A 72,089-nucleotide genomic window follows, 5' to 3' on the forward strand; every position below is an offset into this window, starting at 1 on the left:
TTTTCTTCCAGTGTTGTTCGACCATATATATTGAAACCTTTTTTTGGGGAGCAGTGTTCATCTAGCTGGGGAGTACCATTGAAGTTTCTGTACAAATTACCTTTTTTCCTCTATACAGAAACTTCAACGGTACTCCCCAGCTAGATGAACACTGCACCCCAACTCTGTTTTTCTGACCTTTGCTACTTGTTTTGTTCTTAACTTTCTTCACCAAACTCCAAATGACTTGATTCTTGTTTTGTTTGAATCTAGACTCAAAGAGCTTTCCAACAAAACAAAAATCAACTCATTTGGAGTTCGGTGGAGAAATTTATGAGCAAAACAACCAGCAAAGATGAGAGGTGGTAGAAATATATAAAACGTTAACTTTAAGGAATTAACTGCACCTGCTCAGATGTCTAAAAATTATAAATTAGTAGTCATTGGAAAGATTTTTGAGTCTACTTTCTAATAAAAAAAGAATCACATCATTTGGAGGTTTGTGAAAAAAGTTATGATTAAAATAGTCAGCAAAGGTCAAAGTCGACAGCATGGGTTATGCACCTCACCTCAATTGGAGAAAACCACCTAAATGGACATTTTTACTTTGAAGAAATCAATGACCTAACCTCATTATTGGTGCAGGGAGCACACCGAATAATATTGAACTCACTCACCCATCTCAAAAAAGGAAAAATTCAACAAAAATAGAGAATGGGGAGCAGTGTTCATCTAGCTGGGGAGTACAGTTGACGTTTCTGTACAAATTACCCTTTTTCCTCTAGTAATCGATTATAGGGGTCTTGTAATCGACTACCAGTGGAAAAAGGGTAATTTGTACAGAAACTTCAACTGTACTCCCCAGGTAGATGAACACTGCTCTCCAAAGTCATTTTTGTGTCCCTATAAGTGATCTTTTCTATTTTTCTTGCATGGATGACTCACCTTACTCATTATTATTTCGTTTATATTTTTTTAATATTGAAGTATTCCAACTTGAAGTGTTCCATTAATGATCCATCCATAAAACCTTCAAAAGATAGTCATAACGAATCCAAAATATTCCTGGGGAGTGCTTAACCCACGTCTAGGTAGCACTCTTCAACTTTCGATACAAAAGGAGATTTTCTACTGGTAAGCGATTACCAGCTCCCTGTAATCGATTACAACAACATCAGTTCTTTGTCAATGGTGCAGGAACTCATTTCTCAACCCAGAAACACCTTAACTTGGTCTTTCAATGATGACGAACAAACAACTGCAAAAATGGAGGAGGGAGAACACTGCTATGAAGAGAGAAGTTGAAATGAAATTCAAATCCCTAAAATGGAGAGAGAAGACAGTGATAAGGAGAGAAGATAGAGTTCGAAAACAAAGAGGGCAGTTTTGGAATCCAAACTTCAACCTATTCCAAATCAGATTTTAAATTAAAAAAAGCATTCAAATTCGACCAATTAAAACTTGACACGTGGCGTTGTCAAATTTTTGTCAAATTGACGTTGTTAGAATATCGCGATCCAAAAAAAAAGTAGTGTTAACGGGATTCGTGTTATTATGTTTTTAATAAAAAACAATAATGTTTTAAAGATTTTTTTTACACAGAGTTGATTAATAAAGATATCTCAATTGTTAGTTTCACATAATCTTTAATGTTAGAAATCATGAAATTAACTAACCTGTTGTTTGTTTTTGTTTAAATATTGTATTTTTGTAGTGAGGTTTTATACGCTGACATTCTCGATGATGGTTGAGCGACTTTCACGCTCTCATGTTTTTATTCTTAATATTTTTCTTTTAATATGAATATGTAATTATTTGTTCGCTTCAATATATTGTACGTTGTATATTTTATAAGAATTGCCTCATTATCTCCCTTCCTCCCTTTTACCTTACTTTAATTTTGACTCTTCCACTTCTCCACTCCTATCTGTACTCCATTCTTCATCAATATATAGAGAAATAAAATTTGAGTTCAAGGAATCAAAATTGAACAAGTTGAATTGTGTTATGCATCGATCATTCAATGCTTCAAGTACGTTCTATTCTTGCTGCAGGTTTTGAACTTTGTGACTACAATGTGTTTCTGATTATAGAAATATAATTAAGAATCGATTGAATATTGATTTGATAATTGAATCTGAAAACGACAGTTTTATTTGATTTGTAAATCAGTTCAATTGATTAATTAAATTGCTTACTTGTTTAAAATTACATCTGAATTATTTGCATTATAATTCTTATCTCTTTTATTTGCATCCTTTTTATGTATTTTTCATATTAATTCTGATTCAACTTGTGTTACTTTACTCAACTATATAGGAAACTCAAATTTTAATTTGTATGAAAATAATACTAAAGATTGAATACTTAGTGTATTTGATTCAAGAACAAAATCGATAATCAATCTCCACACTCAATTTAAAATATAAATCCATACTTGTATTTATACTCAATCGATCCAAGAAATTGTTGGGTATCAGTCATACAGCACAAGCACACACAACTAAAATAAAGATGAAAAAAATTTATAACTAACACAAGACCAGGGCAAGGTCACTCTTGAACCGGCTTATGCACTTCTCACTATGAATAGTATTGTCTACTGGAACAGTACAGGTAGACTGTGAAGATCGGATTAAACCGCAACCACAGAGCATACTCAGAATTTTACCAACACTATTCTAATGACAATAGCAGCGGAATACAAACCTATAGCTCTGATACCACTGTTGGGTATCAATCATACAGCACAAGCACACACAACTAAAATAAAGATGAAAAAAATTTATAACTAACACAAGACCAAAGCAAGGTCAAGAAAAATATTTACTAGATAGAAGAGATTACAACACCCTCTCTTTAGAGTAAGGAGGGTACAAGTAAGTTTGGTGCATTTTACACCTTCCCTTACACCTCTATTTATATGCAAATGAGGGAGGGAAGTCTTTGCCCACTTTAGATGTGGGACTTCTAACAGAAATTTCATCAAAATTAGAATAAATGTGAATAATATCTACTAAATTTTATTATCCTATATATTTGTTATCCTATTTTAGGTTCATGTTATATGATCAAACATTCTTTGTAAGTTAAATCTTTATTATTATTTTTGTTGTCATCATATCATGTTTGGAGCATAACCCGAGTCAGGAAACATAGAAGTTAGAGTAGTTTTTTTTATTAAGGAAACGCCCATTTACATCGGGAACCTTTTCCAAACACAAAGTATTATGTTCTTTGACATCATTAATTACCAACCTTTACACAAGATCTGCTCCTATTCCTTAAACTAATTGGAACAAATTTCCCAAATATATGTTCCATGACTCAACCACTAAAGAGGATGACATAACTCATTAATTTCAGGGCACTTGAGTTTATTGATAATGCCATTTTCGTGGTGCTCATGAAGGTGAATCGAAAAATTCCACAAATGGAATTCTCCTAGAAAAATAAAGAGAAAACATAAATTGAAAAGATTTGTTACTAGAAAAGTATTATAAATAATAAACAAATAGTTAAATAACAGGTTTGAAAGTGCCTAAAAGGATTTTACTAATCAAATTAACCACATAATGATATAATAATCCATGTTAAAAATGATATAACAAAAACCAATTAAGATATGCAAATAACATCAAAAGGAAATTGTTGTCTTGTATATATAATATGTATATATCAACATGTTCACACGATAGTATTATACATTTCAAAGCTTTGCATATCACATTTAGATACTTGGATTGTTGCTGATATGTGATAAGGTCTTGTTTAAATTTCCTAGCCAGAGTTTCCTAACAAATGTTACATGTATTGATCTTAGCAATGGGGTGATGACTCTACCTTCTGAAAATGTTTTCATGCTTGGAATATTGCTTGCCTGTACAATTTGTATGTTAGGTAAATGAATTGTTCCCTTTTGTTGATAGAAACTGAGAAACTTTGGAAGATCCTTGAGTACAAGACATTCCATTTTTGGAAAACTGATTGTCATGTCTTCTCGATTATCAATAGATATTACCTCCTTTACTTTGTCACAATTGCACAATTTCAATGATTTGAGATTTTGAAGATTTTTTGTAGAAGAAATTGAAAATAGACTTTGGAGGGCTCCACAATGAACAAAGTGAAGTGACATTAAATTTGGAAAAAATGAAACTTGAGGCTCCTTGTTCCAAACACATGTGAAACTTCTCAGGTTACTCAATGCCAGTTCCTGTAACTGAGGAAGAAGTTCTTGGATATTATCATTTGGCTTATCATCTTCAAAGTTAAATATCTCAGTCAATACCTCACATTGTTCCAAAGTTAATTTTTTCAACTTGTTAAATCTTATGATCATGTTAGAAGAGATGACATTCAATAATTTGTTGTTGTTACTCAAAGTTAGATATTCCATTTCACAAAATGATTTGGTAGGATAATTGTTGTGCCAAAGCTTCTCAACATCTTGATTTTTCATATACAACATCTTTAATGTTTCCAATGATAACTGCGAGGAAGTAATGAAAAAACAATAAGTTTCAATGGTAGGAACAAAAACTAATAACACTTCCTATGTATAGAAAAACATTTATATATATTGTCATTTTTATGCATACATAGATGATCATGACTATCATTTATAGTTTTAAATCGAAACTTGTTGAATTTTGGAAGAAACTTACTGAATCTGGGAAGAAAATGTTTGAAGTGACGAATTTTGCAGGATCTTTTTGCTCCTTAGACTCTTCAACAAAAGTGGTCAAATTGGGACAATTTGTTATTTTCAATTCTTCTAAGGAAGGAAATTGAGATGTAAAAGGAAAAATAGTATGTAAGTTTGTTAAGTTTTTAAGACAAACAAACTTTAACTCAGAAAAGGTGTGTTTTTCTCTTGTTCCTTCATCTTTATCATCAGTGATCATAATTTTCTCCAAGGATTCACAATTTGAAATGTCTATACTTATCAGCATTAGAGACCCTGGAAGCCATTTAAGTGACTTACATTGCTTCACTTGTAAGCTTTTCAAGTTTTCATATAACCTAACAAACTCTTTACTGATGACATGAGTTAGTTTAGGTAGATCAATCAAAATGAATTCATCCAGATGTTGTAGGAGATTTGTATAATCATGAATGTTGAATACCATTTCCAATTTGTTGCAATGGCTTACAATGAGTTTCTTCAGATTCTTCAACTCTTGCAAGGCCCAAAATGAGACTACACATACCAACTTGTGGCAGTTATCTAACTTGAGTTCATTCAACTCAGAAAATGACCTGACATTAGTTATTTGTGACACATTTATAGTTGCAAACCCAGTTGTAAATTCTTCTAGTTGAGGACATTTTTCTATTATCAAGGATGTTAGTTGAGGGAATTCTAAAGGAAACAAGTAAAAGCGAGTCAATCTTGAGAGAGACTTGAACTCCACCTTATTTAATGCTGGGAACTTAATTGTTCCAATGATACCATTGTCAATAATACCATTGTAAATAACTTCCTGTAACATTTCACATGCCTCTAACTTTAGTTCATTTAGTTGACTGAGCTTCTCAGCTACAGAAGGAGTGAATAACTTTTGTAGAGAGGAACAATCTATTATGTGTACCATTTGCAAATTTTCAAAACCAATAAATCCTATTGGATTCTTGTTCCATATGCATTTCAAGTCATGTAGTTCTATCAATATCAATCTCTTTATTTGTGTAAAATATTTTCCATGTCCATCATTGTCAGGGGTAAACTCCTTGAGATCAAACAAATGTTCCAAAGTTTTGCATTGCTCAATGCTGATATCTTCAAGCTTATTTGCTCTCTTCATCAATATAGACAACAATTTGTTTAGCATTTGATCACAACATTTTATCGAAAGTTGTTGCAGGTTCCTAAAATGTGAAGGTCGAATCTCATCAATTGTCTTTTTTAATTCCTCTTTGTCGTCAATAGAGTACTTTTCCATCCTTGAGAATTGATCCTGTAAGATTTTTCATTCTATTTTTGTAATTTTTACTTACTTTTAATATCATTCATATAGTTTCACACATTCTCGTGTATATATATATATATATATATATATATATATATATATATATATATATATATATATATATATATATATATATATATATATATATATATATATATATATAATAGTTATTATTTAATCTAATTATTTTTATCATTTCACTATTAATAACTTGTTTTTTAGCTTGTCATTATAACTTTTAAAATAAGTAAATTTAGGTTTTATATATGCCAATTTTCTTTCACACATCCAAAAAAATTGACTTTTTATTTTTATGTTTAACTATGTGAAAGTTTACTCATAAAACATTTCTAAAATTTGGCAAGAGAAAGCTAGAGACAAATTAGAATTTTGAACTATTTTCCAAATTTTGAATTAGAATTTTGAAAGAGAACTAACCGATAATTCAAAAAGGTGGAGAATTTTGGAATCAATGTCATCTTGTTCTTGTCTTTCTAAGACTAATCTCTTTAATTGTGATTCTTTTATTGTTCCCAATCCAAATTTCTTCAAGTTAGGACAGTAGCTCACAATCACGTCCTTCAAGAATGGCCATTCAACAATATCTCCACATGAAAAACCCCTTAAGTTAGGTAATTCCTCAAAATTTAATTTCCTTACTTCAGAAAGTTCAATAGGAATTGTAGCTTCTTTGGCATCTCCAAGTTTTCCTGATGCCAAAATAAGTTAAAATTAAAGGAAGGAAAATGAAGAAATAAAATACAAAATTATATTTAAAATAAAAGAAAGTAAACAATTGAAACGCTATTTTATAATTGTTATAATATCAGCACCAATGTCATAACAGATACATTTATTTATTCAATATTAGATTTCTCATATAATATTAATAAAACATTATATTTTCTTGTATATCCTAAATCAACTGATGCTATGATCAAATTTTAATATATAAATTAGATGCAACTATCAGTACAAGAATGTTAAAGATTAACATCAAATTAAAGTGTCCATAGAAACTCACTAAATTAGAGTCGTTGGAACCCATTCTAAATCCACAGTATAATTAATATAGAAAGTTTTTCAACATTTTAAACATTTTAAAATTTTGTATTGATGAAATCGACTCTAAGTGGATTCAAACAGGAAAAAATAAAAATCCATTGAAAATTAATGAAAAATGAACGGATTAATATTTTATTTTTGAGACAATTGTAAATAAAAATAAATCGAATTCAAAAATTAGTTGGGTAAACTTAACGGACCCTAAAAAAACTAGTATTTTAATATGTTTTTACAGATTTACTTTTAGTATCATCCTAAAAAGATTATTATCAATGAAAGTATCTTATGTGTGTATAAACTTATGTTCATCTCTTATTTTATTTTATCTGATGTGAGACTTTATTTGTATCTTAACATAGGCAACCTTAGTCACTATGTTAGATGACTAAGGTGTTAGACAACTAAGATGTTAGATGACTAAGATGTTAGACAACTAAGATGTTAGATGACTAAGGTGTTAGACAACTAAGATGTTAGATGATTAAGGTGTTAGATGACTAAAGTATTAGACGACTAAGGCATTAAATAACTAAGCCTTAGACCACCTAAGTCAGATTAAATCATTAAATAACCTAAGGTAGCTCTAGTTATTAGATAACTCAAATGTCAACTGTGTAATGTTTATAAAGCGCTTTAATGGTTTGAAACATGTTTTAATATTTCATTGTTCATATGAATTCATACTTTGATCGAATTATTTGAAGTAGAGATTAAATGTTATGAATTGTATCATTTAAGAAAATTATTTTATGATCATTACATGCTAAAAGAAAAAAGTTTTCAAAATTAAAAGGTTAAACAATATAACCATTATGAAAATAATCTATGAAGAAATATTTTGATTGATTGAATGCTATATTGCTCTAATGATTCAAATGCAGAATGAAATTGTACAAAATTTCTTTAACAAGACAAATTGTAAAGGTTGAGAGAGCAAAATTCAAATTAATTTGGAGCTCAATCACAAAAAGGAAAGCTAGTGTCGAGACGTAACGGATTCTAACATAAAAATTAAAAATATATAAGGTAGTGTTAGTGTAGTATAACTAAAGTAAATATTTTTAATATAATTATATAATTACTAAAACAATGTTAAGTTATATATAATGAATCTCTATATGTTCATGACATCGAATATGAATCATAAATATTTTAAATAAATTTTTAAAACAAAATATATCAGCGTCAACTTGGCCGATGCTAAACTATTTTAATTAAAAATCAATTTAAAAATTAATGATGTTATACGTTTCTTTAGCTTATGCTACTTAGAGAGTCATGCTTTAAAAATTAACACTAATTAATCATCATTCAAAAGTCAACACAAACGAATTAGTATTTATGATTTTAGAATCATATGCGTATATAAAATATGATACTAATAAATATTTAACATCAACTTTTACTTATAAGCATAACATAATGTTAAATACCTGTTTTCTTATATTAATATAAGACATTGATGATTATGATGAGTACGAAATAAACCTCAAAAGTTTTGTGCATCTTCAATCTAACTTTGGATAAAAGTATAGGGATAATTATAAGTGTTGTTTATTAGTCTAACCCTTTGGAAACAATTAGCTTAAATAGGATTTTAGGCATTTTTTTTTTCGCTTCTCATTTTATATTTTAAAATTTGTTTCACAAAATAATTTTAAAATTGTAAAAGCAGAGATATAAAGGAGGCTAAGGAATTCTCACTCCGATTCTCTTCCCTGATAAGGAAAGGTAGGGGATGAACGGGTGGGAGACGAAACAATGGCCATACTACTGGCATTTTGAGGGAATTTGGATGATGCTGAAAGTAACACCAAAGCCATATATATCAAATCATTTCCATATATATCAAGTCTCTCTCCAACAGCTTCAGCTTCTTCTGCCTGTCTTCTGGAGGAGATGCCATAAATACCCAATATATATATATATATATATATATATATATATATATATAACATAATCAATGTTATACTTTCTACTTTGATGCTCTACTTCAAATGGAAGAAAAGGAATGCTTTTTAACAATTAAAAAGTGATTCAAAGTTGTAGTTTCTTTTCAGAAGACAGCATTATAAGAAATATATTGTTTCGTTTTCTTTTAACTATTATTCATAAATTTAGTTATGGTATGATAAAAAAGTAAATTTAAGTTTAATTCATTAATCAGATTTGTTAAATGAGAATTGTTTTTACTTATATATTTTAAATTAGTTTTAACTTTGAATTGGTTTTATCTTTTTAGTCGATATGTATATTTGGTTTGGTGTGTGCGACTACATATTTATTTATAAAGAGATTTATTTCTCTAGTAGGTATGGATCTTTACTATCTTTCATATCAAAACATGTATATCTTAATTATCTTAGATTTAGAAGTATATATATTTATGAATAGTATGATAGGACACAATAATAAATAACATAATAGATGTAACAAACTTTGTTAAAATAAGAAATGAATTTAATTTTAATTTATCCTTATAAAACCCGTGTATAAAATGAGGATGGTCCTCATTTATGTATATAGAATTGTCCTCGTTTATGTATATTGAATTGATTTTATTTCCTGTTACAGTAAAATATCTGACAAAAGCATTTAACATGGAGAAAAAGAAGATCTCATAGTAGCTTCAACAAATGCGACAATAGATGCATGATAAACTCTTTTAAAAATGAAATTTAACTTAATATTAAGATAAGATATGCACATATATATTATAATTTAGTTATATGTCTTTTTCAATCCATTGTGTAACCAAGTTATAAAATTGACTTTCTTGAAAAAAACTGAAAAATTTAATCTGAATTCCGGATTTATCTTTTTTTCGTAGCTCCCTCTTGCTTCGACAAAGGGTATATGATGCAACAACAGAACAGTTACTATGAATGAAAAATGCTTGGCTTGCTTACATGGAAAAGGGATATGATGATGATCCTCGTGTTGTCTCAAGCAAAGCACATGATGCATTTCTTGATCCAAATTTAGATCATAAAAAGTGTAACTTTTCCTACGTGTTGATGCTTCATTTTTAAGTCTAATATAGCATATCACGTGTAATACTTTGATTCTAAACTTCATATATACTTAATATACAATGTTTCGCTGAAGTTAAATCTTCTTATACAAATAATTTTCGAACTCTATCCTTAGGTCACAATTTAATCTTTAATTCTCTTTTCACCGTTCGGTCCGATCGGGTGCTACATGTAGTACTATGATTCTAAAGTCCATGTTTGTCCAAATATCTTAGCTATAAATGCATCGTAAAAGTAATCTTTCTAATATTTTGATTCTAAATTTCATATATACTTAATATACAATGTTTCGCTGAAGTTAAATCTTCTTATACAAATAATTTTCGAACTCTATGCTTAGGTCACAATTTAATTTTTAATTCTCTTTTCACCGTTCGGTCCGATCGAGTGCTACATGTAGTATTATGATGCTAAAGTCCATGTTTGTCCAAATATCTTAGCTATAACTATAAATGCATAGTAAAAGTAACCCTTCTTCTTCTTCTTCTTCTTTTTCTTCTTCTATTTGACGTTTTCTACACGTACTCCACTATTTTTCGTTACATGTTCGTTCGGCTTCCATTCTCTGACTCCCACAAGGGTCTTTTATGGGAGTTGAACGTGGCCTCGATCCAACTTCATCTGAATGGGTGAGCTTTCATGCAGAATTTTGTCGTCGTATGCAAGGCCTTGGATTTGACTCCGACGCTCGCATTGTTTTTGTACTTTTTTCGCACCAGGCCACACCATAACAAGTCTTGGGTGTCTCTTATTACAGAGAAGGATCAAACGTTATTCACCCTTTTCAACATTTCGTATAAGGGGATTAAGAATTTTTTTTATTAAAGTTGCAATGACAGAGGTCGATCAGTTAAGATTTTATACAAATAACGGTCAACCCAAATTTCCCTTCTATTGGACCGAGCAACCCAAGATAATGACCCGCTTGGGCAAAATTCGCAATGACGTAGGAGAAAATAGATATGATCGGCATGATTAACCAAGTACCCTACCGGGCCCCTCTCATGACCTCATCAATTATCTTGGCTCAGACGCTCTATGTAGTAAAGTGTTCGGTAAGCCTTTTGTTATGTAGTGTCTTAGAACTGTCTTTTTTAACTTTTGTAAGTTTTGTTTTTCCTTTTAGATCTTCTGACTGCCATGGACAAGGAAAAGTCAAGTGTCTTTGCTATAATGGTCGCTCGGTGAAAGGACACTAGTGCATAATTGGCTTTTAACGTCACCCCGTAGACGTTGGACCAAAAAATAACCAACGTAAATTATTGATCGGTGGCATTTTGGTAAATAAGTTGGGCATCTAGACGTCGGTTAGGAGGGGCCCCGACGTCTATAATATTATAGACGTCGAGCCCCCCTACCCGACGTCTATATGCCTGACAGGTAAGTGAAAAGTCATTTTTTTCCGCCATATAGACGTCTGATCCCGCCAGTCCGACGTCTATATACAATTATAGACGTCGGCCCCCCTGTAACAGACATCTATATGGCTGACATGGTAGGTGAAAAGTTAACCTATATGTCAGGCACCCTCCTAACCGACGTCTATATGCGTCAGAATGTAAAAAGTCATTTTTTTTGCCGTTTAGACATCGGATCCCGCCACATCCGACGTCTATATACACCGCGAATATTAATTTTTAAACCGAATGGACGTCATATTAGTATGGTCCCCGACGTCTAGTCGAGAATAGACGTCGGGCACTGGGGCACCGACGTCTTGATTCCTGTTAAATCAGAAATCGCAAACCTACGGTTACGCACACTTCATCGTCTTTCTCCTCGCCTTTTCTCTCCGCGGCATTGCATTTTCATGTGAGTTTTATCTCTTTTGAACCATTTAAATTTGCCCATTAAATTAGTCTTTGATGGATTATGTTTCATTTGAATCGATTAAAATGAGTTTTCGTTGTGTTTTCGTGCAGTTTTTCTCGTGTCTTTGATAGCGTAGTACAACCTTCTCCCTTTGCTAGTTTCCACATAAGAAAAGTTTGCGTCTTCTGTATCTCTTATAGCATTTCAACCTAAAACCGAACCTGGATCCTTGTCTAGTTCTCATGTCACCCTATTCTTTTTCATTGGCGGTTGGAATGGAACTAGGCAAGGACCCAGATTCGGTTTTCGGTTGAAATGCCATAAGAGATCCAAAAGACACAAGCTTTTCTTATGAGGAAACTAGCAAAGGAAGAAGGTGCTACTACGCTACCAAAAGACATGAGCTGTTGTAGACGTCAATTAATGCCATGTCCGACATCTATAGTGCCCTTAGACGTCTGTTTTGGTGTAATCCGACGTCTTTTATAGACGTCAGATAACCTCACCCGTAAATACGTCGGATCGGGATCTGACGTTAAAAGCCCAAAATAACAAACGTCTAAAGCCCTTTCGGCACTAGTGGGAAGAGCTAAAGACATCTTCTCACCCCCTAATGAAAGCATATTTTTGCCCTCATTCAGCCTTTAATATTGGATTCTTAATTGGTTTTTGTACTTTAATAGAATATTTTAATTAGGATTTGTTATAATTGGGTTTATTTAGCATGTGATAAAAAAACATGTTAAAAATAACTTTTTAGTTGCATAAATGTTCTTTGGATATTTTGAGGTGTGTTAGTAATATTATATAAATTCACACTTATATGGAGTGATAATATATAAATAAATAATTCACTAGTACAAAAACAGCGTACGACGTTGAATAATTTGGGCTTTTAACAGCAAATTTGTGATCGATGTCGTACCGAGAGACGTAAATTTGACGTCGAATACTAAAGGCTGACGTTACTTGTTTATATACACGTCGAATAGAAAAGACAACAATTTCTAATATGTAAATAAATAGTTGTATTTAAAGGAAGATTTTGCGTCCACTTTAAGGGGACGGGACGTAAAGTTGACGTCAAATAGAAAGAGATTGGATGTAAAGTTGACCTCGAATTTCGTAGAACGACGTTATTGTTGTTTATAGACACGTCGAGCAATGAAGAGATGGATGTTTAATATCTAAATAAATAGTTATATTTAAAGGAAAATTTGGCGTTGAATTTTGTGGGGAGTTTTACGTTACCGTAGCTAAGCTAGAGAGAAGCTCGCCCAGCGTTGCATTTCGATGGTAGTCCACTGTAAATGGTTTAACGTCGATTAGTGTACAGGGTGACGTTAATATATATGTTAACATCGAGCAGTATATAGTTCAACGTCAACACTAGTGTTTTTTTTTAAATTTGGTTCATTTTTTCTGATTTGACTAGACCTGAAATACATAAACCAGTTTTACAATTCATATATTCACAATTTAAACCATGCTATCATCAATTCCAATTCAAAAGTAAAACTACAAATACTAAAGCAAAGGCTATCATAAAAAAAAGAAAAGAACCCAATTTTCCAATTCATATATATTCACAAAATTCATCAATTCACAATTCATTTAAACCATGTTATTTTATGTTCATAAGTAAAACGAAAGTTAAACATATGCTATCATCAAAACAAAAAACACCTAAAGCTAGAGCTATTTAAAATGTTGATTCAAATATTCTGCTCATTCCCCTCTTATCTTCCTTATTACGACCTCTTGGTAATGAATTGGTACTGTTGAACCGCTGCAAAATCAAGGAAACTTTACTATTAAATTCATTCAAATGTGAAAAGTTTATTGGTATTTGTAAGCTATCATAAAATAATATTGTACCTAGATAAACCGAAAATCATAATTACCTATCCCTATTTTATCTCTATCAAAATCAAACTAAATATTACTAGACCCAAAAATAATAAAATAAGATTTAAACAAAATTATTAATAAAACCCTAAAATTTAAGTTTATCCCAACAACAATTGCCTATATGGCCAAATGTGAATGACCTGTGCACTTATTGATTGCGTGACAACGTGAAGTGAATTGACTTGACAACGTTGGTGGATATCTTGGCCAACGACGTGCCTTGGGAAAGATGCAACAACGTCGACAATTACGTCCAGCTGTGATGCTAACGGCGAGGAGAGGAAAGTGTAGCCATGGTTGAAGGTCGTGTTGTCGTGGCCTCACGCAAAGAAGATGGAGGTGGGTGCGTTAGGTTTCCTTCTCTCTTTTGTTGTGGTTGAATTGGAAAACGATTGAAGAAAGGGAGATTATGAATGTTGAAACTGGTTGCAGTTTTGGCGGGCGGGATTCTTCCAATTGCATCTTCAACGAACCATGAATCCAAATTTAAGACCACTTTCACCACATTCTTTAACCCCAAATCATGAATGGATTCTAACCTAATTGTAATTTCATTTAACCCTCACTTAAACCTTTTCCACATCATTCAATTTTATTTTTAAAATTTACACCTTAAAATATATCAAACGTGTCACGTGTTGCAAAAATTGTACACATCACTCACATCTAGCCACGGAGGCTTTTACATAGTTATGTTTTTAACGCCGTAACCCAAAAGAACCAACTTGAACCGTGTTTAACGTAATATAGGATAATAGTGAACTTTTGAAAAAGGTAGGATGACTTTGAACGCAACACTCCAAACTAGGGACCAAATGATGTATTAAGCCTTTTATTTATTTAATGAGTGCCTCAAAAAGTTAATTTTTTAACATTTTACACTTTAAATTTATTTTATTTATATTTATTTTGCTACACAAGTACATGAAAGTTATTTTACATTTTTTATCTATTTATTTTTTAATTTATTTTTTTATTTATATTTATTTTTCTACATATGTGCATAAAATAATTTATCTTTTTATTCATTTATTTTATTTTTAAACTAATTTCTCTATAGTATTTTTTATATTCTTAACTTTACCATTTTATATTCTAATTAATTATTCATTTAATAAATTATTAAATAATAATTTATATCTATTATAATATAAGGAAATAACATATTGACAAATTTACTTTATTATTCATTTTATTTTATTGGGAAGTGTCTTAAAAGTTAATTTTTTAGTCATTTAACATTTTTAATTTCTGTTTTATTTAAATTTATTTTACAACTACATGAGTTATTTTATTTTTTTATCTTTCTTTTAATTTATTTTGTTACTATATGTACATTATGGATTGAATATAGTGAGCGTATGAGATTTGTAACGCCCCATCAGGATATCTCAAAACAATCGTTTTAATGTATAAATGAATATAAATAATTAAAACAACTAATAAATATTAATTCAAAACTTTCAAATATTTAGTTGAAACTCAAAATAATTAGGAAATTAAAACATTAATCCCTTCAATAATTTTATAAATGTAGATACTGATACCAACTTTCCAACATATTACCAAGTTTTTATGCACTTAAAACAGCCAAGGTACTGTTTTGTGCCAGAATCTTTGATTCACACAACCAAGGGACTTACAATTCATTCACAACCAGCATATTAATCAGACTAATCCAAAACAGTCCATACGCACAATACATGTGTCAAGCATCATAAACAGATTTAAAACATCACATATGACCAATCAGAACTTCTCAAAACACACCATTCATTTAGCTGTTAACTTGGCATTCTGATTTAGTATCATACAACATATAAATTCACTACGTTCAACTAGTTTTAATGACCAACCAAGCAACCAAGCACGTTAAATTTGGTACAAGAACAACCAAGCAATATTACCCTATCTAATCACTGACAAAAATTAGGATTCTTTATTTTTCTATATACCAACAGACTTGATGAAATAAATAAGTGACCATCTAAAACAATTTTAACTTCTTTCCTAGTCAATTCATCTTTTACCACTACATTAAGGATTTACGTTCTACTTGTTCAAGTAGCCTGTAACCAACTTATATCTTTAGTACAACCACTGTAAGTATTGACAGTCAGTTATCATCATTCACCCGACAGATAGTATAAAACATATTATCATCTATCCACAATTCGCTTATATTATAAGAAACACCTAAAAGTCTAGTCCCTAGTTATATGACTGATTACTCAATTCATTAACCGAACAATTCTATCAAGATCAGAATAAGCATCATGACAGCAGACCAACACATCAAGAAGCATTAAGATTACCCAATAACAGCCACCTAGGCATCAAGCTTATTGTAGATATAATTAGGAAACACAATTACATGTTATAATCACCTGCTCCAAACTAGACAATGAACTAAGCAACACTCACAAATCAAATGACTTTTGACCGTGAAAATTTACAATAATTCAATGGCAACTAGTTCTTTAGAGTAATAAAACACCACCAAACACGTCCATTAGCATTCCACATCATGAAATGCTATAACAACCAGAGTTACACATCAAAAACTAGCCAAACTTACTATACAAGACTCCAAAAGATTTTTTTAAAACCTGGCTCTAATACCACAAATGTAACACTCTAATTTAGATGCCTCGAAACAACCGTTTTAATGTATACATGAATATAAATCATTGAAACAACTCGTAAATATAAACTCAAAACTTTCAAACATCTGTAATTAAAACTCAAAACAACTAACAAATTAGAACACTAATCCGTTCAATAATTTTATAAACGTAGCCTGTATTCAAAATTCCCAAAGAAATAAAATTTCCAAGTCTCTCATTATCCTCACCGCAATTAAGCATCCACCGGACTACATGTATCATCATCTACTCTCGTATAACCCAAGTCATATGATCATAACATTTATATCACAGTTGTTAAGTCTTTATCATAATTCTATCACGTTCAACCGTCATCAATACTCAATAAGACTAAACAACCATCATCACACAGCTAAATCATTCCCTTTTCTGAAATATGTACCATTCCCATTAGCTCGACACCTCCTTATCGAGCAGAAGCAACTCGTGCCTGTACCAAATTCTCTTATAACCTTTTCTCATCTTCTATACTTCCACAAATATTCCATTTTACCAAACAAACTGATTTGAATGGTCATCTACCACAGCTTCAGACCTATCTCCCCTACTCCAAGATGTCCATCACGACAATAAACACAACATGAGCTGAAACCCTACGGGCAAGACATTCATCCCTTTCTACCCTCCCGCAAGAGGAAAGGTCAGCACCCGAATTTCCAGTCCCTTTTACCGCTCCTCAAGAACAAAGAGACTCATCTCTTCCACCATCTTCTAAAGACGAAGAGATCCACTTTTCTATCCTTCCACAAGAGAAAAAGGAATTGTTAGAAATAAGGAAATATAGACAAAATATATCTCCAATAATAATAAACACACAATTATCACAAAGTACACAACTCAACCCATCCATTAAAAGGTCAAGCTAATGCTTTCCACACCCACTTTTACTAACATACACCTACTAAAATTACACCATCACATACCTTTATTTATGGACCCCACATGAGTCATTATTAAACTTTTCCTCCTTAATTTACGTTCCCTCATGCAAGGAACAGTACTTACGTACCACTTTATCTACCATACAACATATATTACCCAGCCATCTTTCACTTCTACTTTTTTTTAACCCCTCGCGGCCCCAAAGCAACTAATGCTTCCAATAATAGTTCATCCTACTATTCTCTCTCATGCACACATGAAACAAAAGTAATCTGCACTTTTTTTTTTCAATTCACACCATAATCACGGATATGTTTCCATTTTCCACTTTTATTCTCACGGGTACACTTTGATAACGGTTACACTTTGATAACGGTTGAATTTACCGTTATTTGTGATGCTATTTGAATACTAAAATAATCCTTTTTGACTTTAAAACTTGCTTAAACTCTTGTTTTAGTTGAATTTGATAAATAAGTGAAGAGAGGTTATACTTTATGATTTTGATCACTAATTCCCTCAATTTTGTAGGTTATTGGTATGACTGAAAGAGGAGAAAAAGTATCAAAGAGTTGGAATCCAGGAGGGACAACATAGGGAAAGAAGGCTGAAGAAGGCCCGTAAGGCGCTTGGTTTCCCTTTTCTGGGGCCCTCAGCGTAAGAAGTCTCGCAAGGGCACTTGGTTGCCCCCATTTGGGGCGTTGAGCGCCACTCACCTCGTAAGCACGCATGGGCGGCCTCTCCAGGGGCGCTGAGCGCCATTTGGTTGTCACTCAGGACGCCTGGTTGCCCTCAGCCAGGGCGCTGAGGGTTAGTCTCTTCGTAGTCACGCCTGGTTGCCCTTAGTTGGGGCGCTGAGCGCCAGTGACGTTGGTCCATGATCCAATTTTGATCTATTTAAAGGTTTCTACACACTGAGGTTCACATCTTTGGACGGTTGAAGCACAAAAAAGTTGATTTCGACCCGTTGGAGGGAGATTGGGCATCTGGGAGCTTTCCTTCTCACTTTCTAGGGTTTCCATTCATTCATTCTTCCATTGTAAGCCAAGGTTTTCCATGACAATGGAGAACTACTCATTTGTTGTTGGGGATGATGTAACCTCTAAACTTTCATGTATTTGAATATGATTTAAACATTTTATGCTTCTTTCATTGAATGTTAGTGATTTTCTCTTATTCTTAATGCTTGTTATGTTTTGGCCATTCATGACTTGATGTTTGATTTATTTGAGTATTGAGAAATATCTTATGAATCATGATCTAGAGGATTTCACCCAAAGGGAATATTGCCTAGGGATAGGGATAGGATGTTTGGTTGTCTTAAGCTTCTTTTCTTAATGCGAAATTAATTATTAGGGATTCAAGGAATTGAGGTCTAATAATTAAGACTAGGCTTTTTACGCCGAGGGATCGGGTTTTAAGTAATTTTGTAAGTGACATTAACATTCCAATGAAGAAGATGAATTCTAATATGCATGAAAGTGAAGTAGGTGAAATCTAACCCCAACATCATCATCTCATATTATCAACTTCATCCATTCATTCTTGTGTCAAGCCTCAATTGATCAATTTGCATTCATATTTATTTTTGTTGCATTTGCATTTAAACACCAACAAAATAGTTTTTAATTCTTAATTAGTTAAGATATTATACAATTATTTAGGAACACGAGTCTCTTGGTAAACGATACTTGGTTTTACCATTTTATATTACTTGATACGATTTGGTACACTTGCCAATAAGTTAACACACTTTTTGCTTCATAATTAACATCATTACAGGGAGACATACAATTAGTCCTAGGCAATCTGGTTATACGCAACTAACTTCATGCATTTGCCATGGGTTATAATACCTTCACACACTAACATGCAGGTTACATTCATTTAACACGGTCCATGTCATTGTTTGAAGAAAAAAAATGCAGAGTGAGTGAGGGTAAAATGGAAAAAAAAATGAAAACTTTTATTTTGGTCCTCCTTAGGGTTGTTCGAACAATTAGTTTATTTTCTCTAACATTGTTCTCTATTGTTCTTCGACGTTCATTGTCACCCTTCATTCCCACTTCATTTGTTGTTGGATTTGGTATTGTCTGTTTGCCATTGTTCCTCCCCATCAATCGGTGGTTGTGGAGGTTTTTCGTCGTGTGAAGGTTTAACATCATTATGTCACTCCCAATCGGTGGTTCTGTAGGTTTTTAGTGGCTGTGAAGGTTTAGGGGTTTTGCATCATTTCCGTGGGTAGTGAAGGTTTAGGGGATTGGAATCATTGTCTCGCAACCGACATTTCGATTTTTTTCGCGTCTCTCATAAGTGACTTTGAGCATATTTTTCCCTTTTACTGTGATTTTGATGTTTATCCTCTTTCATGTGTTTGTCCTCTTTCCCCACGCATCAACTGTTCATTTCTTAGCAAATTTATGTTTTGACTTCACACTAAACTTATCTCCTAATAATTAAATGAAACACAACAAACACATGATTTTGAATAGAAACAGGAAACATTAGGCTAGAATTAAGGAATATTGGTTCCTTCTTTTGTTAAAAACATCCATCATAGAGGCTGTTGGTTTCAAGGATAAAACCTTGGCCCTTCCCTTAAAAAAAAAAACAAAAACTAGAGGAGAGAAGGGGAGATGAATGTTGGTTTGAGATAGGGAGAAGTGAGGGAGTAGAGTAGAGAAGCTGGATCATTTTTATGATATGTAGATGTTTGAAGAGTTCTTAGATTGTGTAGATAAAATAGAGCTGCTGAGCTTAGTAGAGGAGAACCAAGATTATGAGGTAGGGTAGCTAATCTTTGTCTTGACTGTATGATGCCTTGAAACATTGATGTGTGATATGTGTTTTGGCTATTTGGTTTTTGTGTGAGAATGTCACTACCTAGCTTATGTTTCTACCTTGCACCATGAGTTTATTGAGATGCATACTATATTCTGTAAGAGTTAAATGTCGAGTGATGTAGTTACATATATGTATGGTAGGGTAAATTTGATTTGTATTTGTGAATGAGTGGAGTGAGTCACATGACTTGTTCCAATGGATGGTAGAGTAAATAATTAGTTCTTGCATAACTTCCTCTATAATACCATGCACATATGTCAGAGATAGACCATGTTTTCCCAAGATTTTAATAATTCAAAGTTGGATTGTCCCTTACACGTTACTTTTTATAAACCATAAGCTTTTTAAGTATAGTATTTTTGTTCTTTGACCATACCTCTCGGTACACACCAAAGCTGCTGCACAAATACACTCACTTTTGTTTTGTTGGGAAGTAAAATGGGTATGTATGATGATAGAAAAGATAATCACGCAAGGAGCCTTAGTGCAAATGAATACTCCCAACTGTTCATCCAATTATTTAAAATGGTTTTGGACGAAACTAATTTGCAGACCTCACGGTTCAGGAAGGGAAATGGATGGTTATTTATATTTATATTTTTTTTAAACAATTTGAAGTTGTTGTCTCGGTGTTGTCAGGAGCATGAATTTTTGGTTGGTTATTTTTTTTCCATAAAATATATAATTTGAATCATTATTTAACATGCATGTCAGATTCAAATTAAAGAACCAATCTTAATTGAATATAGTAGCCTTTAATTATATACAATTTCACAAAGTGGTTTTTCAATCATTTTATAGCTTTCTTATCATTATTATTTTTTTATATATTGTATTGCTTTGACCTACAACTCGTAGTTCTAGATTCATGAACATTAAATTACTATATTGGTTGATGATAAATCACATAGGCAATAATGAAGTGATGAAGTAGGATAACAGGAAGAAGTTCAAGACATTGAAGAAGGGAAAGAACTTGTAATAGAAGGTCAAGATGACTTGAGTGATGTACATATTGAAGACGAAATCACTGAAATATGATTGATTAGGATAGAATATTTGTTTTTGTTTTTAAGGTTGTTTAGTATGTGTAATCAAGGACCATAGAATGTAGTAATTATGTAGTAGCAGCAATAACAACACTTAAATTTTGTGGATGACTATAATGCAAAATTTGTTTAGTAGGATATAGTCATGGTTATAGTAATTGTATGCAGCAACAACATTTTATTAGTGTTTTTCAATACTAGCTTATTTCCTAATATTTTCTATAACCCATTTTATTATATATTTTTTTTTTTTGGGTTTTACAAGATTGATCTTTGTTGTATTGAATATACACATAAGGTATTCTATTTATAATAGAAGAAATATAAGCTAAGCTCAAACTACAAATAAAGAATAATAAAAAACTAACGAAAGATAAGATAAAGATAATATATTTTACACTTTTCATTAAACTAGTGCAGACAAATTGTATGTATCAAGCTTGTTACTAATATAATCAATAAAAACTTAGTAAAAATATCTTTTTCTACACTCTAGTGACACTAAATTGTTAATGATTTGCGAAGATGATATAGAAAATGAAATACCAATAAAGAAGACTCCTATTGAGCAACAAATCTAGAGGTGGTTTCATATAAATCTCTTCTTGCAAATCGTCGTTGAGAAATGCACTGTTGGCATCTAGTGGTTAAAAAGTCATTGTTGAAGAGCTACCACGACTATAAATAAATTAACAAAAACCATCTTTGTAACTGGAGAAAAATCATATATGAACAGGTCAAATGCAATGGTGACAAAAAGGAGGTTAGAAGAGATAGAAACAGAAGAAGCCATCAATGAACAAGAAAGCGAAATCCTACAAACTATAGAGAATAATATTGGACAATAGTCGACATTTGTAGAACTTCAACTAAGATGACTTTGACAAAGACGATTACCATCAGTAGTGTACAACTACCAGTAGTGGTTGAAATCGACAAACTAAGGCAGACTACGTTGTCATCAATAACAGATGGTGGCCTACAATGGTGGACAACAATAGACCATAGGTACTAGATTACCATCAGTAACGAATGGGGCTTGTAGTGGTGAATAGTGATAAACTGTAGGGACTAGACTAGACCACATAGAAACAAAACTCTCCTTACGACAATGACGACGCATCGATGACAAATAGTGAAGGTGAAAGATCTGGCTCTTCAAAAGAATGGTCTCCTTTATTCATCATAGAACCTAGAAATAAACTCCTCCCATGGCAACATCAATGAGCAAATGCAACAAACAATGGACAATAGTGAAAAATACACGATAGAGAACTAAAATTAGGAGAGTAGGACTAATGTACTCAGACACAAGTGTTCAAAGACAATATTCTTATGGTGGTCGTTAACGGCAAGGTGATCGCCTGACTAAGACGATCAAAACCATGTGGTTGCTGATTAAAACTAGAACTCTAATGGCGGTGATAGATGGTGTTGTCACGGGTAGTGGTAACAGGTGTAATGGCAGAGGTGACGAAAATTTTCCAAAGAATCTTAGGCTCTAGATACATATAGGTACCCTACTTATAATAGAAGAAATATAGGTTAAACCTAAAACATATAAATAATTAATAATAACAAACTAACTAAAGATAAAATATAAAGATAATATATCTAACATTATCTACTTATTTTATTTTTAAACTAATTTGTCTATACTATTTTTTATTCTTAATTTTATCCCTTTATAACTTCTAATCAATTGATCATTTAATAAATTATTAAAAAATAACTTATATGTATTCATAGGGAAGAAGATACTATAAAATTTGTCTTATTATACATTTTATTTGATTGACAAGTAACTCAAAAATTAGTTTCTTAGTCATTTAACATTCCAAATTTATTTTTTATTTATTTTATTTTACTACACATGTGCATGGAAGTTATTTTACTTTTTTTATCTATTTATTTTTTTATATTTATTTAGATACATATGTGCATCCAAATTATTTTACCTTTTTATCCATTTATTTTATTTTTGAACTATTTTTTCTACAGTATTGTTTTGTTTTTAATTTTATACTTTTATAATTTCGAATTAATTGGTCATTTAATAAATTATTAAAGAGTAACTTATATTAACTTTATCTTTTATAATATAAGAAAAAAAATACTATCAAATTTACCTTATTATCCATTTTATTTTCCATTTTATTTGTTGGGCAAGTGTCTCAAAAGTTAGTTTTTTAGTCATTTTGTATTTTTAATTTCTTTTTTATTTATATTTATTTTAGTAAATGGAAGTTATTTTACTTTTTTATATTTTTATATTATCTTTTAATTTCTTTTTTATTTCTATTAAATTTACTACTACATGTTTGTAAAATTTATTTTACCTTTTTATAAATTTATTTTATTTTCAAACTAATTTGTCTATCCTATTTTTTTTATCCTTAATTTTACCCTTTTATAACTTCTAATTAATTATTCATTTCATAAATTATTAAAGAATAACTTATATATATTATTATAATATAAAAAAGAAAATACTAGCAAATTTACTTATTATCCATTTTATATTGTTAACAAATGTTTCAAAGGTTAACTTTTTAGTTATTTGAGATTTTTCAATTGTTTTTCTTTATATTTATTTTTGTACAAGTGTATGTAAATTATTTTACCTTTTTATCGATTTATATTATTTTTAATTAATTTATTTATTTTTATTTTTTTACCAGTGTATAAAATTTATTTTACATTTTTATCCATTTATTTTTGTAAATATGTAAAATTCAAAATTCATCATAACGGGGAAACATACTTAAAAAAATTTTATCCAATTATATTATTTTGAGTAATAAAATAACGAATGAAATGTTCCAATTATATTGTCTTAACTTGTATAACAAAAATAAATTTAAATGAATCTCAAGGTTATTCTTCATCCTCTCTCTCGAGTCAATCACGTCTATGGAAAACTGTAACATTATCTTCTTACGTATAACACATTATACGATCATTGTTGATAATTTCATTCACAAAAACAAACATATATAGGGTAAGCTACCGATAAAAGAATCATAACAACAAGATACATACATACTGATTATATCAACCATAATCAAACACACAACAAGATATATATCTTCTGATTATACCAACCATAATCAAACACACAACAAGATATATATCTTCTGATTATATCAACCATAATCCAATACAATATTTTTTTCTTAAACAAATTATATTTATCTTTTTTATTTTCATTTATAATAAAAATATTTTTATTATTGAATATTTTTCATATTTTTATTATGTAACTAGAAATTGACATAAAGTTTTAAATAATTATATTTTTAACAAAATAAATTAAAATATTGTACTTAATAGTTCATTTCAAAAGTTTAAATAAGATATTTGTAATAACAGTCATACTTCTTAATATTATAAATTTTGTTTTAAATTTTTTAAATTTATTTTATACTATTTTCAATGAAAATGTAGAGTTTAAGACTTTTTGTAAGATCGAAACAAAATATAAAAACTAACAAATGAATTGTTTTAAAATATATCACCACTATAGGAAAAGGTCAAATTTCTGATGGAATATTATTGACAGACTTTAAGCCGTTAGTAATGGCTTGGTGAATTTATTTATCGGAGGATATGTGATCGTCGGTAAGTTGTTCGATTAATAAACTCCAAAACTTGGGTTTCCCTCGCTCAACTTTCATTCTTCGAGCCAAAGAACCTCTTTTTTTTCTTCAAGCCATAGAACCCTCGCCCAAACATTCCCCCAAATTGGTTACTTCGAACCTCCTTGGCAAGGTTTCATTCACGGACATCGTCTCCCTCCTTCGCGCAGGCATTCACTGACCCCCTCTTCGGTGGCGCTTCGTTTTGTGGTTTCAGGGGCTGACCATTGTGACTTCATTCACACAAAGGCGCTTTGTTGGAGGGTTTGTTCGAGGCCAAGGGTTTGTCCATACATTAAACGAGTATAACAACAAACACTAAACGAGTTTGTTCATACACTAATAAGTCAAGTCTAACAATATACACTGCAAGAGTCTATTTCTCCATACGCAAACTATACTAGTTTATTAAAACACATTAGACGTGTTTGTCCATTCACTAGTTAAACAAGTCCTTCAATACAATTAAATAAGTTTACAAATACATTGATTGGACAACTATGTCCATACAGTAATTAAACATTTCTAGTAACAAACACTAGACAAATATGTCGATACACTAATTAGACAAGTATAATAGTATACATTAGACAAGTTTGTCTGTGCACAAACTAAATGAGTTTATTAATACACATTAGACGAGCTTGTCCACTCATTAGTTAGACACATTTTGCAATACACATGAGTCTAAATATACACTTATTATACGAGTATAGTAATACATATTATGTGAATTTATCAATGTATTGATTAGACGAGTCTAATAATACATATCGGATGAGTCTTTCCATACATTGGTTAGAAGAATATAGCAAAAATAGTACACGAGATTGTTCATACAATAAATTAGATAAGTATAACAAAAAATATTAAACAAGTTATTTCATACGTTAACTAGACAAGTGTGACAAAAATTATTAAACAAGTTTGAGAATACATTGATTAGATGAGCAAAGCAAAAAACATTAGACAAGAGTGTCGGTCTATTAATTAAATAAGTCTAACAATACACATTAAATGAGTCATTCCTATATTTATTATATGACTCTAGCAATATACCTTAGACAAGTCTTTTAGAACATAAATCAAACAAGTCTATTAATAAACATTAGATAAATTTGTTCATTTACTCCTTAGATGAATCTTGCAATACATATTAGACAAGTCTATTCATACATTGATTAAATGAGTATAGCAAAAAACATAGGTCTAGCAATACACATTAAACGAGTTTGTCCATATATTGATTAGATGAGTATAACAAAAATATTTGATCAATCATTTCATACATTGAATTTATTAGAAGTCTAAGAATACACATATGAGTATGTGTATATAGTAATCAGACGAGTCTTGTAACACACATTAGACAAGTTTGTTCATACACTAATTACACCAATTTAGACAAGTTTGTCCATACACTAATTACACCAATATAACAATATACGTTACATGGGTCTATTTGTTACATGGGTCTATTTATACACATATTAGATGAATATATTAATACATATTAGACAACTCTATCCATTTTATGATTAAACAAAACTTGCAATATATATTATACAATTTTTTCCATATACTAATTTACTCATATTTTATCTTTTATAATTTTACAAAGTTTTAAATTTAAAAATTATTTTTAAAATTGATTATATTTAAAACTTTTATAAATTTAAAAATATTTTTTTTCAATTTCTAATTTTTGTTTAATAAACACAAACTAATATCAACCCGTGCATAACACAGATTTAAAACTAGACAAACAAATCAAAATCCTATACACAATTTCGCTTATCATTACCGGTAAATAAATATAAATGAACTCGCCCACTCATATTTATACGCTAAATGAAATCATAAATTTTCAAATCGTTACAAAAAATATGAAAAGACTTTTTTACCATTTTTAAATTCAAGACATTCACCAATTGTATTTGATCAGTGCAACCGATTATATTTAATAGAATTTTTTATTTAGCATAATTTTTGTATTTATAAAATTCAAACTTAAAAAAAGTATACGAAATTTTAACCTAGTTTCACTTTGACCAGCCTAATATTCTAAATAAAATAAATTTATTCACAAAAAAACTTATGACAAGTAACTTAAAGCAATAACTCTATTTACATCATATATATGAAACCACACACATTAAATTAATGAGTACTTTGTGTCCCATTAAGTACAATTTGAGTCTAGTAGTATATACATAAAATTAAAAAAAAACGTTATTAGAAGCAAAAACATCTTTAGAAGATCTATTAAAGATAAATATAGGCTTTCTTAAATATAATATAAAAGTCCAAAAATATTAGTGTATGGCAACAAAAATTATATACTTCAATTAATAAACTATTTACAAGAAGAAAAAATTAAAATAATTTTTCCTACATTAAATAGACTATACGATGAAACCCTATACAATATGATAAATAACTGATATCAATGGTTATTAAAACTGATATAATACTTGACATTAAATCGTGTAGTATATTAGTTTTATTTACAATCGACATAATATAATTGATATAGTATATGGTAACTTTATAATATTTAAAGTATTTTCTAAGATGTCATATAATAATATAACTTCAGTTCCTTTTAAGTTTAGTTTTAAAATATTTTCCTTAGAAATTTTACTCATCTCTTCTGAATTTGCTTAGTGAAATTATGCATAAAACAAATACTAATATTTTTCTGTATAATCTGGTCAACCATCTTCAGTTCACTCAGTCATTTTCCTTTGACCAGAAAAATTAAGTCGAATATTTTAGAATTTAAGTTTTCACCCAAAAGCCGTTCCGTTAAATTTCTTAAGGTGATAGGCTTTTTAGTAATCCACTCCACGAGATGGGCATTCACTCATTAGATTCATCTCTAATATTAAGTATATTTCCCTAAAGTCAATTGCTTCCTGCACTCCCTCAAATTTCTTCTTACAACTCATCAAATATATGAAATATCAAAGCTAACCTTATGAATTATTTAATTTAATCCTAATCATTTTATCACCGAGGATGTGACCTTGAACAAATGGATCAAACTCATTTCACTTGTGTTATGCACACATAAACGCAAGGCAAAGAGGGTGCAGACGCCAACGCTTGCGTGAACATGCTTCAATAAAAAATTAGTTATTAGAATAGTTTTCTTCATACTCTTTTCTTAAATCATGATTAACAAGTCATTATGTACTTTGATTGGGATAGCATCTCGGCCTATAAATAAAAGGCATCACATGTATTAGTTTTTCATACTTGAATGATATTTGTTTTATCCTGAATAAGTAGGTTTGTCTCATTCAGCTTTGAGTCGCATGAGGAGTGTTATGTGTTTGTGGTTAAACATGGAGGCTTCAACTACACAAGTGTTTCTTCGCCACTTTTATTTCTCGTATCTGTTGTTAATAGTTCTTATTGTACATAAGTTCCTCTTTCCTTTCATATGGAATGCTATTTTCTTGAACATGTCTGCATCAATGTTCCATTCGCAAATTACCTCGTATCACGTGGCATCAAAGCTGTCAACCTACATGCACAATTTTCTTTTTAACTACGAGTTTTGGAGCAGGTGCAGGTGCTAATGGGAAATTTGGAGGATATATCACAGATAAGGTTTTGGTGCATGTGCAAGCATGCACTCACTCATACCGGAAGACAACAAATGCCCATGCTAATTTAGGAAGACACTAGTCTTTTGTTCCATGCGTACCCACAAGCCTTTCTTCTTTCTTTTTTTTTTTTATCTAGGAATGGCAAAAGAATCAGGCTCGATAGGCCAACCAAACTAGTATGTTCAGTCTGTCCATTCCAACGTTCATCTTATTCATTATATCAACTCATCTATTCCAACCAGCTCGGACAACTCATCCAGGTCGTCCATTCAAGTCAGATAGCTCAGTTCGATCATCCTGACCATCTAGTCAGACCGTCCATCCTAACCATACCAAAACTATCCAATCAGTCAAGTCCATCACATTAACTTGTTCATCCCGTCCATCCCGACCAACCTAACCATCCCATCATCTCGTTCATCATGTCCATCCCAACATCCCATTCATCATGTCCATCCCATCAACTCGTTTATTCCAGCTAGCTTGTCTATCCTGTCAGCTCATCCATCTCATCCAGCTCGGCAAGCCCAATCATCCCATCTAAGGATGGCAAAAAAATCCTCGCCTACGGATCTTTGAGGATAAAATCCGCAACGAATAGTTTGTATCTGCAAATATTTACTATCCGCGAGTTGCGGATAGAAAGTATTTTCACACCCACTTATAAACGGGTTAAGTGCAGTATTACACTACCTGACCCGCAAGTATATTTTGCCCATTAAAAAATTGAAATTACGTTTTTATCCTTAGATTTAAATTAGGTTTTATTCTTTTGCTCTTTCTGCATATGTGAAATAGCCTCTGCCTGTGCTTTCAGAACATGTTCCACCATCGTCGGACATACAATATTGTGTTGGATTTACGACTATGCCGCCAAGAATGAGAGGATGCACACTGTAACATCATCGGTGTTCAAGGTAGGTATGCATCTTGTTGGATAAAATTTTTATTAAATTAAAATTGCAAAATTTGAAATTTTTGTAATACGAGGACAACCCCTTGATTCTGAAATCACATTTGATTCATATTCAGGGAGAAGAGCGATATCTAGCGAAGGTTTTCTTTTACTATCTGTTTTTCTGTTTTTCCTGCCCCAGTTCTATAATCTATTCTGACCAGTCATGATCCATAGATATTGTCCATTTTTTCTAATATTAGTCTGAACTATTCGAAGTTAGCTGCAGGTCCTCTAAAGTATGATAGGTTGGTGATATAACTAAGATGTGGAATAGAGGAGTTATACATCTTTCTGGCTTTGGAGTTCTGTTGATGGCTTATAATTATTTCTTAGCTTAGACTAGTGTTACACGGGCGAGGGGACTGGAAAGGTATATTTACGTTGATTATAATTGTTATTCTTTATTGAATGTTGTTCATTCTGAATTATTTTCGTGGTATGCATGTTAAAACATGGTTAATATATCACCCAGGCTTCGCTTAATATTCGATTCATTCGAAAATAAGGAGCTTGATCTATGGTGTTATTGGTATATTGCTTATGAAATAGCCCAATTTTCTTTTTTATTTTTAATATTTTGGGTTTTAAAGTCTATTTCCTTTCCGGTCTATGTCATGGATAATTAGAGGCTTATTTTAATTTAATTTTTTAAAACGATAAAAGATGGTTTGATTTAAGGCAATTTGTTTTTGTCCTTACAAAAGAAAATGTTAATATACTAGCACAATTTTTATCTACATTCCTTAATTCTTCCGTATTCTCATTTTAAAAACGCTTTGAAAAGGTCTAGTTCTGTCACATATAAACAGTTGCAGGGTAATGGAATATTTATGAGGTGTTTCATTTGTATGTCTTTTTTTCCTTGACATCTCTTAAGAATTATATGAATCTGGTTTCACAATTTAGATATAAAGGTATAGTTTTTATGATGGCTTGTATACTTGGTTCCTTTTTTAGTAAGATGTGGCTCCAATATAAAATATTCTCGTCACAATAGATTATAGTCTATCATTTCCAATTTCTTAGAATTTTATAAATGTTAACAAGTCTATTCCGTGGTTATAAGTTTCTATATGAATGAATGACATATTTTTTTATGTCGACGCTTTTATATTAGTAATGCTATCATTGATTATCCATACTTCTGTACATATGTTTTAGTCCTAGAAGTGATACATACTATTTCAAAAGTGCAGAGAAATGGAAACCACATAATATAAACTAAAACAGATCCAATTCCTGAACTGCAAAAACCATCTAATGTATGTAAACTTTGAACAGTTGCTCCGACAGCTCCAGCTAGCAGTTAATGTGGTTCTATTGTTTTTAATCATCAGTACTTTAGAATAAGTTACAAAACTGAGTACCGTATACTGATCAATTTTATTTTTAAGATGTCTATCCAAGATATATTTTCTCCTATAGATAATGGTTAACAAGGACAATTTTCTCTTTTAAAACAATTATTTTTAAAATTACTTATATTTGGATATATGTTTTACCATTAATTTGAATTTATGTTTTAACTTTTACTTATTTATCCACTAACTTTACTTTAATATATATTTTAAATATTAATTGTATTTTTTTTGCAATTTAATTTGGATTTCATTTAAATATCTGAGGGTTGAAAATGAGTATTCGCGAGTTGAAAAAAATTCGTGGATTTATTTTTATGCGGGTAGCTGGGCAGGTAACATGTATTTGTTCAGTGAGTCAGGTTGCTGGTTAGCACTATCCGTACCCAACCCGACTCATTGTCATCCCTAATCCCAACCATTGTGTCATCCCATCCACCTGACCATCCAATCAGCCAACAAGTAGTGAAGGACTGTAATACGTCATTTATAACCTTTATACTGAAAAGAAAAACCCAATAGATCTTGATGAATCTAAGCCTATATCATTGATGGGGTATATGTATACAGGAAAACACTAGAAAAGGAGGGTTGAATAGTGTTTTAAAACTTTTTCGAAAGCCAACGTTTAATGACTATTATAGGGGTAAGACAATCTACAATAGTTATTAGATGCTTGTGTGTTTAAGAGAGCGTTTAGGAAAACATTTTAAAGAAGGAAAACAATAACACGCAATTTTTATATTGGTTCGTTTCAACCTTAACTACGTCCAGTTCTCCCTTAAGACCTCTTAAAGAGTTCCACTAATTTTTAACAAAGATTACGAGTATCTATTACTCCTAGTTTACAACAAGTATTATCAACCACTCTTGGTTTACGACAATCCCAACTGAATCAATTAGTTTACCCACCCCTAGTTTAAAACTAGTCTACCTGACTAGATCGTTTAATTCAACTAAGTTAAACAAACAAGGATTTTAATTCACTCTTGAATTTATCAACATAATCAAGGTGTTTTTAGTATAAGTACAAATTCAAATAACTCTCAAAAAGAGGATAAGTTCAATACAATGAAATCTAAAAACTTAAAAAGACATTTTCTCTTTATTAAAGGCTTAGACGATGTGATCTTAGAGGAAAAGCAACAACGTAAAGATTCAAAGAATTATTGTTCTTCTCTTCAACGAGTTCTCTTTATATAGCCATCTTTGAAAACGATCTGTTACTCAGAGAGTTGACCTCCGTGAGAGTAGGTGACCTTAGGTATGAAGATGTGTATTATTCTACGTCTTGGGAATATCAGTATTGCTTTAGCAGTGATAGTGTGTACGACTATGAGAGGATATAAATCTTTAAGGAAACATTCATATAATGTATTCCTACCTCTTAACGTATTTCTGATCCTTGTGTAGAGTTTTTGAATAAAACTTAGTATTGGCATTATCTGCACTGATAAAGAGAACAAAAGCAAAGTAAGCAAAGAGGTGCAATACCTTCATGCATTTAATGATCTTACTCTAAGAGAGCATTTAGGCATGTTACATAGAATTGAGCGTTTAGCATAAGTCTGCGCTTTTAAGTAGTATGTCATAACTAGTGCTATCAAAATAGGCCACCTGGCCTGACTCGGTCCAGCTCATTACAAGTTGGCTACTTAGTGAGTCAACCCATCCCGGCTCATTTATTAACGAGTCGAAAAAATTCGAACCCGGCCTGGCCCACCACAGGTTCGTGGGTTAAACAGGTTGGCTCACTAGCTCACTTAATTATACTTTTTAAAAATAAAATAAAATTGTAATTCAAATTTAAATAAATTTCACTCTAAAATAATGTTAAACTCCAATGACAATTTAAAATAAAAAAAAGTAACATATAACTCAAATATAATGCAAAAATAAAATCAAAAAGCGAATAAATAGACAAACAACTACTAAACATTTACTTGAAGGTGTTAAAGGTGGAAACAATGGAATTAGGGTTAACTTGCTATAGTTTGCAAATAATACACTCCTTGTATGTCATCTTAAGATTAACAATATTGTGATAATAAAAAGCATTTTGAGATGTTTTGAACTAGTATATGGACTTAGGATTAATTACCAAAAAAGTAATATAGGTGATATAGAGGTACGAAAGTTGGAGGTGGATAATTTCTCTAAGATTATGAAGTGTAGCTATATGAAAATATGTAAATTCCTATAATAAAAAGCTATAATGAGTCATACACCATATTCTCAACCTTCAATATCACCTAATGTTCATTTTCCATTGCGTGTTCAACCATTTTCGAGTAAACTTTAGATTGGTTTTAGAGGAGTTGGTCTCCAATTGAGATTTGAGGATTTCGCGCGTCCATCATTAGAAAAATGGAAAAGAAGATTAGAAGTGGAAAATGAAGGGTTATGGAAAAAGATTTTAAATGCAAAGTATTGATCATGGAGGAATTTAAGGGAAATATTATTGTAAAGCATGTATCATGGTGGTGGAAAGACATGAGTATAGTTTGTGGGGAAGGACAACATGAAAATTGGTTTGATAACACAATAGAATGGAAAGTGGGACAAAGAAATGAAACCAAATTTTAGGAAGATAAATGGGTAGAACAAATTTCACTTAGTTTGAGGCCCTAGATTGTTTGTCATATCAAACTGTAAGGAAAAATCCATAGGGTAGTTAGGGGAATGGAGAGATGAAAGATGGGTGTGGAATTTATCATGGAGGAGAGATAGATCGATGTAGAAATCAGACCAAGAAAAAAAATTAATGAATATCATAACAAACCAAAAACTTGGTGAGAGAGACGACACTGAAAGGAGATGAAGATGGTGATAGTCAAAGTAGTTAGTGATTTTGTTTTAGAATAAGCCCGAATGTTATGAGAGTCAATTACAGTACCGTGATTTGTGGCACTCTTTCATTCTGTTTCAGATTCTGTTTCATACTCAATTTTTTTGTACAGAGGCTATAAAGCCTCACGCTCCTTTTAATTAAATAATAGATTCTCTCTTCAATTACTCCCGTTACATACCTAAAGTTTCTACATCTGGTATTAGAGCTCTACAAGGGGCCTGATAACCTAAGTGAAGAGTGTGTGAGTTCACAAACAAAATGTCAGAAAAATTTGTGCAATCAGCCATACCAAAGTTTGATAGCTATTATGATCATTGGTCAATGATGATGGAAAACTTTCTCAGAAGTAAAGAATTATGGAGCCTTGTAGATGAAGGGATATCATTGACAACACCAACAGAGTGATGCACAAAAGAGGAGTGTGGATGATGCTAAGCTTAAGAATTTAAAGGTTAAGAATTTCCTATTCCAGACTATTGATAGAGAAATTCTGGAGACAATTCTTGACAAGGAGACATCGAAAGCCATTTGGGTATCCATGTGGCAGAAGTACCAAGGTTCTACAAAGGTAAAAAGAGCACAACTTCAGGCTCTTAGAAGAGAGTTTGAGTTACTTACCATGAAAGAAGGAGAGAATGTGGATACTTTTCTTAGAAGAACCCTTAGCATGGTGAACAAGATGAAATCGAATGGTGAAAACATGGAGCAAAGTATGGTGGTCAGTAAGATTCTTAGATCATTGACTTCTAAATACAATTATATTGTATGTTCAATAGAGGAGTCGAACGATTTAAGCAGTCTAACTCTCGACGAACTCCATGGAAGCCTTCTTGTTCATGAACAAAGGATGCAGGAACACCCAGTGGAGGAACAAGTATTGAAGATTTCTCAAGATCAAAGTCTTGGACACGGAAGAGGAGGAAGAACTTCTTCCAGGGGTGGACGATGAAGAGGACGGGGAAGACGAATCCTGAATAAAGCAACCATTGAATGCTTCAAGTGTCATAAATTGGGACACTTCCAATACGAATGTCCCGAATGGGAGAAAAAAACAAACTATGCAGAGATGGATTCATAAGAGGAACTGCTATTAATGTCGCACATGGAGATACATCAAACTGAACAAAAGGAGGTATGGTTCTTGGACTTTGGATGCAGCAACCATATGACGGGAAATAAAGGTTGGTCTTCTACTTTGGAAGGTCTTTGCCATACTGTAAAATTGGGAAATGACATGAAAATGAATGTAGTAGGAAAAGGAAATGTAAGAATGCAAGTTGATAGTGTTACTCAAGTTATTTCTTATGTTTACTTTGTTCTTGAGCTTAAGAACAATTTGCTTAGCTTAGGACAACTTCAAGAAAAAGGATTGACAATCTTAATTCAAGATGGAGCTTGTAAAGTTTTTCATCATGATAAGGGCTTAATCATGCAAACTGAGATGAGTGGCAATAGAATGTTTTATGTGTTGGCCACCTGAGCTCTAAAAGAAACCAGGTGTCTTCAATCGGAGTTAGAAACTGACAAGGTAACACACCTATGGCATTGTCGGTTTGGGCATCTTAATCACAAGGGACTCAACGTTCTTTCACAGAAGCATTTGGTAACAGGTTTACCAACTCTGAAGTCACCAACAAAAACCTGCATCACCTGTTTGATTGGAAAACAACACTGACAATCAATCCCAAAGCAAGGTACGTGGAGAGCATCAAGGAAACTACAGCTTGTGCATGCTGACATTTGTGGTCCCCTAAAGCCTTCTTCCAACAATAACAAAAGATACATCCTAAGCTTTATATATGACTATTCACGAAAAGCTTGGGTTTATCTCTTACATAAGAAATCTGAAGCATTCCAACATTTCAAGAATTTTAAAATATGTGTCGAAAAGGAGGTCAATGAACATATTGCCTGCTTACACACTGATCGGGGAGGTGAGTTCACCTCACATGAGTTTGAAGAATTCTGCATAAGTCAAGGGATTAAAAGGCAACTAACAGCAGCTTATACTCCTCAACAAAACAGAGTTGCGGAAAGGAAAAATAAAATGATCTTAAATGGCGTAAGGGTTGTGTTAAAAGACAGACAAGTCCCAAAGGTGTTCTGGCCAAAAGCAAATGTTGTGTACATGTTCATAACCGAAGTCCAACATCATCCTTAGAGAATACAACCCTTGAAGAAGCATGGAGTGGTGTGAAGCCTACAATGGCATATTTTCGAATTTTCGGGTGTGTGGCTCATGTTCATATACCAGATCAACAAAGAACTAAACTTGAAGATAAGAGTAAGATGTATGTTTTCTTGGGAATCAGTGATGAATCAAAAGCTTATAGATTGTTTGATCCTGTTTCCAAGAAAATCATTATAAGTAGAGATGTGGTGTTTGAAGAAGAGAAAAGTTGGAATTGGAGTACAACCAATGAAGAAAGGAAAAGTGATGTCTTAGCATGTGAAGAGGAAACAAGCAGTCTTGAAAGGTCAAATGTTGAGCAAGAAGAAGACGTTGCACATGATGATGGTGGCAAAGATTTACAAGAAGACAAATCACCCACCAATAAAGAAACTAATATTGGTCAAGACAGTCCAGTACAAGGGAAGGCCACAAGAACTAGTAGAGAACCAACATGGATGACCGATTATATGACAGGTGCTGATTTGGATGATGAAAATCTCATGATATTGATGGCTGAAAGTGAAGACAACCCACATTCTTCTGAAGAAGCTTACAAAAATAAAAAGTGGCATATAACAATGGAGAATGGGATGAATTCTATAGAGAAAAGAAACACATGGGAGTTAACAGATCTGCCTAAAGGAGTAAAACCCATTAGAGTCAAGTGGATTTTCAAAACCAAGCTCAACCAAAATGGAGAAATAGAAAAGCACAAAGCACGATTGGTGGCAAAAGGATATTAACAACGATATGGAATAGACTATACTGAAGTCTTTGTACCAGTAGCTAGACTCGACACAGTACGCTTAATTATGGCACTCGCAACTCAACATGAATGGGAAATATTCCAACTTGATGTGAAAAGTGCTTTCCTTCATAGAGAGCTTAAAGAAGAAGTCTTCGTTGAACAGTCAGAAGGATTCATCAAATTGGGAAATGAGGAAAAGGTTTACAAATTCAAAAAGGCATTATATGGCCTTAAACAGGCACTAAGAGCTTGGTACAGTAAAATTGAAGCATATTTCATGCGTGAAGGATTTGAAAAATGCTCCAATGAACACACACTGTTTACCAAAATCAAAGGAGGTAACACACTTATCGTTAGCATTTATGTAGATGATCTCATCTTTACTGGAGGAAATAAGAATGTGTGATAACTTTAGAAACTCAATGATGAAAGAATTTGATATGTCTGACTTGGGACAAATGAAATATTTCTTGGGATTTAAAGTTATACATGATAAAGCTGGAATATTTATCTGCCAAAGAAGATATGCTCGAGAAATTCTTAAAAGGTTTGGCATGGAAAGTAGCAATCCCGTGAAGAACCCCATTGTTCCAGGAACACAATTGTCAAAGGATGAAGTAGGAGAAGGAGTAGATACTACTATGTTTATACAAGTAGTTGGTAGTTTAATGTATCTCACAACTACTCTACCAGATCTAACCTATGGAATAAGTTTGATAAGTAGATTTATGGCTAACCCAAAGTCATTTCATTGGCTCGCAGCAAAGAGAATCTTAAGGTACATAAAAGGAACCACTGATTTTGGAATACTATACAAAAAGGGTGGCAGAAATATAGGTCTTGAATCTTATATAGATAGACACTATGCTGGAGATTTAGATGATCGAAAGAGTACTTCAGGATATGTGTTCATTATGGGATCTAGAGCAATTTCATGGACAAAAAAAAACATCCAGTTGTGAGTCTGTCAACCATAGAAGCTTAATACATTGATGTAGTGTTATGTGCTTGCCAATGCATTTGGTTTAGGAGAATTTTGAAGCAACTTGGAACTATTGAAAAAGGAAGCACAGAAAATTTTTGTGACAATAACTCTACTATCCAATTGTTCAAAATTTGTTTTACATAGTCAAAGCAAACACATTGAAGTGAGGTTTTATTTTCTCTGAGATTTGGTAAACAACGGGACTGTGAAATTGAGTTTTTGTAACTCTAAAGAACAAATTGCAGATATCATGACAAAGCCACTCAGGTAGGAACAATTTGTGAAACTCCATAGAATGATTGGAATGATTAATGCAGATGAAATCTAAGCTCAATGTAGATGCATTAGCTTAAGGGAGGGAATGATAGTCAAAGTAGTTAGTGATTTTGTTTTAGAATAAGCCCGAATGCTATGGGAGTCAGTTACAGTACCGTGATTTGTGGCACTCCTTCATTCTATTTCAGATTATGTTTCATACTCAGTTTTTTTGTACAGAGGCTATTAAGTCTCACGCTCCTTTCAATTAAATAATAGATTTTCTCTTCAATTACTCCAGTTACATACCCAAAGTTTCTACAGATGGAATGTTCCCAGTAAAGTTTGCCTATAGTGTGCTGCAAAATGGGTCTGTAGGAGAAAATTCTGATCTGTTTAATGTTTTTTAGGGTTTGAAAGCTCTTCCCAATACACAACACTTTATGTAGAGAGTTCTATTGAATAAAGTACTAACAAAGGATAATTTAATACGTAAACGTGTAGGCATAGGCGGTTATTTATGCAAGTTATGTAATCAAAATGAGGAGAACGTGAAACATTTATTTGTTGGATGCCATATATCTAAGGTAGTTTGGGATATGTGTGTGATAGGTGGTGAGTATAATTTCTCTGCATCATAACCAACCTCACAAACTTTCAATAATCATATTAAATGAAAAACAAAATAAAGTGTGGAAGGTGGTGCCAATAATTTGGGCAATATGGAACCATAGAAATGGGATAGTTTTTAGACAAGAAAAGCTGAATGCAGAGGAGATCTTTAGTTTGGCTCAACTAAATGTCTGGCTATGGATCAAACACAAAATATCAACTGTAACATTCTCATTCTCATATTGGAATCAGTGTCCATTGAATGTTTAAAATTTCTGTAAACTACAAACCAGGGGAGGTAAATGAAGTTATGTCTGACGTTGGATCATGAGCTAAGAAATAAATTGTTAGTGTCGGGATATAAGAGTCGACTTGGTAAAAGTTTTAAGAAGCTATCGAATTGTTAGAAAGATTTGTAGCTTAGCTTACGAGGTAGAAATAGCATTAGGTATAAATACATAACACAGAAAAACGAGGGGCTTTTGTTTTCAGGTGTAATTCTCTTTCAAGTTGGGTTCAATCATAAAAGAAGACTAGGAAGGATATTTGCAAAAGCACGGACGAGCTAAAGCAATTCATAAAGTTAAACTATCTGTTGCACCTTAATCAAAAAGGGAAACATTGCAAACTGTTTTAGATTTGGCAATTTTTCAAAGAACGTGCAAGATGTATTGATTTAAAAGGTGTATCTGGAAATTTTTGGTCTTCTTATCTTCTCGGGTCTTTTATGTTTTGTTTTGGGATATCTTTTTTGTTGGCTACATGGTTTGCTAGAGTATATAGTGTGTCTAGATCTATAGTTTTGAGTTTGTTGTATGTAAATATTGTGTAAAAAAGGTTAGGTACCCCAAGTACTCCACTTAATATATATGTTCTCTGCTGATAAAAAAAATCATGTTACGGTGACCACCCGTCCATCAATAAATCATCACCAGTAATTCAATAATTATTCAATTTCAAGCACACAATTGTTCAATTTTCATAGACATTCAGTTGTATCAGATAGCTCATCGTAAACATGTATAAGATTATTCAAATTTTGTATTAAATATTGGATAATACACGTAAATAAATTGCAAATGCATGACAACCACAAATATTTGATTGTTGAATAAATGGAACATTATGATTAGGGCTCTCATCATTAAAACATGTATAAAAATTTGAGGGCTAGGGTTCATTGAATGGAAACAGTTGCTTGTTCAGTTACTTAAAGGATTTGACAAAACGAGAGGACCAAGGAGGCCATAAATACCTAAGAATAAGCTACAAAAGGATGACAACAATTGCCCGTTTGATTCAGGAACTAGTTGAGTGCAACAACCATCGGTGAATTTTGAAAATATTGAGGATTAGAGGAGTTTGTTGCAAGGCATTGGAAGATGGTGATCTATCCACCTGATGGAGAAATATAATGGTTCAAGTACGAGGTCATTGAAATTTTAGGCTAATGTTTTATCCACCCAATAGTTCAAGAATGGGGTGACTAAAATTTGAGAATGATAACCTGTGCACCAAGTGGAGAAAAGTAAGAATTCGTAGTGCAAAACCAGAGTGATTTGGAAGAAATCCAAGGTTCATGAGTGACGTTAAGATTTGTTGAGATGTACTTTTAGAATATATTTAAAAAATACAATATATGATATATATATATATATGTATACATGAAATTGTTAAAATTTCAATTAGGTCCTTCTGCAATTAATAATTAAGAAATTAATAAATAAAATGACATATTAAGTGAATACAGATGCTACTTAGAGCGTACAAAAACATCTGTACAAAAGGATTAACCATTGAACATATAAAAGGATAATTAAGGGCATGCAGTGGCACTTCCTACCATTTAAGCAGGTAGTAGAAGAACTATTAGCAAGTAGGAAGTAGAGAAGAATAAAAATGAAGGAAAAAGGTCTATTCACCAGTCATAGGGTTGTCGCACCAAGTACATGAGTCTGTTGACAGTAAGAAGCAATAACTAAAGGTAATTCACGAGTGCGCTTGCTAAACTCCCCTCTCTAAAGCCAAATCAGACAGCCATGCCCGCCCCATTCCACCCTGGGAGGGTTGATATGGAGCATCGCACTTCTTCCTCCTTCACATGAAACAAATAATTCAAATGGTTTGAATTTTGAAACAATGTCTCAAACTGGACAACCTCCTAACTCACCAACATATTTCACACTTCATTTTCTTGGTCAGCAGGATGTTTTGTTCAGAATCTTTCGAAATTTCTGCTGAATCCATCCTATCTACAATTTCCAAAATTAAAACAAAATAAATAATTAAAAATGCATAAAAAAATTGAAAACAAAGAAATATGGTCACCGACATTCAGATAGCTGAGATTTTGCTGTGGGTAATTGATTTCAGTTTGTTTGGTTCACATTTTAGCCAGTACAGCATGCTGTCAAACACTTGCTTTGTCAAGAAGTCCATAGTCAGCACATTCAGTGATTTCAAAGACTGTTTGCTTGATGGGTTCAGATATATGATTTCTAAAAGGTTGCCTATAACATTAGATACTGTGGGGAGATCTCATTGCTCCTGGTAAGAGATGGCGTAGGGGAGGGGGGAGCTCACTCCAGAATAACAATTGTGCTTCTGCATCATAATGCACAACTTCTTCTCATACCCAAATCCAGTCTTAACAAGAAAAATATGGGCTTCAATATCCCATGTGCTTATCCAATTACACAAGGAACGTTTGCAGTAGAATTTTTCTCTAATTTACGTAGACCACGCGTAAAGCTTTGTTTCCTTGGTCAAGTGCTAATACCACTTTATTGCATAATTCAACCAACCCAAATTTTGCATCTAAGAACTTGAAGAACTTGATTAACTGATAGATTAGAAATTCCATAAAGATGCAAACACTCAAATCCATTTTCATTGTTGGACAAAAGTGTTTGCATTAGCTTTACCTCTTCCTTTTTCAGTTTCAAAAGCTTAAGAATCTCACCAATACAAGGAAAAAATGCTTGTGGGCGGACACAGTAAGGCTGAAAAATAAATATTAGTGCTTGTATATCAGCTTCAAATTGATTGGCTCCCACCTTAGAGAACCAAACCTCATTTCTGACAATGCTGCCTGAGATGTAATGATCTAGCCCCTCAGCAATGCTTCTCCACAAATCCAAAAAATCCTTTCTATTGAGATTTATCTTCACAGTTTGAAGCCAGCTTTTTAAAGCGTACAAAGCTTCAACAAAATCATCGGAAACTACTAAATCAACATCCTCTCTAAGATTTGTAAAATCTCGGTTGTCCTTAAAGCTATCATCGTTTTGAACATATTCCCAGGAAAGCATTTCAAACTGTCGAAGAACAACTGCAATAATTTCTATAAGCCAGTTTGTTTCCATTTCAGACAAGCTTCTTATTTCTTCGTTAAAAAAGCAGCCATTATCCATTGTATTATCTTGTATGGGCTTGCCAGCATCATTTTCAGCAATTTTCATCTCCAAAAACTCAATAGCATCACTCCATTCTTGTAATTTAATCCAAATATATCTGGCAGCATTTATTAACCCACACACCATAACTATAGCAACATTATCAGAATTATCCAGACGTAATTCCTTTGCCTTGAACTGAAAAAGTAAAAGCTTAAAGAAGTACCAGAGCAATCTTCCTGCAGTAAATCTAATAAATTGTGCACGTGATAAAATGGATGGCATAGTTTTGCAGCGTTCAATTATATCCCAGATAATTTTAAGAAAAAACTCTGCGATAGGTGGAGCTTTGTTATCTTCAACAGCCAATAGCAGATACTCCTGATTATTATCAATCCCAGGTTTAGAAATTCTAGAAATCACCCACGATTTCTCTTCTTTCAGTTCGGTATTAAGTTTCTTCCAGGCATTTTTGAACTCTATTTTTGCCCAGATCTTCAGCCAATCAGGCCTATTACAAAATATTGATAGAACTGATACACCTCTTGACTGCCCTTCAAAACTTTCAGACACTGCCAAAAAACAAGTCTCCAGATTGAGAAGGGATTGCATCTTTTTGTCAAATGCAATGGTAAGATCCACAAGGTGAAGCCATGAAGATGATACATTAGACTTCAAATGCTTTACTTTATATCTTTCAGCAAGCAAAGAAAAAACGTTTTTTTCCAGAAAGCCAGAAAGCATTTGGACCACTGCAGAGACCCACGCCTCCTTTGCACTGCAACTGACAAGCCTGGCCTTGTCAATAAGTGGCTGCAAGACACCATCTATTCCAGCAATAAAATCTCTGGTAACTTTATATGCCAAAGCAAACATATATTCTGGCTGCTCAGACCATTTGGTGAAATGGTACTCCATCCTTGATGCAATAGGTGATACTAATTCATCAATGGCCCAAAGCTGTTTGTACTGAGTGTCTATTTCTATAAGATTATTATTATTAAGCTGTCTTTCTTCCTTTCTCTTTTGCAGATGCTGCAAAGCACAAAGAGCAATAAAACTTCGAGAGTAATTTCTTCTTTTATCTTCTTGCATAAGAACCAATGGATTAGGAAGGTCTGTAATACCATCGTTTCCACTGTTTGACAGAAGTAGTTTTGGTGGCCACCCAAGAGAGACTAGAAGAGCCCGGTGATCTGCAAAAATTTGTGGCCGGAGAGCAGATAAGATCTTATCTACTCTGGTGTCAACAGACTTCAGAAGACAATACCACTGAGGATGGAATTTCTCAACACCAATCAATACTTCTTCAATATCATTCATGGCTTTTATGGCCTGAAGCAACTTGTCATGTTTTCTTCCAGCATCCTACAGCACACAATACATTCATGCATAACAATCCATGATCAGTTATTAACATTCCAACTAAGTACATAAACTAACGAAACGAGGGAACGACAGTTACTTCAGAGATTAGTGAATTCAAGAGCTTCAATTTAAACATATTCCCTGTGTGGCAAGACATGACAAAGAGAGAAGCATCTTCAAGATCCCCAACTAGAGCTTCCAACTGTACAGCAGTCTCTGAGACAATAAGTAATGTAAACTTTACAGCTAGCTAGGTCAAGATATACAAAAAATCAGAGGCACCAACCATTTGACTGAAACAAATAATAGCACTCAATGAATTCCACTTTTTACAGAGCACAATACAATCACCATTCACCAAACAGAACTCAGCGCAGAAGACACAATGGAAATATGCAATACAATACATTAATCTAAAGTGCATATCAATTAAGTCCACAGCAAAATAATATACATACATATACATAGATAATACATATCCATATACATATACGTAAGTACATATATATACATATATATACATATACATATACATACATATATATATATATATATGTATACATATATATATATATATATATATATATATATCTTCAGTTGATAAATAGTTTTGTGGCGAATCCAAGACCTGAGTCAATGGGAGCAATTTGTTTAAGTAGAAGTCAATACGCGTACGAAAATAAATACATGACAGTTAAAAAAAAAATCAAAATATTTAATCAAATAATTCAGATACCTTATAATTGAAAATAGGAGACAGTGGGTTCAAAAATATACAATTAGAAGGACAAAATGTAAAATTCATGACATTGATTTACAATTTTATCAAAGTAATGCACCCAGTCGAACATAGACAGGTCCACCATGTCCAATGAAAACACAAACTCATTCCTGACAACAAAAAATCCGACTAAAATGTCGATAGATCAATCAACCAACTACTTTAACATTTGGTTGCAATTGCATGCAACATTACCGCCAGAAAAACAACTAAGAAAGCAGTAATAATAATAATAATTGAAAAAACGCATAAATGTAGACTATCATAAAGACCCCATGAAAGCACGGCAACAATGACACAAGTTGAAGACTAAAATGGAAACCCCGCAAACAGCCACAGAGAAAATGGGAGGGAAAACATCATATCATTCTTATGATCCACAATGACACAAGTTGAAGACACCAAAAAGTACAATAGCAAAGTGAAACACAGATAAACTCAGCTATTCAAAATAAACTCACCAAGATAACACCGAAGAGACTCGATTCTGTTCATTTCGTAGGCCAATCGAGGAATCTCCTCTGTCAAAACCCGCCGAAACCTCTTCGAACCAAATCCATCTAAACACGAAAAAGAGCATCGAAAACCATTCAACAAAAGCAGGAAAATAAACATACATATATAAAAGAACCATTTCTATTTCTTCATACGCGGAGAAGTGCGAAGGGAGAGATTGCGAAGAGCGAGAGAGAGTTGCTGGAGCGAGGATTTGGCGCGGAAGGAGCGAGAGATCCACGAAACGGTGCGTTTCGAAGCGTGAAGGAGGAACATCGACTCTAGCTCGGAGCATTGCTGCGAGAGCGAGGAGGAGAGAAAGAGGTTGGAAGATTCGTGAGATAGGTCGCGTTTGGTTTGGAAGTGTTGATCAAGAAACGCTGAGTGTTGGGGCGTGAGGTCGGCGACATTTGGCAAACGGGGAAGAGAAGAAGAAGAAGAAGGGTCCATTGATAGTAACCGGTGAGGTGGGAGCAGTAGCAGGTTCTTTTTTCTTGGTGTTGAGAGTGAGTGGTTTTCCACTTCGGTTCCAACTCAACAATTTTCAAATTTTATAGATCCGCCTTTTATTTTATAGAAAAAAAATATTAATACAAGCCAAAATACTTTGGCCATTAGTTTATTCAAATTTAAATAATTTTAATATTCTCTATTTTAGTTTTCAAAAAAATATTCTCGATTTTACTATATATTAAATTCTCAAATATACTACACGCGTTCTGCGTTTATATTTTTATTACATTAAAATAATATAATTTGAGAAAAAACGTAAAATTTAAATAACTTTGTAAGAATAGTTTTAAGAGAATTATGTAGAAATATATTTGCAATAATTATTTTAATTTAGTAAAAGACAAAACTGTTTGATTAAAAATGACACCAACAATAAATATAAACAAGTGTACCTTTTATATAAGGATTAAATATGTTTTTAATCCTTCAATTAAGTGATTTATTTTTCGTTCCTTTTTCAAATTTTGGTACATTTTGATCATTCTCTTTAATAATAAAATAAGGGTAAATTTTTTTTTCTGAACTGTTTTCCCTTTAGTTTTAGGTTTGGTTTGGTTTATAAATCTCTAGAGTAGTTTACTATTCTTGCTTTAGTATGTAAATACTTACTTCTGTTACTGATATGTTTTAGTTTAGTTTTTAGCTTTGTTGATAATAGTTCTTACGTAAAGTTCATTCATTCATTTTTAGCTTAGGTTCTTTTACTTGCATTGATTCTATCAGAACTTCTTTTAGGATTCCTTTCTGTTGTTCTGTTTTAATTTCATGAAGTGTTTTAGTCTTTAATTAGTAGTTGTTTTAGTTTTTTTTAATTCTTTGGATCTGTTACAGCTTGTAAATAAAATTTCTTTAGCATTCTGCTGGTTTTAAAATTCTTTTCATTTCTTAGGTTCTATTTTTAGTCTTTACTTAGAATTCCCTTTAGGTTTTTCTTATTTTAGTTTCTTTTTTCGTGTACATTTATGTTTTGCTTGGTTGAGGTTTTGTTTACGCTTATTGTTTTAGGTATCTTTTGCTTCTTTAATTTAGGTTATTTTCTTTTCCTTTTGCTTTGTTTTAGTTTGGGTAGGTTCTGTTTAGGTTACATATTGTTCTGCTTTAGTTTGTCTAGGTTGTAGATAGCTTTAGGTAATTTTGTCTAGGTCTTTTTAGGTGCTTTTAAGTTCTGTTTTATTCTTTTCTTCATTCTTGCTGATTCCACTCATTTCTTAGTTGTATTTCCTTATATTAGAGTTGTCAAAAGTAGACTTAGCACTAGTGCAGAATTGGCCTTCAACGTCATCTAATAGACGTCGGTCCACCAAACAACCAACGTATATTATTGACCGGTGGCATTTTCGTAAATAAGTGGGCACATAAACGTCCGTTAGAAGGGGGGCTCGACATCTATAATATTATAGACAACGGGGCCCCTCCTAACGGACGCCTAAATGGCTGACAGGGTAGGTGAGGAGTTATTTTTTTCAGCCATTTAGGCGTCTGTTAGGAGGGGCCCCAACGTCTATCATATTATAGACGTCGGGGCCCCTCCTAACTGACGCCTAAATAGCTGACAGGGTAGGTGAGGAGTTATTTTTTTCAGCCATTTAGGTGTCCGTTAGGAGGGGCCCCCGACGTCTATAATTATAGACGTCGGGGCCCCTCCTAACGGACGCCTAAATGTCTGACAAGGTAGGTGAGGAGTTATTTTTTCAGCCATTTAGGCGTCCTTTAGGAGGGGCCCCGACGTCTATAATATTATAGACGTCGGGGCCCCTCCTAACGGACGCCTAAATGACTAACAAGGTATGTGAAACGTTCAGTTGGACGTCGGGGCACCTCTAAACCTACGCCTATAATCCCCGCGAATATGAATATTTAAATCAGAAAGACGTCATATTAGTTAGGGCCCTGACATCTATAGTATTATAGACGTCGCCCCCCCCCCCCCCCCCCCCCCCCCAGCACCCGACGTCTACAGCCATTTATACTGAAAACGCAAACCCGCAAGGAGTTACACTCACTGTTCATCGTCTTCCCTGCGTTTTCTCTCTTAGACATTGCATTTCCAGGTGCGTTTCCTCTCTTTTGGACTGTTTAAAGTTACTTTTACTCCGATTAAATTACTCTTTGATGAAATATCTTCCATTTGAACCGATTAAAATTCATTTTCGTTACGTTTTGGTGCAGTTTCAGGCTTGTTCTTGGGCGGCGCTTTTGACTCTTTTTGGCCTACGTTTTTGGGCTTGCATTACTCCATTTCCCTGCATTGCTTTTTTAATCTGCTAAAAAGGTTAGCTTCTTTGTTGATAACTTTTTTGTATGCATGTTATTAGCTTTTGTGTATACATGTTATTGGCTTTTGCGTATGCATGTTTCTACCAACTTAACTTTGTTGTTTTAGGTACATGGACACAATCATTGTAGACCAAGGTCGGTCTTCCATATACGGATTTGTTGAACCTCAGACCATTCAACCTTCTCGTAACACACTTGAAAGAACACAACATTATTTGCAAACATGTATGGATGAGTCAAAAAGAGACGTATACCTTGTGCCATACATTGATGGGTAGGTGTTGTTATATGTAAAAGTTCATTATTAAAGTTTCCTTAATTAGTTAAATAACTATTTGTCCTTCGTGATAGGTCGCACTGAGAGCTGATGGTCATCATTCCTGTTAGAATTATTGGTTATTATGTATGAGTTATGTGTGTATGAGTTGTGTTCAAGTGTGTTCCAACTAAGAGTGAGTTGGAAAGGAGTGTGGTTAGTTACTTTGTTTTCTATAAATGTAAGTGTAGAGGTGTTTAAGACCAACAGTTTCAACGGGTGACCAGTGGATCTGGACCGTCTCTTCGAGCGACGGCCAACCACATCAGTTTTGGAAGCTACTTCTCCCTCACGCGCCGCCACGAGCATCAGATCTCTCCGATCTACGCTAGCCACCGTCACGATTTCGACCGGTGACCAGCGGATCTAGACCGTCTCCTCGAGCGACGGCCAACCTCGTCGGAGTCAAGACCAGACTCCTCTACAGGCGCCTCCACGCGCCGCCTGTCTTCAGCTAGTCTCGGGTGCGTGTTTGTCATGCGCCGCCTTCTCATTGGCCACCGTCACAGTTTCGACCGGTGTCCAGTGGATCTGGACCGTCTCTTCAAGCGCGACCTAACCCTGGTGGTTGCCGTCTCTGTCTCGTCCGCATGCGCCGTCACGCGCCTCCTCTCTCCGATAGATCTCAGACGCGTGTTCATCACGCGCCGCCTTCTCGGCGTTGGCATCAAACCGCGTCGCTGTCGGTCGTCTCGCCGGACCTCCTTCTCTCTATTCAGACCCTCCAGAGCAGCCATTGCTGCCATCTTCGTCTGTCTTCGTCTCCGCCGTTGATGGACTAGCGCCTAGTCCTACCTTTCTCCGCTTTCGTCATCCTCTAGCTCTGTCGTAGGGGGTTTCGCCTCTGTGTTGTTGTTCTTGCCTTTTTCTCGCTATATTTGCCGCTTTGTCAATTTCTTAAGAATGCAAATCTTTTTTATCTTCGGACTAGCAACTATGATACTTTCAATCTCAATCAATAATTTCACAATTTCCGCCATGCCGTTCACACTGAGGGGGAGTATCGTTCCAAGACAACACTGCAAAGGAAATGTCAGTCCACCATGGGTGTAGTCCCTGTAGTTTTGTAACTTTCAGCTACTATTGTTGATCCCATCACCCATCCTACAAACCAAGTATGGCAGTTTAGCATGGGTGTAGTCTCTGCAGTTTTGTAGCTTTTATTACTATTGATCCCATCACCCATCCATCATTGATGGGGATTCAGTGTAGTCCCTGTAGTTTTATAGCTTTCAGCCACTGCAGATCCCGTCACTTATCCATCATTGATGGGGATTCAGTCCTTGTAGTTTGTCATTGTCCACCGCTGCTCTCCTTCATCCACTTTTGAAGTTGAAGTTTCACAAGCTGTTGTTAGTTCATTGACATGTGATAACCCATCTCTGTTTGCCTCACACTCTTGAAGACAAATCATCCAGTTCAAAACCGAGTTCAATTATTCCAAGCTTGGTTCATACAATTTGTATGCTCCAGTCTGAGGGGGAGTGTTAGAATTATTGGTTATTGTGTATGAGTTATGTGTGTATGAGTTGTGTTCAAGTGTGTTCCAACTAAGAGTGAGTTGGAAAGGAGTGTGGTTAGTTACTTTGTTTTCTATAAATGTAAGTGTAGAGGTGTTTAAGACCTCAAGTAATACATATTCCTGTATTCCATTTTAACAATTCCCAAACAATGTAAAATTATATGGTTTTGATCGTTGCACAGGAAGATGAAAACTGACTTGAGAACCATGCTTCAAGGGTAAGTGTTTCTCCAAATAGAGTTATTGGTAAATCTCGAGGTCAACTAGTTCAAATTTTGTATCCAAAGGTTGTAAGTCATTTATACTTCTAATTTATTTTCTATGTTATTGAATGATCTAAATTCTTGACTATTTAGTTTGTCATTTTAGTGTAACCAGTAGCTAGATTCATGGGAATGTGGCTTCTATGTCATGTGTTGGATTAAGACCATCATTCGAGTTGTCATTACAGATGACTGGAATGAAGTAATGATGCATACCTAGAATACATTACAAATCAAATTCATCTTTAAACATATATGAAACCATAATGAATCTTTCTTCATTTTGCAGCGCTTCAAGAGTACATCTCCTATACCAGAGGACACAATTAGGCAGATAAGGCAGGAGTGGACAACTTATCTTCTGCAAAGATGGAGCTAGGAACACCTATATTTGTTGTTGAACATTACTTAGGTTTAGTTTAAGTTTATATTTAGATAGTTTTGGTATTGGATTGTTTTTTACATTAAGTAGAACTTTCTTTATATGAGACACATATATATATTATACTATATTGTTCTGGGACAATTTTCTGTTTTTCAGGTGTGATTTTATTGCAAAAATAAATTAATTTTTTAAAAATAAACACCCAGTAGACGTCGGTTAGTGCATTGACCGATGTCTATAGACATCTGTCAATGCACAAACCGATGTCCAATGAGTTACAGTAAACAAAACGTTTTAGGGCCTATAGACGTCTATATAGACATCGGGAATACCCCTCTGACGTCTATATAGACGTCAGGCGTACCCCTCTGACGTCTATATAGACGTCGGGTATACCCCCCTCCGACGTCTATATAGACGTCGGGGCAGCGTACCCGACGTCTGAGTAACGTCACCCACAAAGACGTCAGATACATATCGAACGTTAAAAGGCCAAAATAACAAACGTCTAAAGCCCTTTTTGCACTAGTGTAGCTTTAGATTTATGCAGAGGTAGTTCTAGCATTAATTTTTCCAGCTTTAGTTCATTTCAATTCAGTAATTTTTGCATAGTGTCAATATCCAATTTCGTCCGGATAAATAAAATTCATCATAAAAATAAATTAAAAAAAAGAACAAAAGAATAAAAAGAATATTATTTGTTTTACTATTTGCACCTCCAAATTAAATTTTCACTCCTTAATTCTATGGCCCAAAATAATCCCACACTTTTTTACTTCCTCACCACCCCTTTTCTCTTATCACACCGCACTCCACATCACCATCCACCTCACCCTCCATATCACATTCCACTTATATACCAACTTTTCTAATTATTCCACTTACATTTTTTAATAATATCTTCTCCACCAACATATTTTATTATTTCCTTAATCCATTTTCTCCATCTACTTTTCCACCCCACTTTTATATTAATTTCTTTTACTAACTTTTATTTATTCCATCTACTTTCCTAAATTATATTTTATTCACCACCTTCTCCACCAACTTATTTCATTATTTCCTTAATCCATTTTCTCCATCTACTTTTCCACCCCACTTTTATATTAATTTCTCTTACTAACTTTTATTTATTCCATCTACTTTCCTAAATTATATTTTATCCACCAACTTATTTTATTATTTCTTTCATCCATTTTTCTCCATCTACTTTTCTACCCCACTTTTATATTAATTTCTCTTTCTAACTTTTATTTATTCCATCTACTTTTCCAAATTATATTTTATCCACCACATTCTCCACCAACTTATTTTATTATTTCTTTCATCCATTTTTCTCCATCTACTTTTCCACCCCACTTTTATATTAATTTCTCTTACTAACTTTTATTTATTCCATCATTTTTCTAAATCATATTTTATTTACCACCTTCTCCACTAACATATTTTATTATTTTCTCCATGTACTTTCTTTACCTAATTTCTCCACCCACTTTTTATATTATTTCTTTCACTTATTTTCCACACCAACTTTTACTATTTACTTTTTTTATTATATTTCATTTCATCTAATTTTTCCACCCACTTATTATATTACTTTTCTTCATCAACTTTCTCCATCCATATCTCTATAAATACCCACATTTCTCTTCACTCCTTTTTTTCACACACACAATTACACAATATTCATCTTTTTTCTCTCACACCAAACCTCTTCATTTCCATCCCAAAACTCTAATTCATTCTTCTCTCCCACACTACATATCTTTCCACACATTCCTTATCTCTCCTATTATCATTCTTCTACACACACCACATATGAAACACTTCAACACATCTCTTCTCCTCCATATCAACATCTACATCTCTTGAAGCCTCTATTTTCACTCGCATCTTGATCGGACTATCATTGTCTTCTCATCCAGGTTCTTATCCCTTCACTTCTTTTTTTTGTTTTGAATTATCTTATTACATTTGGTTTTATTGTTCCATAATTGTTTTTACTATTTTTTATTCTAAATTTTCATTTATAAACAATTTTGTTTTTTATCTCTAAAAAATACCAAAAAATATTTTAAAGGTTAAGCACATGTGTGATCGCTCGCATCGTCCTTGTGCTAAAAATCTTTTCTCTTTCTTTTATAAAGAGTTTTTTGGGGACATCGTCGTCTCGTCGCGATTCCGGTTGCGACAGATGGCGACTCCACTAGGGAGATAAGAGAGTCACGCCATTTAATTAGGTGCACAAATTTGATGTGGTTTTGCTTTATGTTTTCTTTCCCTTTTTCTTTATCTATGTTTGATATTTGAAGTAATTGCGTGTGAATTACTTTGATTGTTCTATATTGAACCCTAGGGTAGAAAACATGCTTATATCTGCCTGGGAGAATTTTTTGTTTATTTTGCAGGTGAGGGTTTGGGTATGCATTGCATTCTCCCTTCACACACAGACACTTTATGCATATCATGAGTGAGGCCCTATACCCGGGTCTGAGTGTAACTTAGAAATAGAGGGGTTGTGTAGTGGTGCCATTTGGGACATACTTTCTGTTTGGCTATCGTGAGAACCCCAGCTAGAGTTTGTTCTCTTTACTTGTGTCTCCGCATCTAGTTGATTACTCGACTGTTGTGGAGATGCTATGAAGGGGGCCATAACTCTAGTGACCATCGACCTTTAGGCTCAGGGAACCATCATTGTGAGATTGGATGTACCAAACCTTGAATCCTAACCGTTGAACCTTCCTAGGACACAAAGGGAGATGTGTGTCGTCTTATAACCCTCATTTTCGCTTAACAAAACCACGCACCTTGTACATATCATCATATCTCTTTATACATTTTTTTATTTTCTTTCTTTCACTGTTGCTCATTGTTTTTATGGTCTTGTCACATTTTGTGTATTCTAGTCAAGAAATTATAAATTTGTGATTATGTCCTTAAGGTAAAGATGGAAATTAACATGGGATTTTGAGTCGGGGGTATTCGAGTTCAGACATTTTAATATACATCATAGTAAATGAGGGTATTACTGGTGGATCAAGGGATCTGGTGAGAAAAAGATAGCCCTGAAAGATGCATTCAAGAAGGGGTATAAGAATTTGGTGAGCCTGTCAGAGGGGAAGAATTTGGGCAAATCTTAAATACACCTCTCAAGGCCAAAGCTCTATACAACTAAATCGGGAAGTATACCCATATCTTGCAGTAAGTGAGAATCATAAGAGTGCGCCCTATGAGATTGGAAAGTGAATTCATACTTAAGGGTAAAGCAAGGGGCATTTCTAAAGGATACCTAGAGTGGTACTTGCATCGAAAAGTGGGAAACATTCATGAATGTACGGGCTCTGATCCCCTATGGTGTCATGCTCTTTCCTAACACCAAGGATTTCGTCGACTATGCTGCCATGAATGCATTGATGGGGTATAAAATTCCTTTTGAGAATCCCGTCACCATTGTCCTAGCTGAAGTTTATAGGACTCTTACTCAGTGTTATGTGCTAAAGGGCAGAAAGACGTTGTGTTGCTTACCTGTGTTGTATATATGCTCCATTTCTCGCATGAGTAAGGGCGTTTTGAATGTCACATGTCCCTTGGGTGAGCTATTGTAGTGTAAACCAATGATGAAAGGGACAAATGAATGAGCACAACTCTTGGTAGGCTTAGAGGAGGAAAAGTTTAAAAGGCGTGTTTTCTTGGTAGCAAAGATCGTGTACCATACACCATTGCAGGAGTTATCCTGATGTCTCCCTCATGGGTATCCGGTGTTGTGTATTGATTACATCCGTGTGTCAGCAAAAAAAAAAAACTTTTGGGTATCCTGTTAAAGGATCGCCAATGCTTGCATCCCTGGCCACATTGCAAATCTTATGAGGAATGAACCTTTGTTGAAATGCTTCATCAAGTTAGGAACGCTTGGGGGCAATGTTGTTCGCTTCAAGGGAGACCCAAGATCATGGACTTTTAATAAAAGATTCCCTTAGCCAATGAATCGTAGAGAGGGTTAAGACAATCAAGTTGTCATTCAAGTTAATCTCTCCTTACCCAAACTGTGAAAAGCAACTTCATAATGCTGAGCAGCGGATGAAAGCAACAGTTGACAAACTGGAAAAAGAATGTTAACATCAAGCTAAAAAGGAGACATCTATAAATAATGATTCAGATGAAAGAGTATTTCGTTGAACAAGGACAAGTTACAAAGAATTGGAAGAGAAGTCTCTCACAGCTAGCTTCCATTGCCAATGAAGCCATTGAAGACGTCCCTAAGTTCTTAGCTGATGCTGAGTCTGTAATGTCAATCATCAACCCGCTTAAGGGGATTGAAACATTGATCAATTGCTGCAAGAAACTTGTCAGAGAAATGAAGAATGCTATGGCTAAAGCCTAAGATGGTTGACCAATACTTCCTATGTCTCACGTTTTAGGAACTTCTGAATGATGAACCACCTTATTGATTTTGTTTCGTGTTAATTTCCAAATTATACCGCGGCAATATTTTTACAGCTTTATAATTTCTGACTAGAGAATTTGAACTACGTTGTCTTTTCTTTTCCTTTTCATTTTTATTTTCTTTTTCTTAATTTGTTTCGCAAAAAAAAAAACTAAAATACAGCTAAACATCCAAGATACCCTAAAGGAATCAAACCAGTTAACAAATCTTGGAGAACCAAAGAGAAGTTCAAGAAGTGATGAAAGTCGATATCCAACAACTAAAGGGACAAATGAGCCTAATCCTAGAGGCCTTGAATGCCTTACAAAGCCTTGGAGATTCGTGCGCACCACGACTACAATAGAGAGTTCCAGAGGCACAAACTTTCCCTCCTTATTGGTCTTTCCTCAAATTACACTCCACCTTGAGGGGCAGACTTGGGCATGTTAACACTCAAAAGGCCGAAGAGAACGCAGTTGAAGGAGGAAATGAGCTTGGGGCAACCACTTTCATGGTCCTTAGGGAAATTATTAAGCCAAGTATTGTAAGCACGATGAGGACAAAGTCGCCCGAGTTGAAATCTTCTCCCCGTGTCATTACATCAATGAATGTTGAGGTTGTCAGGCACAAATTTGAAGTGCTAGAAAAATGGTGAAAGCCATAGAAGGTGGATGAAGCTTCAAGTTTGAAAATGTTGCAAGGTTTGCTTAGTCTCAGATCTGATGATACCTTCAAAGTTTAAATTGCCCAAATTTGAGAAATATAGAAGGACCACTTGTCCCAAGAGCCATCTCATGATGTATGGCAAGAACATGGTGGTTCATGCATGTGATGAAAAGTTGCTAATTCTTTTCTTCCGAGAGTTTGCCTGGCATGACTCTAATTGGGGTACTCATCTCGAACCTTGGTGCATCCGGTCTTGGGAGGATCTGGTGGATGCTTTCTTGAGGCATTACAAATATAACATGGATGAGACATCTCATAGATTACAACTGTGGAGCATGGTAAAGAAGGAGTATGAATCATTCAAAGAATACGCCCAAAAGTGGAAAAAGATTACTACTCAAGTGGAGTCTTGTATGAGTGACAGGGAGATGGTTGCCATATTCCTAAATACTTTGCAATCACCTTCTATGAGCCTATGGTGAGTAGTGTTCCCTCAAACTTCGCAAACTTGGTGATAATTGAAGAAAGGGTTTAGATTAGCGTGAGGATTGGAAAGATCGCACAAGGTCATACCATGACAACAAATGCGAACGAATCGGGTCTAAGCCTAAAAAGAGAAGAGGAGGAGGATTTCAATCATGTCCCACCACTCAAATACCATTTGCCTACCCTCCATCAGAAATGTTTCCAAGACATAATTGGAAACCAGATCCAAACTCAACTTCTCACCAAATCGCTGGGCAGAAAAATGCTTGTGAGTTTCACTGCTATCCTTATGACTTACGCGCGTTGCTACCAAGTCTCCTACAAAAAGGCCTTGTCTCTACTTGTTACGTGAAGCCTGTAAAACCTCCATGCTCCAAGACTTATGATGAAAATACAAAATTTGATTACCATGGAGAGGCTATCGGTCATTCCACCAAAAAGTGTAGGGCGTTCAAGCGCAGAGACAAACTTTAGTTGATTCAAGATGGTTAAAGTTTGAAGAAAGTCAACCCAACACTAAGGCAGGGCTTGAGAATGTCTCTACAGACGCCATAAAGAAATGAAGTGGGCTTTAGGACCACATAAGAAAACATAAGTCATTATACAAGTGAATTTGACGTTGTGAAGTGTCTTACTACCGGCGAGGTATGCGTCGCACTTTCATCCATGACTTTCAATGTGGACATTCACTACAGGGTTTCTCTAAGCAGTGCTAGAAATCGAGTCCTGAAAGGGTATTGCGGAAAAAAGGAAAACAAAATTGAAAAAAACAAAAATTGAAGGCAATCTTGAGTCACTTTTCTTTCTTGCAAATTGCCAAACTCTTGTTTTTCGAAAATAGCAAAAAGGAATAAAAAAATGATAAATCAAAAACAAAAGTTGCAGTGTCAGACTTTTCCGAGGTCAAATGTCTAATAAAGAATAATAATTTGATGTTTTCTCTCGAGACGTTTGTGCGCATGTTTCTTGAAAACTCTCACCCTTCACTTTCCAAGAATAGAGGATTTTCCTCGAACAAACACTAACCCTACCCTCAGTAACAAAATAAACCTTTACACTGGGGCAGATTGGCTTGACCAAAATTATTCTCGCTCGTAATAGTTGAGTGTTCCCTGATTCCTTTGAGACGAATAAAATAAATTTTCAAAACAAAAAAAGAGAGTAAGTCAACTAGATTCAAAAACCCGAATGGGCGATCTAGAAAGAAAGAAAAAGGAAAAGAAAGGAAAAAACGACTCATGTTGAGATCATCTAATCATAGAATTAATCTTTTGAAAATAAAGCAATCAGAGTTCAAAATGATGTGTGGCCTTCTTTCTTTATCCAAAAAGCAAAAACTATAACCATTGTTACCTCGTTTGAGCCAAAAATAAATTCTTTTTCAAAATTATTCTGAAGCAAAGGTTATCATCAGTAGGGAGCAACTCGGCGTGCAAATAAAGAGCACTCAGTAATCAAATGAAGAGAATCCTTCAAAAGGGTAAACAAAAAAAATCATAAAGTGGTGATAAACGAGATGAATGAAAAACGAAGTTCAAGAAAAAGCAAAGTGCTCAAAAGATCAAATAGTTGATGCAATGCCTAGATGACAACCCTTGTTTCAAAAAATATAGCCGACAAACATTCATTTGAGCCTTTATATCTTTTTTCAATACCTTTTAGCCCTTAGCCACGTTACAAACCTAATAAAGTCCACACAGATTGGATAATGTTTGCTCAAATTTTCATAAAGCTTAATTTTGCGATAAGGCGAAATGACTTTCAATGTGTCTTAAAAAAAGAGTTGAAAATGAATGAATGAAAAAAAAAAAGGAAAAGGTAATGTCTCAGGAATAGGGGATCTCCCTACCAACTAGCCAGAAGCATACAAAAGAAAATCAAACCAATTTGGGCCATCCTTTTAGCCGTTCCTTTCATGCCCACTACCTCTTCCAAATAGAACCCCATGCAAAAAAAAAATAGCAACAAAAATTGGGGCAGCTTGGTGGATCTCACCACGCGTCTTTTCCTTGAAATTCATCAACCCATAATCTCAAGACTGGGGCAACTTTGCGAATCCCACTTGAATATTTCGCCCTATTGTTCATAGATCTAAACCCCATGCCCGTTTTCCCTAACAAAAAATTGGGGTAACTTTTGGGTATCTCGTGTTTCCCCTTGACATTTCCATATTACATCTCCTTTGAGGAATGTAGGAGGAATGACGTGCCTGCATGGCTATCCCATTCTTTTCCGAACCATTTTAAACAGCTCTCATTCTTCACTTGCCAGTAAATTCAAGCATGTGTGCATTGATGTCTCGGAAGAAAAAGTCAAAATGTATTAATCTCAAAGTTAGATCTCAGATGTATGACAATCCTCACTTTTCGAAGCATTGGAAATAATGACTAGTTTGATGATTGCAAGTAACACAATTGACTCAAGCGAAAAAAAAACACAAAACAAAGCAAATGTTTTTCATATGTGCATAACATAAGTTGCCATCAATCCATTAAAAAGAAAGTCTTTCTGATCGAAACCCTCTTCATTCATATGAATGGTTATCGAATCCTTCTTCAAAAACACAAAAAGAATAACATTCAGACTTTCTCTTTCAAGTCATATTGTTTCATGTCGATCAAGCTTTTTCTCTCATATTAGGGTCTTGACATCTTGATCCCGCATCAAAATTTTAATACTTTGTAATGAAGGGTTTCAACACCTTGATGTCTTTTAAAAAATCAAATTTCTGTCAAAATTACAAAACATTTCACAAAATTACAAGTTTCAAAATTTTCGAAATTTGAAAGCCCAGTTTTAGCTAGCCCTCAAGCCCAATTTCCATACTGGCCCCCAAACCCAGTTTCCCTACTGGCCCTCAAGCCCTGTTTCCATACTGGCCCCCAAAGCCCAGTTTCCACACTGGCCCCAAAGCCCAGTTTCCATACTGGCCCACCAAGTCCAGTTCGCCTAGCACCAAAGCCCAGTTTCTACATTGGCCCCCAAAAGCCCAGTTTGCACACTGGCCCACAAAGCCCAGTTTCCACACCGGCCCCCCCAAAGCCCAATTTCTACACTGGCCCTAAAGCCTAGTTTACACACTGGCCCACAAAGCCCAGTTTCTACATTGGCCCCCAAAACCCAATTTTGCCTGGCCCTCAAGCCTAGTTTCCATACTGGTACCAAAGCCCAGTTTCCATACTGGCCCCCAAGCCCAGTTTTCACACTAGCCCACAAAGCCCAGCTTACCTAGCCCCAAAGCCCAGTTTTCATACTGGCCCACAAGCCCAGTTTTCACATAAGCCCACCAAGCCCAGTTCGCCTGGCCTCAAGCCCAGCTTCCATACTGGCCCTCCAAAGCCAAGTTTCCACACTGGCCCACAAATCCCAGCTCGCCTGGCCCTCAAAGCCTAGTTTCGCCTAGCATCCTAAGCCTTGTTTTGTTCGGCACCTTAAGCTCAAGTTTTTCTTTTTGTATTTTGGTCCTCTCTAAAACAATGGTCGAACCCAATGATCACGCTTACTACATTCGTCCACAGGGTTGTTACACCCTCCACGAGGTTGTTACACTTCATTCATTCATCCATAGGGTTGTTACACCCTCCACGAGGTTGTTACACCTCATTCATTATCCAAAGGGTTGTTACACCTCATTCATTCATTCATAGGGTTGTTACACCCTCCACGAGGTCGTTACACCTCATTCACTTATCCATAGGGTTGTTACTCCCTCCACGAGGTTGTTACACCTCATTCATTCATCCATAGCGTTGTTACACCCTCCACGAGGTTGTTACACCTCATTCACTTATCCATAGGGTTGTTACACCATCCACGAGGTTGTTACACCTCATTAACTTATCCATAGGGTTGTTACACCCTCCACGAGGTTGTTACACCTCATTCATTCATCCATAGGGTTGTTACACCCTCCACGAGGTTGTTACACCTCATTCACTTATCCATAGGGTTGTTACACCCTTTGATGGACAAATTTGTAAGCACCAAAATATGATGTCACAAACTTGTTTTTCAATCGGCAAGTATGACCGAATCGTTCAAGTAATAAACTTGGTAAGACCAAGTATCGTTCTTCCCAAAGGACTCACGGCCTAGTTTAGTTATGTGATTTCTTGATTAGCTAAGACTTAAAGACGAAATATTTTGATTATATTATGCAAAAGACGAAAATAAACATGTATGCATGAAATTTGATCAATGGCAAAGACAAAAGATAAACACTTTCAATGAAATATATGAATGAATATGTTGTTGGGGGTCAATTTCATCTCATCCACTCTCATACATTTTAGGAATTCAACATTCAAATCATCATTGTTAATGCCACTCTCTAAAGTACCATTCTAGATGGCTTCTCCCTAATCACGAGTTCATACAATTCCTAGCATTCCTAATGATTAGTTCATAAGTGCAGGAGCTTAACGACAACCAATATAATATTGGGAGAAATTCCCTGGATCTAGACTTCCCCGTACGTGTCCGTATCGACAAAACCAATAATCATGCATTGAATGAGTTAAACTATGCAAGCATTGAGCAAAGAGGAAAAACCCTAACTAATGATGAAAGAAAGCATAAATCTTAGATTAAGATGCAAGCATAAATTCCATATATGAGAGCTTCAAGAGATTACATTGATTCCCCAACAAACATACAAGGTTTAGTTCACCATATTCATGGTGAACCTAGATGAATTACAATGAAAGTATGAAAGAATAAACCCTAAAAAGGTGAAGAGGTAGCCTGAGCATCCAAGATCCTCCTTCAAAGGGGTGGAAGAGAGAGTGTTTGCCTCGTTTCTGCCAAAGATGCCTAACCCTAGGAAACCCTAAGGCTTAAATACCATTCGTAAATTACAAAAAGTCAAGCCCAAGCCCATTAAAGTGCCGCTCAACGGTAACATACCGCTCAGCGGTGATTGCGCGTCTCGTTTTCTCCCCTCAGCGGCCATTTTGCCCCTCAGCGGACCTCCCGCAACCTCTTAAGTGCCGCTCAGCGGTGAAATGCCGTTGAGCGGTGCCTTCGGCTTCTCCTTTTGCACTCTTTGATTCCTTTTCTGATTCCCTCTCTCTCATTCTTCACTTCTTTCACTAAATTCACCTTAAAACCTGCACAAAACACTGAAATCAAGCATAAACCTGTCCAACTCTCTTATTTCTGAAAATATGGATAAAAGTATGATTTCAAGCTAGTTTCTAAGTCTAAAGGTTGCTTTTAGTATCAATTTTAAGCATGAAAATAACAGTTTTTCAACTATTATCACAACCCCAAACTTAGAACTTTGCTTGTCCTCAAGCAAACAAAATGTAACTCAATCTCCAACCAATTCATATGATGGTTCACTCATTCAAAAATCCTCTTTTTCAAGATAAATAACAACTTCACTCAAACTTATGACCAAGAGTTCATTCAAGATGTGCACATGCTTTAGTGTTCACAAAGTCATTTAAATTCCAACAAATGCTATTTTTCATGAATGATCAATCAATTAAGCATGGATGTTCATGTGCTTATGGACTATTTCCTCACTAGGTAAAGTGTTTCACTCAACACACAAGTGTATAAGAGGTAAAGTGTTTTACTCATTCACTCCACTATCACAATGTTACATGAATCAACTTTGCCTTTCATTTTACCACAATCAAAAACATTCACAAGCATGCATCATCACAAGGACTTTTCAATGGCTTATAATGTGGCTGGGCTAACAAGAAAATTGGTTTTTCTGGATCACAAAATCCTTGAGTTAAGAGAATCATAACAACACAATCATCTTATTCATACCCAACTTTCTTTTACCTTTGCATTTGCATTGAGCTTTACTTTTTTTTCTTTTCTCTTTGCATATTCTTACTTTTTAGCTCTTAGCTCAATGCTTTTCTTTTCATGTTTTTCCAACAACCCCAAACTTGAACATTTAACAATACCATACAAGATCCTCTACTTAACTCAAGGTAAAGATTTTCAATCAAAGGTTTTCAGTGTATGTTCAAGGCTAAGGGTTCAACGGATAGAACACAACGCGTTCTTTTTTAGTAAGCTAACTTTATGAATTTGGCCAATAAAAAAGGGTTCCAACAAATGGCCTTGATCACATGATGCAAAACAAGCAATTGATTCAATCATATAAAACCTGGGCAAAATCATTCATGCTTTCAAAGTAATAGCATTCAATCATACCAAAAACTCTGGAGCTCAAAACCTCACATATAAGCTCATTCACATTTGACATACACATCCTGCTTAATCTCACAATCACAATCATAATATCATGCATTTGTTCACAAAGCTTGTGAATCACCTGTATAAGCATTTTAATGTGCACATCTATCTCAACATCAATCAATCAATAAGCATCATCAAGCAGTACTTATCACACAATCACAGTTAATAGCAAACCATCATAACAAACCAGGTGTTCAATAGAGTACATCAAACCCTAATCTAAAAACAAAAACAAATAAGTTCAGAAAACTTAAACCACAAAAGCATAATCATATGATAGCATTCATCAGTAAATGCTATCTCAGCTCCTCATCAGTCTGAGCTGTCCTCTGTATCTTCCTCTTCCTCCTCATCTTCATCATCATCAAATGCATCCTCCTCCTCAGCTTCATCTTCTTCTATATCTCTAGCTGAAGCTTCAGCTGCTCCAGCTCCTCCTCCATGTACTGGTTCTTCTGGCCAAGCTACTACATTGTGGAATTCATCCATAGTCCACCTGTGGGGGTGAGGTGTATCATACATCCCCACTATCATCTCAGCAGTGGCCACCTGCCCTCTGTGAATAGACTGCAACTGAGCACCTATAAGAGACATATACATGTCCCTCATCTGAAATGGTTCTGCTTCATGTGTATCAGCAGATGTCTGGCTCTATGCTGGCCCTCTCTCTCTACGAGCCCGGCATGGTGGAACTGGCTGAGCTACATCCTCACCTCCACAGTATTGTCTATAATAGGCCTCATCAATAGCTTTTCTTGGCCTCTCAAATGGTGGAACAGAAGTATCCACCCCAGCTAGCTTGCAAAGGTGAGTGATCAAAGAAGGATGTCCTAATGGTGCTTTGTTGTTTAAGGTGTTAGCACATACACTAATTTCATCAGCTATCACCTGCCCAATATTAACATTCAAATTTCTGATAGCATAGTAGATGAATAGTGCCCTGCTGAGAGTAATATCTGACACATGTGAACATGGCTGAATGTTGGCATGAGAAAATGCCATCCAATATTTTGCAAGAGGAGTCAAATCTTTCCTCCTAATGTTAACCACTGAGCCAGATCTATTCCTTTGGAAGTGTCCTCCAGTTATACACAACACTCTCTCCACATCCTCAAAATCAGCACCTTCCTCCATGCAAAGAGCAAACTGACATTGCTCACCAGCCCATACAGTATCCAGGAAGTTGTTGATAGAATCAGGATCATACCTGATAGCATGGCCTCTGACATAGCCCAAATAATTCTCAGCTGGATAATCACCAATCTTCTTTGCATTGGCGTAAAATTCCTTTACCACAGCTATGTTGGCAGGTGCAGGATAAGTGGCTAGCTTTCCCCAATCATTCCCTAACACTTGCTCTCCAAATTGAGGAGCAAAGTTAGGTATCATTCCAACCTTTCTTTCCATCAGAAGTCTCCTGTCCTGAACCACCCTAAAGTGCTTCTCATGTTTCCTAGAGAGGAACCTGCCAGAATGGGGTTGCTCTGGTTCCTTTTCCTTTCTCTTGGTTGCCATGGTTTTCAATCTTTTTCCTGATGAAGAAGCCATTCCTACATTCAAAACACAAACAAAACCACAGAACATGATGTTAATCATTAGTAAAACACAGAACACAACTCCTTTCGAAGCTAAACCACCGCTGAGGGCCAGAATTTCCCCTCAGCGCCACATTCCAACACGCAAAATTTCAGAAAAATCAAATCTGGCAGAGTGTCGCTCAGCGGCAGATTACCCCTCAGCGGTAACTCTGCAGATTTTTGAAAAACCTATTTTAAAGCTTTCCTAACTCCACCCAAATGCAATTTTCAGTTTTCCAGTTCATAATCATGCAGTTTAATCGGTTCAAACATTAAATATATCATCAAATCATGCATAGAAATCAAAACCCCTAAATATTCATGCTTTGACAATCACATTCAAATTCAAGAACCCTAGAATGAACAAAATGCATTTTACTTACTTGGGTGGAGATGCTAGATGTAATGAGAATGCTTCCAAGCTAGAATGCTCTCTTCCAACCCCAAACTTTGATGGCACACTAGTGAAAAAGTGAGTGGAAGAGAAATTTTCTTAAGAGGGAAGAGTGAAAAGATGTGGAAAACCTAAGAGAGGATGTGTGGAAGTGTTTGTGCAGAGAGAAACTAGAAAATATAAGACTTTATGCAGCTTAGGGTTTAAAAATACCCTAATGGGCTCGGGTCCCACTAAGGGGAACTAAAGCCCAATCTGCGAGAGTACCGCTCAGCGGTAAAATACCGCTCAGCGGCACTTTCGTGATGTGCTCCTCTCCTTCTTTTCTTAACCTACGTGTCTTCCCTACATGCCCCTCATGGGTTCCCTGTAATTCAATGTTAAAAATGCTTATGCAAATTCTAACTAAAATAAACAAACAGAAACAATCAATCAACTGGGTTGCCTCCCAGGTAGCGCTTGTTTAACGTCACGAGCCTGACCCAAAATCCACCAACACCCATCAGTAGGTGTTACAAACCTAGTATCCTTCAGTAGATACTTAACCCTCTAGCATCCTTCAGTAGATGCTGGATCCAACACAATATTTACAAGATAATGTCCACAAATTAAAAGGTACAAAAACAAAATAAAATCAAAAGTTTTTAAATCACTGGGTTGCCTCCCAGCAAGCGCTCTTTTAACGTCATTAGCTTGACCCAGTAAAGCGCAAGTTCCTTCTTCTTTTTCTTCTTCCTACTGAACTTCTTCAGAAATTTGATCAAACCAGGAACCTGTTGCAATGTCTCAATCATAGGAACTTTAATCTCCAATTTCTTGAAGATTTCCATTAAGCACTTAAATTTCTTTTCCTTCCTATGATTCTTCTTTAGATGAGGATGGGATTTTTCATATGATTTCTTCTTCTTTCCTCTCATCTTCTTTTTCTTCCTTTTTCTCTCCCTAAAATTTCTCTTTTTCCTTTCTTTCAATTTTTTCTTCCCTTTTCTTTTTCTTTTCAACTTCTTTATTTTCACACAAATCTTCTTTCTCTCTTCTCTCTCAACCACTTCTTTCTCTTTTTCTTCATCTTTATTTTTCTCACTCAACTCTTCTTTCTCTTTTCTCTCTATCTTTTCCGCATCTCCCTCTATTTTTTTCTCATCAAGAATCTTGTCACTTTCAGTGACATTGGTTTGCCCTTCTTCCTTAAGGTTAACTTCAATATTAACCTCATCATTCAATCTCTGACTAATGTAACGAAAGTGCATCTCCATCCTTTTACATGATTCTTCAATGCTTTTCTGAGTAGAGTCGGAATTTTTCAAAAATCGTTGAAGGGTGTCCTCCAAACTTTCTGATAGAGAGGGTTTTCGCTGCCATTGTTGTTGTGGTTGGTTCTCGAATTGTCCAGCAGCTTCCCAAAATTGGCTTTGATCCATGCTTGAGTGAGGTTCCCACCAGTGGTTGAGATTACTTTGGTAGAATTGAGTGCCCATATAGTTAAATTCTTGACCAAGTTGCATTCTGCAGACATTAGGCACAAAACCCTAAAAACAATTGTTAGCACAAAAAGATATAAAAGAAGATATAAGATCAAAGATAAGAAGATGAAATAAAAACAGAAAAAATAAAATAAAATAAAATAAAAACAGAAAAATAAAATAAAATAAAATAAAAACAGAAAAAATAAAAACAGAAATTCAAATTTAAAGTCAAAGATAATCAATAATCACACAAATTAACTAGTTAAACCACGAGTCCCCGGCAACGGCGCCAAAAACTTGATGGACAAATTTGTAAGCACCAAAATATGATGTCACAAACTTGTTTTTCAATCGGCAAGTATGACCGAATCGTTCAAGTAATAAACTTGGTAAGACCAAGTATCGTTCTTCCCAAAGGACTCACGGCCTAGTTTAGTTATGTGATTTCTTGATTAGCTAAGACTTAAAGACGAAATATTTTGATTATATTATGCAAAAGACGAAAATAAACATGTATGCATGAAATTTGATCAATGGCAAAGACAAAAGATAAACACTTTCAATGAAATATATGAATGAATATGTTGTTGGGGGTCAATTTCATCTCATCCACTCTCATACATTTTAGGAATTCAACATTCAAATCATCATTGTTAATGCCACTCTCTAAAGTACCATTCTAGATGGCTTCTCCCTAATCACGAGTTCATACAATTCCTAGCATTCCTAATGATTAGTTCATAAGTGCAGGAGCTTAACGACAACCAATATAATATTGGGAGAAATTCCCTGGATCTAGACTTCCCCGTACGTGTCTGTATCGACAAAACCAATAATCATGCATTGAATGAGTTAAACTATGCAAGCATTGAGCAAAGAGGAAAAACCCTAACTAATGATGAAAGAAAGCATAAATCTTAGATTAAGATGCAAGCATAAATTCCATATATGAGAGCTTCAAGAGATTACATTGATTCCCCAACAAACATACAAGGTTTAGTTCACCATATTCATGGTGAACCTAGATGAATTACAATGAAAGTATGAAAGAATAAACCCTAAAAAGGTGAAGAGGTAGCCTGAGCATCCAAGATCCTCCTTCAAAGGGGTGGAAGAGAGAGTGTTTGCCTCGTTCTGCCAAAGATGCCTAACCCTAGGAAACCCTAAGGCTTAAATACCATTCGTAAATTACAAAAAGTCAAGCCCAAGCCCATTAAAGTGCCGCTCAGCGGTAACATACCGCTCAGCGGTGATTGCACGTCTCGTTTTCTCCCCTCAGCGGCCATTTTGCCCCTCAGCGGACCTCCCGCAACCTCTTAAGTGCCGCTCAGCGGTGAAATGCCGTTGAGCGGTGCCTTCGGCTTCTCCTTTTGCACTCTTTGATTCCTTTTCTGATTCCCTCTCTCTCATTCTTCACTTCTTTCACTAAATTCACCTTAAAACCTGCACAAAAACACTCAAATCAAGCATAAACCTGTCCAACTCTCTTATTTCTGAAAATATGGATAAAAGTATGATTTCAAGCTAGTTTCTAAGTCTAAAGGTTGCTTTTAGTATCAATTTTAAGCATGAAAATAACAGTTTTTCAACTGTTATCACCCTTCACGAGGTTGTTACACCTTATTCACTCATTCAAAGGGTTGTTACACCCTCCATGAGGTTGTTACACCTCGTTCATTTATCCATAGGGTTGTTACACCCTCCACGAGGTTGTTACACCTTATTCACTTATCCATAGGGTTATTACACACTCCACGAGGTTATTACACCTCATTCATTCATCCATAGGGTTGTTACACCCTCCACGAGGTTGTTACACCTCATTCATTCATCCATAGGGTTGTTACATCCTCCACGAGGTTGTTACACCTCATTCATTCATCCATAGGGTTGTTACACCCTCTACGAGGTTGATACACCTCATTCACTTATCCATAGGGTTGTGACACCTTCCACGAGGTTGTTACACCTTATTCATTCATCCATAGGGTTGTTACACCCTCCACGAGTTTGTTACACCTCATTCACTTATCCATAGGGTTGTTACACCCTCCACGAGTTACACCTCATTCTGTCAATGCACAAACCGATGTCCAATGAGTTATAGTAAACAAAACGTTTCAGGGCCTATAGACGTCTATATAGACATCGGGTATACCCCTTTGACGTTTATATAGACGTCAGGCGTACCCCTCTGACGTCTATATAGACGTCGGGTATACCCCCCTCCGACGTCTATATAGACGTCGGGGCAGCGTACCCGACGTCTGAGTAACGTCACCCACAAAGACGTCGGATACATATCGAACGTTAAAAGGCCAAAATAACAAACGTCTAAAGCACTTTTTGCACTAGTGTAGCTTTAGATTTATGCAGAGGTAGTTCTAGCATTAATTTTTCTAGCTTTAGTTCATTTCAATTCAGTAATTTTTGCATAGTGTCAATACCCAATTTCGTCCGGATAAATAAAATTCATCATAAAAATAAATTAAAAAAAAAGAGCAAAAGAATAAAAAAAATATTATTTGTTTTACTATTTGCACCCCCAAATTAAATTTTCACTCCTTAATTCTATGACCCAAAATAATCCTACACTTTTTTACTTCCTCACCACCCCTTTTCTCTTATCACACCGCACTCCACATCACCATCCACCTCACCCTCCATATCACATTCCACTTATATACCAACTTTTCTAATTATTCCACTTACATTTTTTAATAATATCTTCTCCACCAACATATTTTATTATTTCCTTAATCCATTTTCTCCATCTACTTTTCCACCCCACTTTTATATTAATTTCTCTTACTAACTTTTATTTATTCCATCTACTTTCCTAAATTATATTTTATCCACCACCTTCTCCACCAACTTATTTCATTATTTCCTTAATCCATTTTCTCCATCTACTTTTTCACCCCACTTTTATATTAATTTCTCTTACTAACTTTTATTTATTCCATCTACTTTCCTAAATTATATTTTATCCACCAACTTATTTTATTATTTCTTTCATCCATTTTTCTCCATCTACTTTTCCACCCTACTTTTATATTAATTTCTCTTTCTAACTTTTATTTATTCCATCTACTTTTCCAAATTATATTTTATCCACCACATTCTCCACCAACTTATTTTATTATTTCTTTCATCCATTTTTCTCCATCTACTTTTGCATCCCACTTTTATATTAATTTCTCTTACTAACTTTTATTTATTCCATCATTTTTCTAAATCATATTTTATTTACCACCTTCTCCACTAACATATTTTATTATTTTCTCCATCTACTTTCTTTACCTAATTTCTCCACCCACTTTTTATATTATTTCTTTCACTTATTTTCCACACCAACTTTTACTATTTACTTTTTTTATTATATTTCATTTCATCTAATTTTTCCACCCACTTATTATATTACTTTTCTTCATCAACTTTCTCCATCCATATCTCTATAAATACCCACATTTCTCTTCACTCCTTTTTTTCACACACACAATTACACAAATCCATCTTTTTTCTCTCACACCAAACCTCTTCATTTCCATCCCAAAACTCTACTTCATTCTTCTCTCCCACACTACATATCTTTCCACACATTCCTTATCTCCCCTATAATCATTCTTCTACACACACCACATATGAAACACTTCAACACATATCTTCTCCTCTATATCAACATCTACATCTCTTGAAGCCTCTATTTTCACTCGCATCTTGATCGGACTATCATTGTCTTCTCATCCAGGTTCTTATCACTTCACTTCTTCTTTTGGTTTTGAATTATCTTATTAAATTTGTTTTTATTATTCCATAACTGTTTTTACTGTTTTTTATTATAAATTTTCATTTATAAACAATTTTGTTTTTTATCTCTAAAAAATAGAAAAAAATATTTTAGAGGTTAAGCACATGTGTGAGCGCTCACATCGTCCTTGTGCTAAAAATATTTTTTCTTTCTTTTATAAAAACAAATACCAAAAAATATTTTAAAGATTAAGCACACGTGTGATCGCTCGCATCGTCCTTGTGCTAAACACCTTTTCTCTTTCTTTCGTAAAAACTATCCAAAGAAAATATTTTAAAGGTTAAGTATATGTGTGATCGCTCGCATTGTCCTTGTGCTAAAAACCTTTTCTTCTTTCTCAAATAAAATTATAAAAATATGTCTTAAAGGGTTAAGCACATGTGTGATCGCTCGCATCGTCCTTGTGCTAAAAAACCTTTTCACCTTCGTTTTCTCAAAAAATACCAAAAAATATAAAATCTTCAAAAAAACTAAAAACATCAACACTTTCAAGCAAACAAACAATTTCTCGGCCAGAACTACGTGATCCTTGATTCTTCATCAAAAGTGGAGATACGTAGGAGCAAGGCTAGTCCTTGTTAGGTTCACTTCCCCAAAAATCCAAATTTATCCATAATCAATTTCTCAAACAAATCTCTCAAACAATTCCTCAAACAAAATTTTCAAGCAGTTTCTAAAAGAACTACGTAACCCTGATTTCTCATTCTGAATGAGAATACGTAGGAGCAAGGTCAATCCTTGTCGGGCCCAAAAAACTAAAAAATATATTTTGTCTCTTTAGAGTTTTATTTTAGGAAATAGTTAAACATTTTGAAAACCACATCATATTCGTGTATTTAGTTAAAGGTACTGCCTTAGGGCAGACGTTGAAGGGTGCTAATACCTTCCCTACGTGTAACCGACTCCCGAACCCAGAATCTGGTTTTTCATAAACCATCCCTTATCATTTTATCGTTTTTCCGTAGTTTTCCAGAATAAACTTTGGTGGCGACTCCAAATCTCTTTTTTCAAAACCGTTTCTTTTTTGGGTCGTCGTTCCGTCACGATTCCGGTTGCGACACATAAGATGAGTAGCAAGTCTGTTTTAACAAATTTTAAACCCTTGAAAGATTTTGGGCCAGTTTTTGTCTTTCTTGTGTGATTATATGCATGTTTAGCTTTCGTTCTGATTTTGCATTGGTTCTTTGTGATGTGCTTGCTCTTGGTAATTTTGAATATGATATAGGCATCCTTCATTTTTCCAATTTAGCTTACCCATTTCATTTCTTACCATTGTACCTTCTTTTGAGCTTAGCCTATTTTCTTGTTCCATTCATTTCAAGCCATTTCCCTAACCATTACATAAACCTTAGAGATTTGTGAGAAGGAGGGAGAGTCTATAACTTGGTGAGTGCATGAAAAGAGTAAGGCTAAAAGTGAAAAAGAAAAGAAAGATGATTTGAAAAAATTCTGGTTTGGTTGAAAAAGAAAGAAACAGATCTGGAAATGAGAAAAATCAGAAAAAAGAAATTGAAAAAGAGACCTGAAATGAATGAATAGAAAGAGAACTAGAGAAAAAAAAAAGAAAGAAAAAAATCATCTAGCCAAAGTTTGAGAGATAGTTGCACTGAGTTCTAGTTTTCTCCCATTTCTTCACACTTCTCTATTTCATTCCAGTTGCCATTCTTTTCTATTTTTTATTCCATTCCATGTACATTACAAGCCAAATAAAGACCTAGTGATTTAGAGAAACCTTGAGTCAAGCACTATCATTTAAAGTCTTTTCAAAGTTGTGAATGGTAGTTGGCATGACATGATTGAGTGAAACAGGATTATCCCTAAACACTTGAGTGATTTGAGTGCATACAATGCATCCTGTGAGGTTGAGGCTGATTGCTACTCTTCAATATGTTGATTTTGCTGATTTTGATTGAATTAAGCTATTATATATCTGCTAGAATTGCTGAAGCTTGAGTTTAAAGTTGAAATTACTTTTGTGCAGTTTTGATTTAAGTAAATAGCTAAGAATTGTTTGTTTTGGCAGGTTTGAGTTAGCTGAAATAGAATTTAGAAATTCCTTGTTTTGTGTTTAGTCTTTTCTTTTGTAATTTGAGTCTTTTCTTTTTCTTTTTCTTTCTAGTTTGTCCCTGCCCAAGAGGGCATTTGTCCAAGTGTGGGGGTGTGATAACTCTCTATATTTTCATATTTTTCTTTGTTTCAGAGTCTTTCTTAGCTTCTCTTTGTTCTTAATTGTATAGAATTAGATTAGTTTTTTTGTTTTTCTATTAAATCTTAGGTTTTGTGAAATTTTAGTTAAAAATAGATTTTTAGGTGTAATTTTTAATTTTTGTTAATAATTAGAAAATTAATATTTTGTTTAAGAAAATCTTTCAATAAAAATATATTGCTTAATTGCTTCATTTTTCTTCTTTTACTATTTGCTGATTGATTTTTTTACAGATTGGGCCAAATTAAAATGTTTTGGGCTAGTGTTGTTGCTGCTTTAAGAAGTTGGAATCGAGTGGGCTGGATTAGGCCAAAGATCTGACATTGTTGTTGTTGTTGCTATGTGTTGGCATGGAAATTGGGCTTAAGTGGAACGACGCAATTTTGGTGCGTATTGGATGACTTGGCAGCTGCTGCCTTCCTTGGGGTTCATGATGTATCAATTCATTTGGAAAGAAAAGCACTCCCTCAAGCTAGGGCTTATGTGTGAGAATGCAAGAAAGAGAGGAGAAGACGAAGTCGCGATCCTGCCCGGAGAAGAAGCTGACCAAAGAGAAGATGATCGAAGGGCTTGGAGAGGATGATAAACAAAAGTCGTCTGATATGAGGAAGTCTGAAGCGTCAAGGGGTCTTCTTCCCCTTTCCCATTTTTTCCCCTTTGGTTTTCTCTATATAAAGAAAAAGTAGATAGTGTGTGTAAGTGTAACGCAGAGGGTGAGAGGCTCTGCGAGAATTTTGAGAGAGCATGTGGTGAATGGTGGAGGGTGACAGACTCCACCTGTGAGATGCGATTCAAGAGCGCTAGTGTTGAGTAATGATGGGTGACAGACATCGTGAACAGGTTCTAGGGTTCGATTCACTTGTAGCTTTAGGTTTATTGCTTTGCGTAGGGTAAATTCTGGTGTTCTTGAACTTTTGATCAACACTCACGGTGGTGACAACCTGTGAATATCTCGACATTGATTCTACTGTGCTTTTCTCTTGTAATTTTCATTTTCCTTATAATACACTTTCAATTACTTTGAGATTACTACGTTTTGTTTACAATTTCTAGTTTTAGGTTTGAATCATTGCAACTTTAATGTTTTTTAGTTTAATTACGAGTTAAGTT

General features: G+C 34.3%; 1 protein-coding gene across 7 annotated transcripts; it reads right to left on the minus strand.

The window, feature by feature from the left end:
- Window positions 1–31,874: 31,874 nt before the first annotated feature.
- On the minus strand, window positions 31,875–44,976 carry LOC108343831 (RINT1-like protein MAG2L). 7 transcript variants are annotated; one of them, XM_017582232.2, is made up of 6 exons: window positions 44,605–44,976; window positions 44,416–44,514; window positions 43,271–43,389; window positions 40,743–43,173; window positions 40,333–40,662; window positions 31,875–32,236 (listed from the first exon to the last, which is right to left on the minus strand). In XM_017582232.2, the coding sequence occupies exons 1-4, from the start codon at window positions 44,897–44,899 to the stop codon at window positions 41,206–41,208; spliced, it is 2,481 nt and encodes an 826-aa protein (XP_017437721.1). In that variant the 5' UTR covers window positions 44,900–44,976; the 3' UTR covers window positions 31,875–32,236; window positions 40,333–40,662; window positions 40,743–41,205. The 7 variants fall into 7 exon arrangements, with proteins under 7 accessions (XP_017437721.1, XP_052735609.1, XP_017437723.1 ...); XM_052879649.1 differs by lacking the exon at window positions 31,875–32,236 and adding an exon at window positions 39,569–39,917; XM_017582234.2 differs by lacking the exon at window positions 31,875–32,236 and having other exon boundaries at window positions 40,305–40,505; window positions 40,581–40,658.
- Window positions 44,977–72,089: the final 27,113 nt, after the last annotated feature.

The sequence above is a fragment of the Vigna angularis genome, chromosome 6 (assembly GCF_016808095.1).
Source record: "Vigna angularis cultivar LongXiaoDou No.4 chromosome 6, ASM1680809v1, whole genome shotgun sequence".
NCBI lineage: Eukaryota > Viridiplantae > Streptophyta > Magnoliopsida > Fabales > Fabaceae > Vigna > Vigna angularis.

What these genes read in the sequence shown, in the direction of transcription:
- LOC108343831 (XM_017582232.2), bottom strand. Translation starts at nt 44,899, where the DNA reads ATGGACCCTTCTTCTTCTTCTTCTCTTCCCCGTTTGCCAAATGTCGCC. An exon ending in GTCTCTTCGGTGTTATCTTG is followed by an intron (nt 43,390 to 44,415) that starts GTGAGTTTATTT and finishes TTATTGTCTCAG; the next exon opens with AGACTGCTGTACAGTTGGAA. An exon ending in TGAATTCACTAATCTCTGAA is followed by an intron (nt 43,174 to 43,270) that starts GTAACTGTCGTT and finishes TGTGTGCTGTAG; the next exon opens with GATGCTGGAAGAAAACATGA.